Source organism: Protopterus annectens, chromosome 9.part0 (genome assembly GCF_019279795.1).
Source record: "Protopterus annectens isolate FY-2018-M chromosome 9.part0, PAN1.0, whole genome shotgun sequence".
NCBI lineage: Eukaryota > Metazoa > Chordata > Ceratodontiformes > Protopteridae > Protopterus > Protopterus annectens.
This window is the reverse complement of record NC_056743.1, coordinates 293855611-293927699: the sequence shown is the minus strand read 5'-3', so window position 1 is coordinate 293927699 and position 72089 is coordinate 293855611.

Sequence of the window (72089 nt, the reverse complement as noted above, 5' to 3'; positions counted from 1 at the left end):
GCTGTAGAGACCACAGAGGTAACTCACCAAGAGGATTACTGGCCTCAAACAGTTGTGTTATGCAACACAACTGGAAAACTAAATCTGTTCTTCGTTGCGTTCTGCCTACTCAGAGGCACACTCTGCCTAACATACAGAGCCATGTCTAACACATAACTGCTGAACATGCTCCAACTACAAATAACAAAACTGAGTCGCCCTACACACTCCAGAGATATGAACCTCATCACAACAATGAATACAACATGCTGGTAGGATAGAGTACCATCCCAGACACTTACCTTATTGTGAAAAGAGCCCCAATGTACATCAGGCAGAGCCCCTCGCTGACACTCTTCAATAGGAATCTTGATGAATGGATGGGAAACAGACAATTCATGCCAGCCATCACATCAGCAGTCCCACTAGAAAGGGGCTTAGGGTACTAATTATTAGAACGAGGGCTTGGGAGACTACCCAATGGGGTGGTGAAAGCTGCACAACTTGCCTAGGCTAACATATGCCTTACTGAAGATAGGTTCATAGGTATGTAGTAGACTATGTGACAGGTACATGTCTATATATAGTAGATGTGTACTTCATTGTCCTGTCATGTTGTACAGCAGGCACATGGACCACATGCACTGTAATGCTTACAGATACTGGTGGCTATGTACACTGGGTGAGATGTGCACCTCGTCCTTTGTGCCATTGGGATGTATGCTGGGTGAGACAGTCCTGGATGGCTCCCTTGGCTCCCTGTCATGGTCAACACACATCTCTGCACATCCATCTTTGGCTTATTATTCTGTGTTCCCCCTATATATATATATATATATATATATAGGTACATAGGTAGGTAATAGGCTATCTGCCTGAAGGCATATATTAGTATGGCCAGAGTGTGCAGCTATCACCACAAATGGAGTTAGTTCCCTAGGCGTCTGTGTAGTAGAGCTGATAAAGTGATCCATGGTGTGACAGTTCAGTTTCACATACACTCATCAAGGCTCCTCTGGAAGAGTGTCAGTGAGGGACTCAGCTTAATGTAGGTTGGGAGGGAGCCTCTTCCAAAGAAAGGGAAGTCTGTGAGTTATTAATGTATCCCTCCAACATGTTCTATTTATTGTTGTGATGATGATATCCCTAGAGCATGTAGTACAGTGAGCTTGGGGTTACTTCATATAGCACATGTACATCCGTTCTGCATTGGACATGGACCTGTCTGTTGGGCAGAGATCACCTGAGTAGACAGTATGCAACAGAGTACAGATTGAGTTAAATTCAGTCTTGTTGCATGGGGCAACTGTTTGAGGCCAGTAATGCTCTTGTTGAGGTGCATCAGTGGTCTTTCCAGCTGCTGAAGGTGCCTAGTCAGATTCATTGCAAGTGTGTTGTGGTACTCTATGATGAGTCTGATGACTGATGAATAGAGGGAAGCTCCTTTGACCTACATGCAAAGACCTTGGCAGTTTGTGGGAACATATAGCATGATTTTCTAACCGCATTGTGAATGTGTTTCTGGAAGTAGTGATGACTATCCACATGTGTCCATAGATCCATTATTATTGCCTCCATATTTAGAGTGTTGGCACCTATGTGGTAATTGTATGACTGTAGCTCGAGCCCATAAGTTTGACATCACATCTGTCTGACTGCGACCCTTTTTAAGGATGTATCTGTTGTCCTAAACATCAATTATGACAACCTTTTTGCAGTCATCCACAAACCTTGCTAAACATAGCCCTCATGTTTGACTGTATATCTGAAAAGTATACACCAGACAGGAGGGGTCCCAGGACTAAGCCATGGGGGACAGCAGTTGTTACCAGCTTGAACAGGAGACCACAGTTCTTACCTTGTGGGATCTAGCTGTATCCCAGTTGTAAATCCATCAGATGACCTATGTGTTTATGCACAGGTCATTGATTTTGTTGATACGATATGTGTGTGGGATGCTGGAAAAGGGCTTTTCAACGTCTACGTAGACTGTGTGTAGCTCATTTCATTGATGCATGTCCTGGGTGACCGCCTTGAAAACTGTCTAGCAGGTTTAGGAACCATGATCTGCCCCTGACCAAACCAAAATGGGTAGGGTTGGGTGTTTGTAGGCTCTCAATAGCTCTGTTTATGAGTTCCTTAAGGATGGACTCCATGGCCTTGCACATCAGGCTTATTAGGCTTATAAGACAATAGTTTCCATGGTCTGTTGTGCACCAACACCCGTGGAGTGTGCCAAACGTTGCTGTAACCCATTCAACAGTTTCATATCCTGTACAGATGGTGAGTCTCAACAGACTGTTCAGCTGCATGGTCTGTTTGTTTTGGAGTTCACATATGACACAGCCAGGGAAACCATGTTATCCTATACGTGCCATGTTTTTAGGTTTGGAAAGATCTGTTTAACCATTGTATATGTGATTTCTGGGTTTTCACAATCTCCAGGTATAATAATGGGCCCTTTTGTCAGTGAGAAAGGGGTAAATATGTATGAACCTGTCTGACAAGATGTTTGCAATGTCAGTCATGTACATTTATTCATTTACAGTTTGCAATGATTCAGAACATATGACTGCGGTGGTGGTGCTGTTGTAGCATTGTCGCCTCACATTAAGACGTTGTCCTGTTCGAGTCTCAGCTAGAGCATCTTCTGTGTGGAGACACGCGTGAATAGGCATACCTTCGTTGAAGGTTGTGCATCAGGGCTGGCAACTCAGCACATAAAAATCTACTGCCAATCATTAGCGGACTGGAGTTCCACTGTGGCAGCCCCAAACCGGGAAAAGCCGAAAGACACACAAACAAACAAAATGACTCAGAACATATATGAGTTTACATTGATATTTATGACATAGCGAAAGAAAGCTTCATGGTTCTCTATGGACTCTTTGACCATGGCTTGGATAATGTTAGGAGCACTCATTGTTTCTTGATGATACTGATCAGAGAATTATTGATGATCTTTGTTTTTTCACTTTCTTTGAACAACTTAAGTACTTGGAGTACATACTTTGATTATGACAGGTGTATAATATATTATATGAGTCTGTTTTCATATCAATGTGTGCACAAGGCAGGATTGGTGAATAGTGACAAGTGTCTGGAGTAAGAACTGCAACTGCCAGATATGTGTGGCCCACTGCTGTATTCAGACATAGCCAAGTGTGTAAGCATGCCCAGTATGTCCTTTCAGTATGTTGCTGACTGAAATTTGCTAAATTTATTTAAGTGTGTGAACATGCCCAGTATGAGCATATACACTATATATGTGTGAAAATCAAGTTGGTTTTTACTTCAGGGCTCACCTTTGTGTTGTACATTGACAGGAAGCACAGTGTGCCTGCAGGGCTTCCATGAGTCATTCTACATACAGTGGGGACAGCTATTATTTGTAAATTTCTACCCGGGGGGGCACACGTGATTGTTACTGTGGGTGTACATAGGATGAAGGGTTCACCTGACACTTATACACATTTGCTAGGCCTGCACTGCTATGTCAGGTACTACATTTCAGTCTGTACTGTTGCCTATCGCACTGGCTTGAGGCATACCACTGTACTTCAGACCTTAGCTTCCAATTACATGCATATTAGTTTGTGACTTCATAGCCTACCCAACCCACATCACACTGCCTGGTCTGCTGTTATCTGTCTGCATAGGCCTGGGGGGAGGTTACTCATATGCCTCTTCAGACGGCATGATACAGCATTTATTTGTGTTTGGATTTGTCTACATTTGTCTCGCTGGCTGTGACTATTAGATATGTGACCCCCCAACTGGTATGTGTGAGTGAGTTAAGTTGTGTCTGTGCCAGTGAAATGCTGTCATGACTTAGTGGTTCAGTACTGTGACTATAGTGCACAGTATCCTGCGTTCAAGCCCTGTCACTGCTTTATAGTTTCCTGATGGGCAGACCAGACTGCTTAAGGAACAGTAAAGCAGGTGTGAGCGTGTTTACCTGACTTTGCCCAACTTAGCCCAACATTGCTCAATGTTGCCCGACGTTGCGCTGGTTAGTGCGGTGCGCAGCTATGCGCAATTGAATTTAAATATGCTCAATACTGGTAAAATGTGCTTAGCAGTGATTTATATTGCTACAAATAGGGCACTCATGCCTCAGGTGGTGCTGCAGGACTGCCTATGTCGGATGCACATAGTACACTCCCTATACATGCTTGAAAACAGGTAATGTCAAGTTAGGCATCCCTTTTACTGTAAGTGCGAGTCAGAGAGAGGTGTCATTTCCAGAGTTCCTACTGTGTCAGTGCATGTGCTATGCGTTGCCTCTTTGCCAAGGCCAGGGCATACTGGGCATGCCTCCTTCTGCCTACTGGGGCAGGCTCAGGTTGTTCCTCCTCCGAGTCACGCTGTGCCTGTGCAGGCCTTGGCAATGGTGGGGTGGGGGGGGGGTTTGGCCCTGCCCCATGCTGTTCCTGCTGCAGCTGTTTTCACAGGATCATATTGTGTAGCATGGCACATACCATGACAATTTGGGTACATGTAGTTGGTGAGTAATGCAAGGTTCCACCAGATGTGTCCAGGCACTGGAATCATGACTTGAGCATCCCAAACACATGCTCAATAATGTTTCTTGTTTGTGCGTGTGCCTCATTATGGAGTTCTTGTTTGGGTGTGTGTGCATTTCTGATGGGTGTCATCAGCCACAGCTCCAGTGCGTATCTAGCATCCCCTACTAGGTGACCGTCAGGGATGTCCCCATTGGCAAATCTCTGATACAGCTGCGTCAGATTCCGGATGTGGGAATTGTGATAGCTTCCAGGGCAGCCAGCATTCACATTCATTATTATGCCCTGGGCATTGCACATGACCTGGCAGTTGAAGGAGGGGAAGCCCTTGCGGTTGATGTAGACCCTACCCTGCTCACCGGGTGGTGCTTTGATGTGTATGTGCATGCAGTCTATTGCACCCACTACCTCAGGGTATTCTGCTATTTGGTGGAAAAGATGCATATTGCTGGCCAATGCTTCATGGGAATTGGGGAAATATATGTGCTCACAGGCATGTGCTGACATGGCATCCAGGAACTGGTGCAGTACTCTGGATGCTGATGCCTACTACTTCTTTTCCTTCCTTTTCCCTTTCTGTTTCTGCCCAGGGCAGTGCCGCACAAACGACCGCACACGCTTTGCAAGAAATTTCAGATATATTCATGGAGTACGCCTTTGATTTCTGGTTTTCAAAAAGGACAACTGTAGACACGCCTCTTGCAATCCTGAGCAACTCAGGGCAAACATAAGACACAGTGCTCCAATAAGCATACAGCCTTTCTGACACACCCCCTCATGATGTCACCTATCTTCTACTCTACTACTCACCTACTCCTACACTTACACTCTTGGAACATGGCTCACATGCTGGGGAAAATTGGGATTCACTATCCTTATCCTCATTTGCATAGGATTGCCTGCTAATGCTTGGTTACATCTCTCACACTGAGCTTTCCCCCATTAGCAACCACTACTCAGTGGCCATGTTGTCTTCAGCCTGCCATTCACCTGCATGGCAGGATAAGCTTTTTAGTGAAAATGCCTATTTTTCGCTATTTTTTAATTAATTTCTTGTCATTTTAAGTGCCACACATTTGCGCGGCACTGCACTATGGTTAAACATTGGAAATCGGGGAAAAAAATTAGATTTTAATAATTTTAAACATTTAAAAATGCCAATGGCCTTATATTTGGCCGTTGGCATGCTTCCTCAACTGGATTAATCCTTTATTTGGAGTTGTTATAGCTCCGTTTTGCTATTTGCAGAACGGTGCTCCGTTACCAACAGGGTACATTTCTGCAGATAGCACTACTCTTCCACAGACAGGTTAGTGTTTCCTGGATTGCAAATTTACCTCATTTGCATAGCTTTCAGCAGCAAATGAGGTAATTTGTATACTATGACAATGTCCGTGCAAGACTAGCGTTAGAAGCTCTCATGTACACCCCTGCCGGCTGTTGCTGGATTGCTTGGCAGACATATTGGCTGTCTGACGTCTTACTCTACTCTACAACTCCAAGCAAGCTTTTGTAAATCTGGCACTTAGTCTTTCTGGAAGGGATAAGGTATTGCCGGGGGGTGGGGGGGGATCCCTTACATAGTTATTCTGTCTTATCTGAATGTCCTTTGTTCTGGGGAGGGAGTCCTGATGTCTTTCTAGAACCTCTCTGGCATTGTTTTTTAAGCATCTGTTTACAGCTTTTTGGTGAGACTAATCACATTGTTTATTTCCAAAACTGGATGGGGGGGGGGGGTAGGTAGAAAGTCAATTAGACAATTTTGATAATGAAGGCTGAAAAAAATCTGAGAGACTCCCTGAATCAGCTTACCTCTCTCATTACATTTTCTCATAACCTTTGTAGCATGTGGTCCAAAAACTAACTCTATATCCAAGGAAGAATTGAAACTCTCACATTGTATTTCTTCTGGGAGGTTTTGAGAATGCATCCAGACAAAAGTCTTCAACAAAGTACCAGTGGCAACAGCCCAGTAAGTAGTATCTATGGAGTTATAAACATAATTTAAACAATGACTAGTAACCTGAGAAACAGAAGAAACTAAACCACACAAAGTGGATTTTTCCTCGCAGTAGGGAATTGCAGATAAAACATTTCTCATACTTTCACAATTAGAATAACCTTTAACACGTGCAACTGACAATTTAAGATTCTAAAAATTTAAGTTGCAGAAGAATACACTTTTCCCCCAAACTTATCAACAGCTTTGCCATCCTTGCTTCTAGCAGAAGGATTAAAATGAACAAAATGTTTATCTGCAGCTGGATTAACTAAAGCTATATATAGCTGTTAGGTTGGGTCTGGGATGAGTGCATAAGCACTTGAAAGACTGAGGCACTTTGCACATTCATTCTGCTTTATTAAGTGCAGTGGGCTGTCTGTCAGGGAAACCACAGGCAGTTACTAACACATCCTCCATTGCTGACACACTGGAAGGATGGGTAAATGTTCTGGGAATTCTAATTGCAACAATTATAGTATTTTCTGAAGGAAACTTCAGTGTTCTCCCAAAGGAAACTGGCACATTCTGGAAATAGTCTCAATGAAAAAGAGTTCCTCACATAAAGATTCAGATACCTTGCTTTCCTCTGTATCTCAATGTGAAACAGAAATCTGAGGAGAATAAAGCTGCATCTGTCCCATCACATTCACCTTCAGATTTAATATACTGAATTTGTTCAGGAAAAGAGAAATCTCTTTTTTTTAGCAGAAACCACCATATAAGGGTTAGTAGCCTGTAAAAGTCCTTGAGCCAATCCAAATAAACTACTCCTATCCAAAAGGACGGGTACAGGGGAAGATAAATGTTTAGTTTTCTGTTTCTTTTTGACAGGAAACTTGGACATATAGGTTTATTACTGGCAGCAACATCTCACCCAGGGATGGGCACATTATGGCTAAGCAGGCACACCTTCCTTGCCCTCCTACAAAGACTGAAAACAGTGGCTCTCTCTTGCACACTGAGGGGCTCTTAATAGCCACAGAGGACAGGGCTACCCCCAGTCCATAGTGGTTGTTGGGAAAACACCAGAGGGATCTGGGGAAAAAAAATCAATGATTTGAAGAACCAGTACTGGCCACAGCAGAGTCACTCACCTGTACATGAGACAAATTACTAGCATGCTGTTGTAACCAAGGCTGTTTGGTTAACTTTTTCTATTTGTGTCTGCAGAAAGTCCAATGGAGGGACTGAAAGTTTGTTTCATGGTCATGCTGAAAATGGTGCTTCTTTCCCAGGGAAGCTAAGCAGCAAAAACTGGTAAAAAGTTGTTAAAAGTAACTTTTCCCCCCATAAAAATACAGTAAAAAAGCACAAAATACTCTTTTCCATCAGTCAAAAGTAAATTTCACACATTTCCTTAGCTTAAAAGTACTTTCCTAAAGAGGAAGGTTTTTCTCCAAAAGGGAATTTAATTGCCACCCAATGAAACTGCATTTGCTGTCTCTCCTAAAAAATCCAAAGAGGAGCACTCTCTTCAGCAGCAGGAAAGCTCTGAAAGGCTTGGCACCCAAACCTGTCTTTTAGTCAGTTCAGCTCAAGCTTTCTAATGGTTTGGGTGCAAGGAAGGTGCCCTAAAGATTTGGAAGCTGGACAGCTGTTATATCCTTGAAAGGATATAGCCCATATACAGTGTACACACCCCTGTTAAAATGCCAGGTTTTGTGATATAAAAAAATGAAACCACAATAGATCGTTTCAAAACTTTTCCCACCTTTAATGTGACCTATAACCTGTGCAATTCAATTGAAAAATAAACAAATCTATTAGGGGAAAAATATAAAAAATAAAAAACGTAAAATAAGCTGGTTGCATAAGTGTGCACACCCTTAAACTAATACTTTGTTGAAGCACCTTTTGATTTAATTACATAATTCAGTTCAGGCCTAAAGGGTGCAATGAGGATGACTTTGCTCTTCAACCTGGCAGCTCTCTGTAGAAACTTTGGGATCTAAGGAATTGGGTGATATGCATAAAAGAGACTGGGGGGGGGCAATCTTGAAAGAAAGCATCCCTCAGTGATTCCCCCTCTGAGGGGATTAGGGCAAAGTAACTGCTGTACTTGTTATTCAGCGGGGATGCAAAGAGATTGCAGCATGGCTGGCCCCACCTGTGAAAAATTATTTCTGCTACTATCTGATTGAGGGCCCACCCATGAAGTAGTAGAATGTACCTGCTCAGCTTGTCCACTAGCACATTAGACTTTCCCAGAATGTGCACTGCTATCAGAAAATGGTTGGAAAATATTGCCCACTGCCATACCCTGAGTGTTTCTTGATATAGGGTATATGATCTGGTTCCTCCTTGTTTGTTATATACCAAACCACTGACTTGTTATCTGTTTGTATCACAATCATTCCAGAAAGGCTTATAAAGCTAAAAGCACTGCTCTTAATTCTAGAATATTGCTATACAAATTTACCTCTTCAGCAATCAATGTGCTTTGTACCCTCTTCCCTAGGTGATACCCCCCACCCCATCTGGGAAGCATCTGTAGTCACTATGGCCTTGGGCTGATAGGGGACAAACAAACAGTATTGTAAAACCTAGTCTGACTGAATTCATCAAATCAGATCCCTTTTGCATATGTTGGTGATTCGTATCTGGGCAGACAGGGTTAGATGAAGAATTGACCACTGGCAGGCCAGCATACACTGAAGGATTCTCATGTAAAATCTGGCCAAAGGCACTAATATTACTGTTGCCACCATTGATCGCAGAGCCTAAAGGACCAAGCAGGCTGAAACTCTGGTATTGAAAACTACCTTTTTTCACTTGTCCTCTTATTGTCTGAACTCTGGAGAGGGGAAGTGAGGTTATTGATCATTTTGTGTCAAGTAGTGCCCCTATGAACTCTAGAGTTTGACTTGGTTCTAGTTGAGATTTTTTTCTAATTATAGTTATCCCTAGTAGAGTACAAGTCTGGATCACCTTTTCTCTTGCTATGATGAGCTGATGCCTGGTCAAGGTGGATATGAGCAGTCATCTAAGTACGGAAACAGCCAGAATCCCTCCAGTCTCAAGTGAGCTGCTACTACTGCCATGCATTTGGAAAAACCCTGCGGGTTATGGTGAGACCAAAGGGCAGAACTCTGAATTGATGCTGACTGGCCTCCAGCCAGAAGGTAAGAACCTTCTGGACTACTTGTTCATTTTTATGTGATAGTACACATCCTGAAGATCTATGGAGCACATCCAATCATCCCTCTCTAAAAAAGGGAGGACGGCTTGAACCATGACCATCCAGAACTTGGACTTTCGAATGGATTTGTTTAAGATGCTGAGATCAAGAACTGGTCTCCACTCCCCTGTTTTCTTTTTCAATAAAAAAGAACCTCAAGTAACTTCTGGATTGTATGTGGTCTGGAGGGACATGCTGCAGGACTCTTTTGTCTAACAGTTTTTGTAATTGAATTGCTGCTTTTCCCTCTGACTGGGTAAACATTGAGGAATTTCCTTGAATTGGGAGGAGAAAGGGAAATGGTGTTATATAACCTCTGGAAATGATCCTCTGTACCCAATATCTGATGTTATTTCTAGCCAGGCTCTCTGGTGCAGGGACAAGTGACCCCTGACTGCCTCCAAAGGTGGACAACTGGGCCAACTTTCAGGAACACTGCAAGGGTCTGCCAAAAAATGAATCTCTGGACCATTGGTTCTGCTGGCCACCTCAGCCATGAGAGCAGCGTCTACCATTAGAGTTACCCCTCTGTCCCTGGGGGAACCTCCTTTACGTGTGTCGTGGAAAGCACCTTGAGACTGTTTGAATCACATTTTACCACCACCTCAATGATTCCTCAAAAAGGATCTTTGAGGGGTGGAAAAATATATGCCCATAGCAGAAAGGGTCTTTCCATCCTTCTCACACCTGGACAATGTATCTTTTACCTTGCGACCAAAAAGTGACGTGCCATCAAAGGGAGCATTGATGAATGAAGAGTTAATGAGTTCCACAAAAATCACACAGATGCATCCAGGCATGTCTCCTAATGGAAACGCCTGAACCCACTGCCCTTGAGATTCCTTCTGCTATGTTACAGATGAACCTCATGGAAGAGTTGGAAATGGACTGTAAGGTAGCCAACTGAGAAGTGACTGATGTCTTCACCTCTTCAAGAACAGTTCCTGAGAGGGTGTCTGACAGTTCCTTGATCAGGTCCCTCTGGAGTCTTGTGAAGTGTGCCAGGTAGTTCAGAGACCTTAAGGCAAAGGTCGTTAAAGCATGCACATGCTTCTTAAAACTATACAACTGTGACTGTTGTTGGGGGGATGAACACAGGAACTTTCTTCCATCAGTTCCTTCTCAGTGGCCACTGCAAAGACTATGGCATCCACTGATACACCTTTGGACCAAAATTGTCTAGCCTCGGGGGAGTCATAATTTTGTTGGACTTCCTGGGGATGGGCTCAATGGTGTCAAGATCCTTTCATGCCCTCTGAGAGACCAAACTGATGAACTCATTGGTGGGTGGGAGCACCCAGGAGGTAGATGGGCTGGTAGCAATAGCCTCCAGGAGTACAGATTCTTCCGACAAAGGGTTTCTGGGCTTTCAGTCACCTATCTGTTTCATGATCTCAAGGATGTCTCCAAATGAGACATCATCAGGCGGTGACTATGGGGACCCTTGCCATCGTCAAAATCTGCATCTTTGTGACAGATTCAGGGGAATCTAAATGCTTCCTCTTGCATGTTTTCTTCTTAGGTACCTCTTGCTGGGATAGTCTGGGGAGGTGTCAGAACAGAAGGGGCTCTGATGATGGGAATCCTTGAATTTTGGTTTCAGCTCTCCCTGTAAAGAGGATAGTTGAGGCTCAAGGCACAGAGGTGGAACAGAAGTAGACTTAGGATCCAAGGTGGAGGCACCTCCTGAGCTAGAGGTGCAGACAGAGCTCTCTCCAAAACCCTAAAGGCAGGCTGTCCTGAAGAAGGGTAGGAACCTGGATTGGAGAGGTAAGCCGCTGATTCCTAGTCCCCCCTATTCCAAGGACTGCCACCCCGAGACCAAGGTCAAAACTAAACTGACCATTGCCAAGGCTCCAAGATGCAGAGACAGTTCTGAAACCCTTGGGATTGACTGCAGAACCTCAGATCTGATAGGGTAGTATCAGCTCTGAAAACTCTCCAGATCCAACAGGACCAAAGACCAGACAGGACCAAAGAGCTCAGAGCAAGTCTTGGATCTGAGGATACAAAGATTCTCTGATTCTAAGCAGATGGGTCTGGACGACCCAAGGGCTCTGAAACCTCGACAGGAGTCAAAGGAGGAATTCATAGAGGAGGTGTTGTGGATGTATGTGCCTCCTGACCTGATGGGGTAGGAGTCAAGAAAGGGGTAGGCTCACTTTGTGCAGAGATAATCTTTTTTACTAGCCTTTCTACATTCTTTTCAGTAGGACTTCTAGAAGAGCCGGAAGATAAAGCCGATGGAGATTTAGGTCTCTCCAAAAACAGGGAAGGTACTCTTGAGGGAACTGGATACAAAGATGGAGAGTACCTTGGTCTAGGCAAAGCAGGCAAGGTTGACATAAGTGTCTTATCCGAGGTCTTCAGATCCGATGAATCTTTCAGAGACTTGGGATCCTAAGATGCTGTTGGATCCAAAGACAGATTTTTAGACATTGTCGGATCAGAGGAAAGAGATGGATCTAAGAGTTTTGGTTTCTTCTTCACAGGATCTGATGAGACCATATAATCTGAAGAAGTCCTTTTTACTGATTTCTCTGAGGATCTGGAGGATGCAGAAGAGGTGCTCAGAGAAGCATGAGGTATCGTCTTTGGTTTCTCTTTAGATGCTCAAGAGATAGCTTTGTCAAAAAAAGAAGGCAAGAGACCCCTTAGAATAAGTTTATTTCTACAATCTACTAACTCTCTAGGGTTGGCATGGCAGATCATAAAATTTTCCAGGAGGTAGAGAGAACCTAAGCAAAAAACATAGAGAAGTATATTCTGACTACACTTTCACATTTTTTTAAAGCCCGCCAGGCTTTTCTCCTTGTCAGCCATAACAATCAGCAAAATCCACTACAAATGAGCAACAGACAAAAACAGTGAGAACACAATTATGATTTTATGCACATACATACTGGAAAAGATTATAGATGAAACATTTTTTAAAGATACGAGAAAGAAGTTGAAAACCTACTTCCAAAGTAAGTAAGACTATGCGAACATATTAACAAATGGCAAGGGAGAGAAGAAAGAGAGAGTGAGAGAGAAAGAGAAATACTAACAATACTATCACCAGTACACTACTACAAAGGAAAGAATTAAAGGGGAGATAAATTTAAAGAAAAATTCACTTCTCTATTTAGTAGCTCGAGAGACAATGAAAACCACGTCTTTCACCTAGAGACGGCAAACGAGATTTGAGGTAATGGGGGTTGGTGCATTCAGGGTAAGGGAGAAGTTCAAGAGTTCAAGGTTGTCATGAGCTTTTACAGAGGCTAAGTTAGATCCTAGGGCTTGGATCTGAACCCAGCAGTTGAAGACAGAATGAGAAATGAGAAATGACAACATCAGATCCTCTGTTCCCTTAACCAAAAGGGAGTCACCAGTCTAGTTTTAGGAGAGTATTTCTGGACTTTTAAATGATCCCACATATCAGTGGAGATGGTGAAAAAGTCTACAGGGAAAATTCCCTTCCATGGAAATGACAAAGTATCTGTCTTCCAGGTCTATTTGCAAGGAGTATTGTTGCAGAATTTCTTTAGTTTTCTCTTCTGAAAGGAGGCAAATAATTCTCTTCACAGTTGTGTCAGTTCTTGGAAGACCTCAGGATAAAATTTCCATTTGTGGGGAAATATTGAAAAATGTGAACACCTTGAATTCTGAAGTAAGCAAAGATTGGAGCTAGGCATGTTGTGCATATCCTTGGTACTGTGGACAGTTCAAAGTGTAAAACTAGTAATGTAAGCCAGATGTAATAAATCATAAAAAAACTTAAATATTCTACTATGGGGGTGTAATGATGGGCTTCCATTAGATCCGGCTTTACAATGACAGTTGCAGGGGTAATCAAAGGTACAAGCAACAGATGAGATAACACCTTGAACTTCAGAATCCTGACAAAGAAGGTTTCTAAAATAAAGATCCAGTAGAGGCATAGCAGATCCTTCTGTTTTGGGGAGCTAGATAAATTCTTGAAAAGACTTTGCCTAGAAGATTGGAGGGCACAGGTTCTATTAATCCCTGAGACATCATGTGTTGCAGGATGGGAGTAAATATATTTAGTTCACTGGACAAGAGAGAATGCATTTGAAAGGGGTGAGCGATTCCCACTGCCAAGTGTATCCCTACTGGATTACTTTCAGAACCCAGCTGTCTGAGATAATCTTTTGTCAAAAGTGGTGGTAAAGACTCAGAGGTATGGAATAGTTGTCTAGGTGGGAGTGAGAGGGGGGAAATCTGAAAAAGGACATAGTTATCCCTTGGTATTTGATTGCTGAAAAAAGCTACATGAAGAGGACAGGATGAAAATGGTTAGTCTGAGGAACAAGTGACCACAGCAGAGTCACCCATCAGTTGCTGAGGTAGAATAGTAGCCATCCTGAAACCTAAACACTCCTTTGAAACATTTTTTGTGTGCAGGAGGGAGGGGAAGACCAGAGGTTTCTCCATGGGTAAGCCCAGGAAGAGGTGTCAAAAGCATGGAACTGAGCCTGGATGAGTCAGTAAATGTTAAGGTAAAGAACAAGTGATTCTTAGGTAAGTAAACCAATGACAGTCTCCAAAAGCACGGTAACATGCCCCAAACACACAAATGTTTCCATTGTAAGTAAAATTCCTGTGAAAAGTAAAGCTTTTCCTCATTACAAGTTTTATGTAACAACTCCCAAAGAAATGCAATGACAGTCCAAATACATTCAGTTTCCTAGCTAAACACAAATATGTTCTCAGGAAAGCACAAATTTTCCTCACACAATAAAAGATAGTGGAAGGTTCCTCCAATGAGAACTTATGTGCCCAGCTACTGTAGATAGCTAGCCAATAGACAGTTTCATGATGCTCCCCACTGGAGTGCTTTCTTTGGCAACAAAAAGGCTCTCAAGCTTTTTGCACTCCAACTGCCTTTTTATGGAGCTCTTCTTGAGCTCTGACATTTTCAGTATGTCTGTGGAAGTCTCTCTGAGCTTTTGGAAGCTGGCATTGCAGTGGCATAGGACCCATATAACTTAGGCTACTGTAACAGTGATTTGTGATTGAACATTATTTTTTATAGTTTGAAAGATTTGAATTTCCATGTAAGAATTTTTTTTTGTTTTGTTTTTTTAAAGATGATAATTAAAAAAATGTCAGTATGTCATTGTCATATAGGGAGTATATTGACATAGTGACATGAGAGACATAGTGTAGAAAACCATCAAAGTTATGAGCATCTGGTTTAATTGGCAACTACAGCCATGTATAATGCTGCCAATTCTCAGACATTGAGAAATTGCAAGTGCAACACATATATTCTTTTAGAGACCTAAATGGGGTATGGCACTTTTTCCAGACCAAGGCCAGAACTGTTTACATCCTTACAAAAAAGTGCACACTATCAGTGTTAAATGTAATCATTTGGAATGCAGGTGCACTTTAGAAGTGATAAATGCTTCTTTTATGTGATAAATTCTTCCATGATATAATGGTGCATCTGCAGCCACTGACTCAGCAGTAACTAAAGGTGGTTGTCTGAAGCTACTGTCTCAGAATAACAGCTAAAACTCCGTATTTCAATTTTCTATGTATCCAACAACACACAGACAGTAAAACCATTTATATTTTAAATATATGATTTTTATTTATCAAGTTACATACAACTATTAAACAGACTACCAGTTCTTGAATTAAACTTCTATGTCATTATTTCAAAATAATCCTTTTTTTTTAGTCTGCTAAGATGTACATGTTAGGAATTGCATTCCCAGGATTAGTAAAGCTGCTTGACATCCCTCTTTTCATGTAGTAAGCTGACACTAAATCAGTGCATGCTGTATCCATGACCCCAGATCCATCAATGTCACGAGCTATGAGATATTACAGGAACAAGAAGGGCAAAGATTCTTGCTGAGATGAGGATCCTAAAAGGTCTTAAAATCAGGATGCAAATTTACATGTAAAAGTCCTAAAAGCACACACAGGATGGGGTAAGGAATTATGGATATAAATTCATGCGTTAACAAATAAGATAAATTACTACTTTCTTAATAAAATATACCTGCAATGCCAATTACTGCCATCTGCTTCTAAACAGTATTTCTATTTTAACAGCTTATATCAGTCTTGAGTTCATTACGGCCTACAGAATGGCTAAGCCAGTGTGGAAAACAGCTGTATGGTAAAAACAGCTGCATGCAGACAAAGGGTACAATTCAGGTTTTGAGGTGAAACTGAATGTATGTAATTTACAAACAGTTAACACATGCAAGCACATAGTAAATTTGTGTATACATAAATGCAGAACACTTCAGCATTTCATAATACATGTAGTCTTATTGGGCTAGAAACAAAAACTTTGGTGTGGATTCTCTCTATTGAAAAAAGCAGATGAAGTAGAAGAAAGGACACAATGCAGCTTTTCAATAATGCTCACATAAATATGGAATGCAGTCTCCTATAAAGTCCATAGGTGTTTTGCAATAGTACTTCTTTTTCTAGATTTTCTTGAAAGGAAAAATATAGTTTCTTTCAAGTGCCTTTTAAAGGAATCTTCCTTCTGTAAACACTTCATGAGCCACATTTTGCAGGTATAGAATCACAACCCCACCCACACCCCACACCCATAAGAGGCCACCTTTCCTAAACTGGAAAGGTTACTGCTCTCCATTTTTATACAGCACTTTGCTGGATAATTGGATCCATTAACTAAATCCTGCAGGAATCATCTTTGCTAACTATAACAAGTGTGTGACTGCTTTAGCCCAACAGTTTTATTTATATGATTTCCTTAAAAAGAAATTACAACATTTGCAGCAACAGTTCTATTTACAAGAGTATTTACATTATTTTATATCATTTTTATATCATTTTGTGGTACCATCTTGATATGATCCTCCACACTGTGTTAAACTGATCCCTAGTTAAAACAGTCAGTTTAAGGCCCACTAGACTGTCCTGTTACTCTTTAACAAGCTGTCTACATTATGGTGCATTGAGTCTTGCATGTTATTTTACCATTAGCTTAAACAGTAGTAAGGAGAGTTCTCACCTACATAACTTCATGTTCCTATCCTGTTGCATATTCAACCATATTAGGGGGTCAAGCTCTGTTCCTACTGTAAACTCTTGGCCTAGAACTTAATGCTTCAGGGAAGAAATATCATTTAATTGACAAGCATTCCCTCTCAGTAATGGAATACATGATTTCTGCTCTAGTCAATTTACAGTTCAAAAACATATGGGTCTCTAGACATACATGTGATGCAACAGTAAGAATTACAAAAGGCCTGTTGAAACTCTTAGAGGCTAAAGCAGGTTCTGAATATAACCTGTTGTTCAAATATTTAATAGCATTGTCTGATTTAAGTGTCCTTTAAGAAGCATCTTCACTTTTGTCAAATCTGTAAGATGAAATACTACTGATGCAAAATGAGGTTTACATGGTTATCAGAACCCATTTGACTCCAAAAATGCCTTCACTTGCTTCTTATTGGCTGGAATAGTCCATTTCTAACTGCTTTTAATTATCTTTTGGAGGCCTACCAATCTCCCATCCCAAAACACAGCCTAAGTACCTTATTTCTGTTTTACCTGTCTTGTTCTCGGGAGACATTGACAGTAAGCCTGACTTGTCTTTGGTACCTCAGCGATATTGGAGTCCCTATCCTTTGGGGATATCATTACATCATCTAAGTAATCAAGGACTCTGTCCGTAAGTCTATGAAAGATTGCAAGCAGATAAGCCCCCTGGTGTTGAAAAAGTTGTCTTAAGTTATTATAGAGATTTTCCTATGTGGGGAAAAATCTTGCCTACCCAATTTTTCTATTAGCTCATCAGTCCTTGGCATTAGTTAACTGTGAATTTACAAACTGTGTCTCAGCTTTATAAAATCAATACAGAACCCAGTTATTTCATCTGATATAGGGACTAACAATATGGAGCTGCTACAGTCACTTTTTGCCTAGTCTAATCTACACCACCTTAAGCAGTTTTGTACTTTTTTGCACTTTTCCGCAGTCTTTTTTGTGACACTAGTATTTCGAAATGTTTAAAGTTAACCTTTTGTCCTGGAATGATCTCAGTATCATGTCGAAGCATATCTGTATTACCAGGTAGTTCTGAATACTTTGCATATCTGTATTACCAGGTAGTTCTGAAATATTTTGCTTATTAACAGGAGCTACTTTATTCCTTGGTTCTTTGGCTAGGTAGTGTCATCTAACTAAACTGCAGACACATGGTCATGTTGCCTTTCTTCATTAGATCTACTAGTTTCTGCTGCTAAACTAACTGCAAAGGTCTTTACTTTTTTCATGGTTTTAAGAGGGTAATATGGTGTATTTGTTCTGTCTTTTCTTACCAGACTGTTTAACTGTATAGTTTAAATAATTACATTTCTGTATTCACATGCATTGCAATTTTCTGATTCTTACATTTCAATTATACACCCCTTGAAATGTGACCCATGCTCTTTCCATGTGTTCCCATAGGATAGGCATTACTACTTTTGTCCAATTTTTCAGTGTGGTATAGTGTTTTATGACCCTTTTCAATGGGGTTATCTCTCTTTCTCAAGTTTCTCTGGCAATATCTATTGGTCCCATAATGATACCTCTTATATAATAACTTAAAAGGAGTGAAACCTGTTAAGGTTTGTTTTGCTTCTTTAATATCAAACAAGAGATATAATATGAACTTGGCCTCTGTTTTTATCACTTTCCTCTTTCACTTCTCAGAATGGGTTTAATGCTCATTTAAATGCTTTACTAACCCACCTATCTGAGAATGCTACTCTTATGCTTCTAAATGTTTGACCTTAAAGCAATGGCACAGTTGGTGCATTATTCTAGACATAAATGGAGGCCCCATGAAATGTGTATTTGCTGAGTTATCCCTATTCTGGAAAGTAACAGCACATACCCCTTAGCTGCAGATGTAGCATTAACCTTCCATGGGGGAGCAGCTCAGTGTACTTAGCTGCATAGTCCAAAATAACAAAAATATACCAAAACACATTGCTGTATTTTACCAATGGCTCAATAATGTCTGTTGTAATCTGTTCAATTTGACATTGGGATTAAAGGTTTTTGAAGCCTGAGTAAGCATCTTCCTTTTGACATTCAGGGCATCAAGTACAATAATTCTATTTTTTTTCATATACTAATGGCTTGTAAAATGCCTTGCCAGGATCCATGATTAAGTTTTGACTGCTCCTACAGGACTGTGTGCCAACCTCACCACAAGTTTTGTGAAAGGGAAGGGGTAGCAAATAACATTTGGCATACTACTTCCTCTCCATTCTTACTGTGTACAAGAAATCATTTTGTAATGTGAAATCTGCTTAGAAAATAGGAATACTGTATGCATCTTCTTCACGTACAACTCTAGTTATATTTTCCTTGCTCTTTTCAAAGTATGATCTTCCCATTGTGGTTTTTTTTTAATTTTACCTGGCTTACCTAGATGTCAGCCAACTCCAAAGTTTCCTCATATTCAGCCTGCCATTGCAAACAATGTACTGCTTCCTCTCCTACCAATACAGGGACTGAGGTCTTAGTGTCAAACTCTTCTCATATGAAATGCAGCTCATACCAGTATTCTTTACAATAAGTTGCTACTTTGCTACTTCTACCTCACTCATTATTTTCCTTTATAGACTTGATGCAAAAAAAAAAAAAAACCCTTTCTTCTGTTTAGGTATGCTGTATTTTGGCTCAATAGGATCATCATTAGGGCTCTGTTCAAGCTTATCTTATTGCTCAGTATATCTCTCCTTTTCCTTTTGTTCTCAGGGATGATCTCCAACTATCTCAGTGTGAGTGAGCTCCCACCAGACAATAGTTTATTGTCAAATCTCTCATCCCCCAACATTTAGCTGCTGCTTAGAATTCTCTATTTCTGAGGCTTTCTGTTTTAGTTTGACAGTGTTTAGAATTCTGCTCAGGTCATACATTTTCCAAACTTCCTAACTTCATTGCACTGGATTATATTCCTCTTAATAAGTGGTGCCTTCTCTTCAACTGTACTAATTACTTTAATACCCTGTTTTGCAACACTTTCGGTCTACAAAATTTTACTATGTAATTCTTCTTCTTCTACTGATTCTATTCCTTCAGGCAGCTTGGGCCAACATATGAGCCGTTATATCTTTTTAAATAATGCAAATTCTTCTACTTTACTCTGTAACCTTACAAAACTTTGCACCTTTTATTTAATTTTCCTCTTCTTCATGTAAGGTAAAAGTGTCTCTACTGATTTAATTATTGGCTGGCTCCCCTCCCCACACAGATAAGGTCATCTGTAAAAAGGATCTGCTTCGTCCCATTACCCGCAGAGATATTGAAAGATGGAAAAATGTTTCCTTATTACTATATCTTGTCTTAATCTTGAGATTAGCTCAACAGGATGAAATGAATTTCCAAACACAGTTGGTATTTCTAACTGATCAATGAGGTACTATTTTCTATTAATGTAAGTACAGGCTATTTCGAATGCTTCTTTAACAAGGGACTTATACATAGATACTGTGAATTTCTAAGTATGAACATACTATACTGTTTGAAGCTAGTAGTCCCTGCAGGTCACTACCATCAATTAAGATATCGCACTTAATTAACTTAGCTGGAGCACAATTGCAAAATGTTGACACTACCATTCTGTTGCTACAGCTGTTCTGCTCAGTTTTCATCACATTCTATGCTTATTACAATAGTTATAGTTTCACAGGAACAGCAATATTATCACTACTGGTACAAAACGTAACTATTTGGACCTTTTTCCACAGTGAAAACATAGTATGCCTACATGGGTGTACTTAAACAATGATCAAAACACACAAATTTCCATGCCAATAACATCAACCATAGAGGGTTGACAAGGCAAATGTTGAAGGTCCGCTATATATGCATAAGGAAAATCCTCACTGCAGGCAATGAAAGACAAAAAACATTGTTTTCTTCAGGGGAGCAAACCCTCTGCACCCCCCATCTAGGGGGCTGCACCTCCACACCCACTGTTAATTATATATACTAACTCCATGATTACATAATCCTTGGGGAAGGATCATATTCCTCAAGTTCAGAGACTGTCGATCTCATGCACCTGTTAATCATCTGTTTTGTTGACCAATGTGTGATGGCCAAACAGATGCTGACATCTGGGTGTTTCACCCAAAGCAATCATTCCTCTCTACAGTTTATACTTTCTCTCACTTACAAAAAATTGATGTGATTTGTCACAAGATTGTACTGCTCTGTTTTAAACATTGTTTCAATCAAAATTATAATCATTCCACCAAAATCTGTACATCTTTAGGGCTACTTTCAAATAACTTTTGAAAATTAGGCAAGCAAAGCCCTTTTAAATGTATCATTGGCTAACATTTCTCACATTTTAATGTATTATAGTCCTACTATTCAGTCTCTTCAAAGTCTATGAAGACTTTTAATGGTTTGCCAGCTATGAAACTATGAACATATGTGGGCTGGCACACTTTTAAAAAGTTGCAAGGTATGCCTTGAGGTCTCCTGGTTAGTTAAGTAGTAGAACTATCTTTGGCATGGCTGAAGAAGTGGCCACCACTATCATACCCTGTGCTGCAGCAGCAATAGTTTGGAGCTGTTGCTCTACTGATGTCACCAGAGTCATAGCATTGCCAGTACTTGCTGCCTTTAGGATGCAGCAAAAGTCTGACATTTCTGTACTCAAAATAAAACAAAGTCAAAGTTTTGATAAGGAGTTTTTAAACTAGTAACACTGTAAATCCAAGTTATTCCTGAATAATGCCACAGTTTCAAGTTTTATTGAAGTACTGTCGCAGTTTGTGAGCTATAAGCACTTACTTCAGATAGGTAGAAATATTATTTTATAACAAATATAAAAGTTCCCAGAATGCATTTCTATTAATTCATCAAATCACTTCGTATCAATGTCTGTAATTATTGTGTAATGTTTAAAAGCACTATGAGATATGTAATCCCAAGTAATAGTATTATTATTATTCCAAAGGTATACTCACATTCTTCCCAAAGATCTTAAATATATCAGAGGTGAATGCTTTCTGCCTGACATGCAACAGACAAAAACTGAGTTTGATGTTGTCACTTAGTATGGGTATTGTGTGAAAAGCTAGGATATTTCATATTAGGTAACTCCAAAACCAAGTTGCTCACTCACATAACATAAGTGAGAACCAATTCCCACAAGTGGATAAACTCACAAAATATTACACTGAACAAACAGATCATATTCTATGCCACTTCCACTCCAGTCTCTATCTTCATTCTATAATCTTATTTTTTCCCACTTAACTAGTTTCTCCATCAGCTTATTTCATTTACGCTTTTGTAAATATGTACATAAGTTGATTATCCAGTGTTTGTTTGTATGTCTCAGATACATTATTAAATACTATATGCCTTTCTTGCTTAATTTCTCCAAATACTGAGTGTCTTGCATACCTTGATGGGACAGGACCACATTTCAAAGTCATGGCAGAATTAAAGTATATGAAATCAGTAATGCTTCACTTTTTTGTATTAGCCAAGAGTGTTCTTTTCAGTGCTCACAATGAGTCCAAAACTGCCTCCTTCTCCAGTTCATAAGGGGTTACATGTATTGGTAGCATATTTAAATATGATTGCAAATGATCTTTTCTTAGTCTTGTTGCTGCTACTACTAAAACAGGAACTGTTTGGCTATCTTTCTTCCATAATGTTCTTATTTATGCTTACAAATCCTAGTACCTTTGTGTCTCTTGGTGTGCAAGACAAGATAATCATTAGGTGTAAGAATTTCAATGATAAAAACTAATTCTGTCTCTTTTTCTTGGACGACTATATTATTTTTAAAAAACTGCACAAGGTGCCAAGGGGTATGAAGACCACCAGCCAAGTGACAGTGAAGGGTGTTTACTCAACCAAAGCATCCTAATGTACATCAGATGAGGGCAAGTCAATGGAACACCGTTATAGCAGGGACATTAGTCACATATCGATATGTTACAGTAGACTGCGCAGTGAAAATGTGTATCATATGACTGTCACACAAGATGACATAACAATGGTGAAGATGTCTTTGTGGGATATGCATCCTTACATGAACAATGCAGAGGACATCTATCAGGGACGTTTTATACAATTGGTTAGGGTGCATACTGTGAAGCCGTGCAAACTGATTTGCCTGAATATAAGTTTAATCTCAGTAGAGGTGTCCAACAAGTGGGACACAGTTACAGACTCATGGACAACAGTAAAAGAAGCAAGCGCAATCATGGGCAGTATCAGAATAACACCACCAGTAATCCTATGTATCTGACATAATATATGTGATTCTGAGTGATCAGAGATGATTCTGTACAAACACACTTATACAACTATTATGACATGTCAGCAATATATGAGGGTAATCAAGCACACTGTCTTGACACTGTAATGTCTACTGGACATGTTAGGAGGGACACTGCTATACCTGTATGTGATATTATGATCTATGCAGGATAGCTGACTGGTGGGCATAATATATATATATATATATATATGTATATATATATGTATATATATATATGTTTATATATATATGTATATATATATATGTATATATATATATGTATATATATATATATATATATATATATATATATGTATGTATATATATATATGTATATATATATATATATATATGTATATGTATATATATATATATATATATATATATATATATATATATATATATATATATGGCACAATCCACATTGTCATGAATGAAACCATGCCATCCATGTACTGTGTCTATCATTGGAACAGGTATTATACATGCATCAGGTGTAACACACTGATGTTGGTTCTGTACCATCAGATAGTAATGTTTATGCAACAAACTGAATACCTAGGTGTGTCAATAAGATGTGTGACAGCTCACTGTGGCAAAGGTGGTACACTTCAGTTACACATCACTGGAAGATGTGTGTGGAGGTACATGAAGAAGGGTGCATTGAAGGCTGTGAACTATGGCAGTATTATGGCCTGTGATGTGGATGTCCTTCGCATACTTAGCAGTTGTGTTACATACAAGGCAGTAGTCAGCACTGTAGCCACATGCTGGTGGATGTTCCACATACCATCTACCCAAGGACACAGGTCACATGCCACTTGATCTGCTTATAGGGTGTGATGTTTTCATGATGTAACAAATCCCTGTTTTTGTTTCATCTCATGCGTTGTCATGGCTGTGGCAGTAATCTTTGGTGTGTATTGATACTGTTTGTATTATACTAATCTCACAGCTGGAGTCAATGATTGCCCACAATCTGTAGTCCTTCAGACAGCTGTTTAGACATACGATATGTCATTTGTGATGTCTATGACTTAAATAATGGACAGCCCAGATGTATGGACCTAATCACTGAACCTGAAATATAGGTCAGTGCACACATTTCAACATATTTAGAGGCCACATATGTGATCCACTGGTCTACCCACATGGTGATTTCGCTGTCTATGGCCACATCTGACAGTGTTGATTGAATACTTTAGTCTGGATTTGTGTCAAATGCCTTGGACTGGCCAGGTTCAACAGTATGATAGTGGTATCATCATGCATGCTCTCGATGACATCTTTGAGGAGATCTACAGATGTAACAGACATGATGTAGCATTAACAACTCTGACAGGTCTGTTGCACACAGGTAGGATATTACTAGTGCACATTTAGAAAAGGTCTATGATGACATGTTGGTCTACCTCACAGTTGAGGATAGACAGAATGTGTCTATACATGCATGCATCAAGTGCTGTCCCCTCCAACTCAAATGGATGCATTTTGATGTACACCCTTCTACAGGAACATAGTCCATGTGGAGGGTGTGTTAAAGTGTGTATTCAACCATGTCAGGAAGGTGTATGTGCTGAATCATGCCAGCGATGATCTGTGATGTCACAGCCCACTGATTTTGTGTGATAGGCCTGGATGAAGGTAAGACAAGTGCATACTGCCTATCACTACGGTTTTGACATAATCCCCCACTCAGGTATCATTGAGAAACTCTCACAGCTGGGGATTAACCCTTATGTCACTAGATGGGTAACCAAATGGTTCACGGACAGAACACATACTGTGAAAGTTGGTGAATCAACCTGTACCAGTAGAACTGTCACCACTGGAATACCCCAGGGATCTGTGCTTGTCCCTTTACTGTTTGGAATCTATTTCTTGACATTTCAGGCTAAAGTATATGGCCTTTGGCTTACCAAGTTTGCTGATTCTTGCATATGACGTGCAATCATTGAGTCCACAAATGACAATAACATACTACAGGAGGGGCTAACACAGAGGAATGATTGATGACAAAGCCACACGGTCTACAAATAAATGCAAAAATATGTCTTTATTTTGGCCTTCTGCAAAGTGGAATTCCCTGCTAATTAGAGCACTGACAACACTCTCCCTATACTGAAACCCAGTAGTGCAAGACTTGGGAACACATGTAGATACCAATCTGAACTTTGACTACTAAATGTCCACAGTAGTATGGAAAGGCTATGTTGTGCACAACATAATTCATGTCATCGTATTCAGATCTGAGGATTACAGAACAGCACTGCACTAGAACCTCATCAGAACACAGAGTATAATTCTCTCTTTTGCATGTACCTCACCAGACACCTGCAGCAGATGAAGATACATGGGTTAGTCACCAAGACCATACAGGGTCTACAAACCATGCCATGATGTATAGACAAAAAGCCATGTCACTGTAATCTGTATAATTTAGGGTAAGGTTACTTCTGCCTGGTCTCCAGGCCAGTCTCTGACCCTGCCCTGGTGGGAACAGTGCACATCCACAAATCAGATATAGTTGATGACATCTGCAGTGTCTGCTGAGGAGAATATGGTAATAGCAGTGTCCCACATGCTGGTGTAAAAGTCTCTCACTAATGTCAAGCAAGTGCACAAACAAACACACACACCCCAGCTGACTGCAGTAAGAAAAGAATCCCTAAGTTCACCAACTACATAACTCTGTATTTAGGCAAGTGGCACAGCTGAATTTTGATTTGAAGAGTCTCAGACAAGACTTTATAGGTGATGACATCAGTACTGTCTGCTAAGGAGAATATGGTAACAGCAGTGTCCTCATGCTGGTGTAAAAAACTCTCTCTAATGTCAAGCTAGTGCACACACGCGTGCTCACACACACACACACACACACACACACACACACACACACACACACACACACACACACTCCAATTAACTGCAGTGAGAACAGAACCCCTACCTAAGTATAGCAACTACAGAACTTTGTGTTTAAGGCAAGCGTCACAGTTCAAGTCTGACTTGGAGAGTCTTAGAGAGCACTTTTTAGGTGATGACATCAGCAGTTTTGTGTAAACTTTATGAATGGTCTCAATCTAAACAAAATGCCAACCATATTTTAGTAACTCTTGACATCAATTCCCTGTTCCCAGTTATTCTGAAGTATGGCATTAATTCAGTTTGTGATTTTCTGTGTGTCAATATGCCTTGACTGGAAGAAATGCTGAAACTATATGTGACCTGCTTGAAACTGTATTGACCAGCAAGGTTTTCATATGTGGAAACCAAGTTTATCATCAGGTGTCTGGTGTGGTGATGGGCATTGCAAACAAATATGCTAACCTGGCCCTTAAAGAATGGGAAGTTGAATATGTCCTTAGTCCTACTTCTAGTTTTTCAGAGTGCATTCTTCTTGTAAATGAAAAGCAGATGATGCCTCCTTTATTTAGGAGGGAGGTCAGCAAGAAATGACTGATTTTGTCAGCTATTTAAATAGTACCACTAGCTTTCTTAAGTTTAAGCTCAATTACTCTCATCAAGAACTCTGTTTTTTAGATGTTAAAAATTGGTAAACATGAAGATAGTCTGTCCACCAGCACATATAGGAAAAAAGTACAAGCTAACAGATATCTTCATCGGAAAATTATGTATGCCAATTATATTTTTAAAGGCAGTGCAGAGAGTCAAATGTTACGGGTCAGTAGACTGAACAAATATATTAATGTCTGTATGAAAAAGATGGATAATATGATACAAAAATCTAAGGACAGAAACTATGACTGTGGACTGTTACAAGGATTAAAATGTGAAGTTATTGATGACAGACACGGAGCTGAGAAACCTTATTTTACATGTAATGTGAACCATGAGTTCATGACTTCTAGGTAAAATGAGCAAACAGGGATACTGTATATATTACAACCTTTAATAGAAAAACAGATGGAGTAAGGAATATGTCTCTGATAATTGGGCAATTTTACAGGCTCTACCTAAACTGAGTGAGATTATTTGTAATAAACCCAGTTTTAAATACAAGAATAGTCAGAACCTTAAACAATGTCTCCATTATAAAGATGTTAAGGAAACTACTGCACATAAATCCAGTAGTAAGGCTGCCAATTGCAGTACTAGTAATATTGTCTATTTGGCTACTTGCAGAAAAAAATTACCAGGAAGCTTAAAGAATCTATTACAGAGCATCAATGAGACATAAGAAGAAAAGTTAGTACTAATTATCTTGCTACTTTTGTGTCCAACTATGGTTCTGATCATGTATTTAACTTTAGGGCTTTTTACGTATTGGCTAAAAGCTCTAGACGTAACGATTTTAATAAACTAGAAGCCATTGAATACAAGTGGATTTTAATGGTTATAAGCCGACTATGAGTTTGGTATTAATTCAGCTGTTAGTTTAAAACCAATTTTAAAGCAGAAACAAAATAAGTTGAAATAACTTATGCACTGTCATTATCTGCGCTTAGATAGTCATACTGCTTTGAATAAACCTGATTCTGTTTGATGTTAGAAGTTAAGCAGTATTGGGCTTGGTTAGTACTTGGATGGAAGACCACCTGAGAATATTAGGTGATGTAGTTTTCTAATGCTGAATTTTAAAAATTATGTACGGAATATTTTTTTCAAATATTTTACTAAACTTAATTAACGCTGTATTCTGATTGGAGGCTATGTTTTGTGATGAAATTTGAATTTGGAATTTAAGTAATTATTGTTTTTGGTATGCTTTTTTAACACTGATGAAGTGAGAAATCCTGAAAGCTTTGTAAGATTAAAAGTTTTTACTGTCATTTCTGAGTCTGGACTGCTTTTTATAGAGTATGGTAACAGTAGTGTCCCATGTAATGGTTTAAAAAGCTCTCTCTAATTTAAAGCAAGTACACACACACACACACACACACACACGCTCACATACACAGCCCAGCTGACTGCCACGAGAACAGAATCCACCTACTACAGAACTCTGTATTTAAGGTTAGTGCAGCATCTCAAATTTGACTTGGAGATTCTCAGACAACACTTTATAGGTGATGACATCAGCAGTGTATGCTGAGGAGAATATGGTAAAATCAGTGTCCCACATGCTGGTGTAAAAGGCTCTCTCTAATTTCAAGCAAGTCCACAAACACACACATACACACATCACAGTTGACTTCAGTGAGAACAGAACCACTACCTATTTAAGTACACAGAATACAGAGCTCAATGGGTTACACAAGCACCATGGCACAAGTCTTACTTTTACAAGGCTGCATGACAACTTAGCGGACAAAATCAGCAGTGGATGTTAGAGAGATGATGTTGAGAGGCCTGCAAGAAATGGATGTGTGGGCATGTACAAGTGTCAAAATGCATCTCAATCAATGAAACTGAAGTGGAAATTGTAGGATACACACTTATGCTCTTCTGGTTACATAGACACACACACATACCCCAGCTGACTGCAATGAGAACAAAACCCCTTACTTAACTACACTGACTATAGAGCTCAGTACTTTAAGCAAATGCCATGGGACAAGTCTGGTTTTTACAAGGCTGCAGGACAACTTATAGTGGATGACATCAGCAGTGAATATTGAAGAGAAGATGTTGTGAGGCCTGCATGAAATGGATGTGTAGCCATGTTCAGCTGAGAAGATAGTTCTAGTTCTGCATGTTAGCAGAGTGATGTGTATGGTTTATCACGCAGCCTTTGTAATTAATCTATGCAGTGTAGTTTATATATTTGTCAACAAGTACTGAGAGACCAGGCTTGCAGTGCATGGGGGGAGGTAACACATGGCTGCATTGCAAATATCTGACATATTCTTAGATAGGTCCTTCAATTTATGTTTCCATATGTAGTTTCATGGCATAAGACTAAATGGACAATAAATAACATTAATATGTGCCAATACTGACTTTGCATAGTGAAACAGCGAGCAGTGGGTTTGCACAATGGCACGCAAAATGTTTGTGCATGCAAGATACACATTTCCGCAACTTTACCTGTATGCGGGTAGTTAAGCAGTGTACAAATGCAGGGCTCATTGCTAAAATTCTGAGAGTTAGTACTGAGCATATGAAACAAACCTGACTTGTGGCAGCAGGTATAAATGCATTGACATATTTCTTTTTGAGCTCAGATAATACTGGGTTTGAATTCAAGTGTGTCTAATACTTTTAAATAAACAGTGATAATGCAATGACATTATTCTTTATAGTACATTCAGCATGTGTTACTGTGTGCAGACCTAGCACAGCAGGGTTAAGCAGCATTGTAGAGCCACTCACTGACACTTGGCATTGGGGCGAGATGCCAAACTCCGTGCAAACATAGATGCCAAAAAGTAAAGGACTCCATTGTATTTTTATGGTACTTATGTGCATTGTGTGTCATTCTATTTTTTGACCAGATTATAGGTGTTAAAATAGGCTAGTTAGGAAAATGGTGAAATGGGGAGCAAGCAGGGGTCAGAATAAAGGGAAAGAAAGACTGGAATGTGCAGGAGGAAGATAGGAAAGAACCATAGTTATCCATTTCTTTAACAGTGTAAACTGAAAATATGTATAGAATATTAACTGAATTTAGACTGCCACCTCCACAATCACTGGATCAAATTAAGTGTGTCAAGAAGGCATGTGTGCAAAATGGAGCACTATGTATGGGACAATGTTTTTCTTGTGGAACAGATGCCCATTTTTTTTAATTTAGAAAGGGAGGAATTTTGGGTAAGGGGCATTGGTATTTCTGAGTCAGGTAAGTTTGGTAGGTAAGGAAGCAAATGGAAACCAACAAGTCAAGACATAGGGATGGTGAGGAACACAAAAGGTTGGGGGACATCATGATTAGGGTGAGGGAGGGGGACAACACAGGCTCACGTCCATCAAACATGTAGACAGTGTGAATCTAGTCCTTACCCGCTGGACTGTCATCCCTGTCCTCTTACTTCTCTGGGTGCTGGCGTGCTTGACATCTTCTCCCTCCTACATACCATGAGGGAGAACAGCCTCCCCATCCAGTGTAGGCCATACACCAATGGTGTGGTGCACAAACCTACGCACCAACCCTGGCATCTCCTGGCAGGTGATGAAATCCCCACCTCCACCACTACTCTCAGAGGGTACCACAGCACCAGCTGCCAAGGCAGTGCTATCTGAGGGCACAGGTAGTGCAGAAGCAGCAGAGGCAGTGTTGCCAGGTTGGGTCCCATATGTGCTGGCCATTGATGCTGGAGCTGGTGGAGCGGGGACTGGCTGACCCACTAAAGCTGGCCTACCTTTCTGTGCTGTGAAGCATTTAGTGATTTGTTATAGATGTATGAGACAGACATTTTGATGACACATAATAGAAAATAAAAAACAAATAAGGATTGGGGTGACAGGGCAAAACATATAAAATTAGTACCATCATATGTAACATACAATGCACTATCACAATTATACAACTATTTTATCTGAACTATTATATTTAAGTATACATCCTGTCAACTACAAACTAAAGTTATGGCTTGCTTAAAGTAATCCTTGCAATGTACATACATTGCACATATGCTTGGTCCAAGTATACTGATTATAGTTAACAGCAGGGCATTTATGACACTTCCATAGAGTTTAATTTATGTAATGTTATGAAGGAAATGCAGTATTGTATAATTGCTGCTCTTGGCATTTGAACCCAAAACCTCTGACTACAGTCTTACATTTGCCTCCTAAAGTTGGTTTGCACTACAGACTTCTGCATGCATACTTGCTTTTACAGTTAGGATATGCATGCTCACTTTGCTACTACTGTATGGAATACCCAAAAATCTATCATTAATATTTAAACCTACAATAATACTTCTGTTATACTACATACATACCACCTGCTTCCCTCAGTCTCTCCAGAAATTCAGCATGAGCCTGGTAATTCAACTCTATGTTGGCATTAGCTGTGAAAAGCAAAGAAAAAAACAGAAGAGCCTTATGCATACCATTCTTGCTATAATTAGCTTTTGATGTATTAAAAATTCTCATTATGACCATACTTACACAACTGTGGGATTTCTCCCGTTTGAAATTCAGTCAGGCACTGGTTGAGGGTATCCTTCTTGTGCCTTTGTAGGTCATTGAAGTGGTGCCTACACTGTTCTCCAGTATGTGGAATGCCAGTCACACTGGATACAGCCTTAGCCAAGCTACTCCAAGTCTCAGACTTGTACTGGGAGCCAAAATAGTATCCCTGCAGAAGCCTTTAGCTGTGGCATTTTATCAAGACATCAGTAAGTTTCCTGGACTCTTGAATACCACACCTCTGTACATTAAACTGGGAACCTTCCCTGTTAATGCCAAACATGTCTAATACCAAACGTAGGGCAATGGCAACTAATAATTTTCCACTAATTCCTGTTATCACTTTTACTGGTAGTTAGTAAACCTGAGAAACAATGCCAACCACATTTGTGCGATAAAAAGCCAAACGGATCAGGAGACTGTTACAGACCACAAGTACCGCAATGATGAAATAATCCAAAAATAATCCAAAGATTAATGCTTTATTAAACTGCGTTTTCGTCTAATAAATATTTCGTTTAATAAAGCGTTAATCTTTGGATTATTTTCGGATTATTTCATCATTGCGGTACTTGTGGTCTGTAACAGTCTCCTGATCCATTTGGCTTTTTATCTTGTTATTGGTTTTGAGTGGAGGTTGGCCGTTGCTTTTTTCTTTTGTCACATTTGTGCAATGTTAAGCAGAGAGCAACAGTGCCTAGCAGGGAGAAAAGCAGTTTTTGAAACTGGAAGGTTAGTCTTTCACTTGACAGTAATTTGAGGGGTGTTTACTGCTGTAGGTTGGAAATAAATTTTTAAAATTGGGAGGTAACTGTTAGGTCAGTTAATTTTGCAGATATGCACTGGGGGATAAATTTCATGACCTTGCACATTTTTGTTTTGGCTTTATATACTAATAAAATAGATTTTTAAAGTGTGGGATTCAAACCTATGCATAACGGACAAAACATTTTTTTTCCACGGTAGTGATTTTCCATCTTTGCCATAGAAGAAGTGTTGCTCAGACATAGTTATGAATCATTCATAAATACAGCTGATAGTTTGAGGTGTTAACCCTGTATGTGTGCGACCTGACATGGTTCTTATATAAAGATTCAGTTTTGTATGCATTTAAGTGTGAAGGCCATCAAAGTCCAGATAGTAGAATTATATTTACATAAATATAGTAGACAGCATACCTTCAGTCCTTCAGTCATACATCTGAAGCACAATAAGCGTATCATATCCCTCATACATATAATTCATATAAGCTCCACTATCTAAAGTATTAAAAGTGACACTGCATATAAGGGGACATGGAACAACAGTAAGAATGTCTGGAATGCCCTGATTTGAATCTAGAAGCATGTGTATGGCAGCCCTAGACGTATGCCTACTGCCACAGGAATGTTGAAATAGCACTTGTATATTTGTCTGTTCACTGCTATAAACTGGACTGTCACAATTTTAAATATATGTTACACTGCCTGTATTAGAACCCAGGACCATGTGTTTTACAACCCTACACTTATCCATACCACAACAGGAGTACTTACATGACAGTTACATAATTTCCTAGTCCTTCTTAAGTTCTCTGTATTAACCACCTTGTAATACCACTTAGCGTGTTTGCACGATGCCCAACAGAATTAATTGAATGTATCCATTTTCAGTTATTGACTGCATCTTGTCTGCAGGTGTTGAGGAATGTTGCTCACTATGCAAACACTGCAAATAAAAAAAGGAAAACTAGTTCAAATGAAGAAAAGCAATCTATGAAATAAAAACTACAACATGTTTCTTGGTACACATGAAATATTTTTACAAAGGTCTGGATTTGAACTCTCACTCCAGTGAACCTTCAGAATACAGTAAAGGTGTACTATCTCTCTTTGCCACACCAAAAGCTTTGCAGCAGGGAACTGAAATCATTCTGCATACAACCAAATGCAACACCATCCACAGTACTACCAAGCCATATGGCAGTTATTTGATCATGTATTAATTTCAGATGTAGTGCACTGAGGGATCACACAACTACTACTGCTTGCAACAATGCAACTCAGTCTAACCTCTCTGTGTTTTTTGCTCAATCTTTTCTTATGTGAGCAGTAATCTTAGACATGCAGTTTGTAAGATAGTTTATACTATTGTCCTTAAAATGTGTGAGGATAATAATGGCAATAATATACAACTGTCAGCAAATGAAGGAGAGGTTGAATGTTAATGAAAAGAAACTGTGAATTGTGTGATGCTTACTTACATTTCAAACCTTGATAAAATTACTTCTACACTTTGTAAGTCTAACCTGACTGACACACCCAGTGTAAGTATGGAAGTCTGCATTACTGTTGTGTTTACTTTCTCCCTACCAATAATCATTCACACTTGCAATCCATTAGCAACAAACACTGAGGGAGTATCTGCATTATGTTTACATCTGCAACATGCAGCCAAGGATTTGGGATTCAGCAATTCTAATGAGTTCACACCTGATTTGCATCTTCACCAATGCTCACAGGCCTGAAACTGCACCATACAAAACAACCATGCAGCTAGGGAACCTGAAGGTGAGGAGACTTGTTTATGTGGACAACACAGACTTTGGGATATACTTTCACAGAAGATTACTGATATTGGGGAAAGTCTGCTTGCATTTTCAGCTATATATTGCATATGCTGAAATGTCAGTAAGAAAAATCTTTTACTATATATACGTGTGTATATGTATATCTGCATTAGCAAATGCTATTTTTCCTGTATGCATTACTTAGAAGTGTAATGATGGCATGGGCGTGTTTGTCAGGGTATTTCACTTTCTCAGCTACACAGTCTTATTAACTGTCATCAGAAGTTCTAATTTTACAACTGTTTTCCTATGTACACACTTTTATTGTTATTTAAATGAAATGTTAAATGTCCTACATTGTCAATGACACAGGGGTGTTAGCCTTCTAGGATGGACCAAACATATCTCTACGGGAGTGCTGGCCACAAGTAGATATGACTGGCAATGGTATAAAATGGAATGTGTTAAATCTGTAGACATGTTTCAGGGACAGTTAATTTGAAAGCACTTATAGCATTTCAGTTATGGTTTGTTAGCACATAAGTATCTGCCTACACGTGTCAAAGTAATTTCTGTACAAATCACCAACCTTTTACTTGCTTACATTACCAAGTAACAACATGCAAGGATATGCCATTCATTCATATTATTAAACTATACACTCCATGTTCAACACTTAGCTTGTAAATCCACCAGCCGCATCAGTTTTAGTTCAGGGCTGACTCTGTCTGATGCTAACAGATCTCAGCCATTATATGGGTAGGTAAAGGTTGTGAGCATTGCTTGGCATTAATGTTACTATATGTATGTGCATAGGAGGAAGGTATTAGCCCCTTAGGTGGTGAATGAGTGTGCTATGTGTTGCCTCTTAGCCAATGCGAGGGCAGATTGAGCATGCCTATGCCTGCTTCCCCCTCTGACTCCTCCCCTTGTGACTGGAGTGTCCATTCCATTGGTGGTGGAATGTGTGCCCCTTCCCCTTGTTGATCCTGCTGAAGCTGCTTTCTCAGAATGATGTGTAGCATGACACATACGGTGAAGACTTCAGTACATGTGCATGGATTGTACTGCAGGGATCCCCAGATGTATCTAGGCACCAGATCCACAACTTCAGCAGACCATACAAATACGCTCTATGATATTTCTGGTTTGAGCATGTGTCTCATTATGACATTCTTCTGCAGGTGTGTGCACATTTCTGATAGGCGTCATTAGCCATAGTTCCAGTGCATAACCTACATTCCCCAGTAAATGACCCTGTGGGATATCCCCCCTAGTGAACATCTAATACAGTTGGGAGGTGGGATTTCTTGACCATGGTCTGTTAGCAGCAGCAGTAGCATAGACTGCAGCCTGTTGCACATACACATGAATTAAAGCAACAGCAGCCCATAACATTCTTTCTGTGTAGACTCCTTTCCATGGTTGTATTCCAATAGGGTTTGGAATTCACAGGGAAAACCAACACTGAGTCTATACAGTTACTTTATACCTTGTTGAATAGCTCCTCCATCTTGGATTGGTTGATTAGCATACAATTCAGTTGCTTATGTTGTAATTAGCATGCCACAGTGTTTACCTTGTTTGTGCAGCTGTACAGGTTGTGTAGAGCTGATTACTGAATCTGAAACAGAGTGCTATCGCTGTGGCACACACCCTGTGTAAACAAACCATGTAGGGTTTATTGAAGCTGGACGAAGATCTTGAAGGAAACTTTATTAGTATTCTGAAACTCTGAGAAGATATAAAGGCAGTGCAATATAGTACCAGCTCTGCAAAAAATATCTGACAAAGTATATCCACTGATCTTGAAGCAATTCTAAACTTTTAATGAAACAGGTAAAAACATCAACTCATTTCAAAAACAATAGTGTACCTCATCAATTCATAGGGTCATAAGTGTTTACTAGGCTAATGAACACAAGGGCCTTTATAAGCCTAGCCATGCATCCTAAATCTCTGACAAGTTCTGATACCCTTGATAAGTGTAAGCATGGCCCTGGGAGATGAACCATTTACAGGTTACCTGTTTGTATTAGAGACATAGGTGCCAAACCAGGGATGAATTCCTGGTTTCCCATCCAATTGTCCAAGTTGCACTTGAATGAGGTTAGGGAGCAACTCTGCTTCACATGTTTTGGGAGCCTGGTCCATAGACAGGGTAGTCTCTGGGATACATACCTATCTGTCCAGCAGATTTCACCAAGGAAATCTTTCCTGGTGGATATTTACTACAGCTGACAGTCAAATGCATTTAATTTGCACTTCATTCCAATCAAAAACATACACAACATACCAAATTTCCATGTAATAAACTAACATTAAAACTGACAGCTACTGTGCAAGTCAACCACATGGTACTGCTTCTTAACTTTACACAAAAGGTTATTTACAAAACTCTTTAGAAGAAATGTTTTCCAATTGGATTTAAGTTATTTGTTCTGGTAACATGGGTCATTAGCTTTAACAGAAGATGTATTTTAACTACATTCTTCAGCATTTTCACTTGCTTCAGATGTAATACATTCCACTTTACAGTCAAAATACATTCCTTTATTGCAGACTTGAAAACTAAATAATTTATGCACAACTCATGCAGTCCTTTTTTAGGAATTCACTCAAACCAAATACATTTGAAGGTTACAGTATCTGGTTTACAGTTTCCCAAATAAAGCAGCCATCTTACATTAAGAAGGCCTCCTTCACCCTTGTGGCAGAAGTATGCAACCAAGGCGACCCATCTGAGTTGGGGATTGCTGGAATAAGTCTCAGTCTTGGGCTTTCCCTTTGGTTAATTTAGAGGTTAGCAACAAGCAATCAATCTCTTGTGTTATCTGAAGCATCCACTGCCTGCTACAGAAACAATAAGTATCATTTTTACTTGGTCTGCACTTCTTGCATTGTATTTTACTGTGTGCTGTTATGTTTTAACTGTATTTTACTGTATTTTTGCTGTTTTCTGCACTTTTAGCCTAGCACAGACTTGGTTCAGATTTGCTCTACCCAGTCTGTTTTTACAGTTTCTCAGCACTAATCCAGCTTTCCTCCACAAAAGAGGGCCTCCCCTACACCCTACTGACAGAAGAGTGTAGCTAAGGACCTATCTGAGTGGTGATTGTTGGCCCAGGGCCCAGTGTAGTGTGCTACGATTGGTTAGAGTGTTTGAAATCAGTTTAATTCTGTTTACCAGTGCTGCACAGAAGTTAGCAACAAGCAATCAATCTCCTGTGTTATCTGAAGCATCCACTGCCTACTACTGAAAAATAAGTATCATTTTTACTTGATCTGCACTTCTTGCATTGTATTTTACTGTATTTTTGCTGTTTTCTGCAAGTTTACCCTATCATAGACTTGGTTCATATTTAGGTTCATAGGTAGGTACTAGGCTATCGGCTCAAGGGCCTACGTAGGCCTAGCCAACAAGGTTCCCTGGCTTACGCCACCCAATAAAGTTATTTTCCTGTGCCACTGTCTACTAGAGACACAGAAGTGATCCCCAGGGTGTATTTCCTATTTCCTTCCACTCATCAAGATTTTCCTTGAAGAGTGCTATTAAAGAACTTTGCTTGACATAGATGGGTAGCCTGTTCCAGAGTATGGGAAGTCTCTGGGACAGGAATCTACCCCTCCAGCATGTCCTGTTTATTGTGGTGAGAAGGTTTAGGTCCCTAGACCATGTAGCTCAGAGGGATTGGGATTTCTTTAGGTGTAGCATGTCCAACAGCTCTGGGTTTGACATAGCTTTATATGTTAGGCAGAGATCACCTTGGAGTAGGTGATATGCTACGGAGTAAAGCTGGAACTTTTTGAGATGGCCAGTGTAGGGCATCTGTCTGAGGTCAGTAATCCTCTTTGTGAGGTACTTCTGTGGCCTTTCCAGCTGCTGCAGATGTCTTGTGAGGTACATTCCTAAAGGGGTGTTGTGCTCTATAATGGGTCTAATGAATGTCAAGTAGAGGGGAACAATGACCTCTTTTTTCTGGATGAGAACCCTTTTATGATGAGGTGTGCCATGTAGAAGGACTTCCTGACTAATGTGGTGATGTGACTATCAAAGGACAGACTACTATTTGCTGGACCCAGTCTGTTTTTACAGTTTCCAAGCACTAATCCAGCTTTCCCCCACAAAAGAAGACCTCACCCTAAGTGTTTGAAATCATTTTAATTTCATTGTTACTTGCTGCCTGTGTTAGCTCAGGTTTACGTGGTATGTACCACCAGCATAACCGCACATTAGAACGTAGTGAAAGCTACCATTACCTACATATATACAAATATTTCAATCACGGGCTTTAACACACCACCCAGTACTATCCAGTAACTACCAACTACCCACCCATATTTCCATCACCAATTATAGCCCACAACCCAACAATAGAAATTCACTGCCCTCCTATCCAACTTCATACTTCCCCCACTTCTGATAATCCCACCTTAGTATAACACCCCCTATTAGCTCCCAGCGCTGCTACCCTTCCATACTCCACTTCACATATATCTTACCAGATATCACCCCTTTTCCTCACCTACACACAGGATGCCAAAGTATCCTTTTGAATCTTTTCACCTGCATAGACTACACTTACACCTAACAGCCCTTCTCATTACCCGTCTGCTCATACTACTGTACTCCTTCACTACATATAACTACCAAGTACCAGCCACTACTCCCTCCCATGGCAATCATCTATATTTCCCCACCAAAAAAAAAAACAATCCACTATACCATAACACCAACTCTCTTCTATACCAACTATCTAGACCTCCATGCTAACAAAATTAAACCCCCAGTAAACATATACCAAGCCTGTCAAAAGTACACCAAACTTCATTACAAATTCACCAAACTTCTCCCCTACCTTTTTAAACAACTAAACCGCTCTGGAGACATCCATACTAACCCTGGTCCCACACCCCTACCAAATACAATCAACAGCCATAACATGTTGAGTTGTAACATACTTCACAACATAAACAAAACCTCCCTTCTCCTCCTTACTATGAATGTTAGGAGTACTGGAAAAAAAGGTTCATGAACTGCATGCATTACTATCTCTCTATTGTCCAGAAATAGTAATATTAACAGAAACCTGTCTAAAACCAAACATAAACAGCAATGAAATATTGCCCCCAGGTTATAATACTCTTTAGAAAGGCAGGAAATTTAAAAAGAGCTAGGGTGTAGCAATCTTATTCAATGACCGTATTTATTTAGACTGTCTTGAACTGAAAATGCTGAGCTAATCTTTACCAAGCTAAATCTAAACCCAAAAAAACACATTAACATCATAGGTGCTTATATTCCACCAGGAAATAATATCCCCACCCTAGAACACATTCTGCACTGGACATCAAACTCTCTCCCACAGGAGACAGTTCTGATGGGTGATTTCAATGCTGTCGGGCTAGATTGCTCTTCTGAGAACCCAACATCCCATGTTAACCTGTATGGGTTCCTCCATCTCATCTCATCCCCCACAAGGACTGATAAAACTTCAAAACGCTAATCCATCCTCGATTGGACTCTAGTCAACACCAAGTGATCTACCATACAATCAGAAATAAAAAACATTAACCCAAATAACTTCATCTCTGCTCTGAACAGCTGTAACTGGGAAACACTCAGAGAGCTACCACTTGATGAGGCTGTCAACTCCTTCAATAACTCCTTAGACATATTAAACTGTCAGGCACCCTCCAGAACTATTAGAGTAAAAAACTATTTTGCACCCTGGCTAAGCAAAGAATGTAGAGCCATACTCAAAGCAAGAGATAATGCCTGGGGACAATTACACAAAAAACAAACCACAAGACAAATATTTGTGGAACTTAGAAACAAAACAAAAAAAACTTGTAAAACTAGATAAACTCAACTACTACCACAACATTCAAGAAAAACACCACAATAATCCACAGAAATTCTGGGCCACAGTCAATGATATACTTTCACCCGGTAAATCAACTTTCCCCACGCCTACCGCAGCCACCTTCTCTAACAACATAGCAACCCAATTTAATAAATACTTTGCTGACACTATCCAGTTCCTTGCAAATTCTGTTAACATTGCCAATGACCTACCACTTCTGCTGCCCAGATGAACAGCACCTTACAAAGGTATCCCAACCAGTTCAAGTTACAACCAGTGTCTGTAGCTACAGTAAAAAAAAACTACTCCATAAACTCAAACCAAGCACACTAGCTACAGACTACCTCCCAGTCGACCTTCTCAAAACTGCAGCAGATGCTATTGCATACCCTGTAGCTATACTCATAAATAGTTGTTTATCTGAAGGCTTATTACCCACCATTTGAAAGATCTCCCATATCATTCCTTTACACAAAGGAGACAATTCCACAGAATTCACCAATTATCATCCAATTGCCATCCTGTCACCCTTATACAAAATCCTTGAGAGAGTCATCCATACTCAACTCATGGATTACCTTCTCACACATAATCTCTTATCAAACACACATGGTTTTCGCCCCTACCACAGCACCACCAGAGCCCTAATTGCCTTCACAAATATAGTTAACCACATCAGAAACCATGGTCATTATGTGTCTGCTATATTTCTAGATCTATCCAAGGCCTTTGATATGGTAAATCACAATACACTACTCAACTTGCTCTCCTCCTTCAACTTTTGTAGCTCTTCTATCACTTGGTTCCAAAGCTGTCAGGATGTCAGCAGGCTGTGCGGCGGCAAAACAAAATCTCTTCTCTTCTCCCTGTGTCCTTAGGGGTCCCTCAATTCTCCATCCTAGGATCTTTACTCTTCTCTTTATTCATTAACCATCTCCACATCTCTACTCTTCATGCATCTGTTATACAATATGCAGATGACTCTGCACTAATATGTGCATCCCTCTCATTACAACACCACAAAACCATTACCCAGGAATCTTTCCTAGCTCTAGAAGCATGGGTCACCAACTCCCAACTGATTCTCATCCCCAACAAAACAAAACTACTTGTCTGCTACCCTACAAGATTTCCCTCATCTTAAGTTCCCTTTAGCATAGAATCCAGGAACAAAACTGTTATCATCTAAATAACAGACACCAAACGTCTAGGCATTGAAACTGATAACTTGAGATTCGATATCCACATTGCTCAAACCATTAAAAAGGTTCATAAGACACTAGGACTACTTTACAGGAACAAACAGTTCCTAACCGGAACCACAAAACCTACTATCGGTTGCACTCACCGCCTGTCTGTGATCCTATCCGCCTCCCCAATTCTGACCAACGTTCAAAAAACTGATCAAACCAAGCTTGAATCCTGTTACAATAAAATTGCCATATTTGCCTCTGATGCCACAGATCTCATCATTGCACATCTGTAAAAGAACTATATTGGCTGGAACTCCCCCAGCTTTTGCACTATAAACAATTAGCCTTTGCCCACAAAATCCTCCATCAGCCTGATGCTACCCCTGCACTCCAAAATCTTCGACAGCCATACTCCACTTCCAGAGTCCTCTGTTCCAGCAGTAAACATCTCTTGGATACCACAAAAGCCAATAACACAGCTAGTGAATTACTCTTTTCAAACATCATCCCTAAAATGTGGAATAAACTACCATTCCCCATTATCTCCAGCTCCTCCACAGCACAATTTAAAAAGCTACTAACATCACACTTGAACAATGCCTGGCTATGCACACGTAACTCACCTGGCTAATACTAACCTCTGTATAGGCTACCACATACTGATCATAGGGTGCTATCATAATTCTCTTCCTTACTCACTTACACTGCAACTCATTAAATCCTAATTTATTGTTAATCTACATATTATACATACCATTGATAAACTGTATTTCTCATCTCTGTGTTATACTACTGTATGCTTATCTATTGTCCTTGCAAATTTTGTCAACTTCTACAATGTTGTTTTTATATTTTATTTTTACTAGAGCTTTCCTCCATGGGCCTCTGCTGAAAAAGGACCTGTGTCCAGTCGGATTTCCCCGGTAAACAAATGTAAATAAAATAAAATAATAATAAATAAATAATGCCCTTCTATATTGACAATATACCGAAACACTTATTCCCAAAATAAGTGTACAGGCTGTTCTTAAAAATATCTAAACTAGTACTTGCTTTAATATAATTTGGTAGCCTGCTCCATGCATCAACTATTCTGTCAGAGAACCAATTAGTACACTTCTCATTCCTACAGAATCTTCTACATAGGTTGTTTGATGATTCTCTAGTACTTTTTGATAACCTCAAACATTCCCGGAGAGTGTCTCTAAATGCCCTATATACCTGAATAAGATCTCCTCTTAGACATCTATAAGGGACACTGTACAAGTTCAGATATTTTAGTCTTTCATAATAACTTAAATTTTCACATCCATGGATGCTCTTGGTATATTTCTGCTGTACTCATTCCAGTTTACTCATGCTTGTTTTCTTATAATGTTTCCATATTGTTATTCCATACTCAAGTTTGGGTCTAATGTAACTAACAATGACTTCATCATTTTTGATTTCCTATACTTTATAAATATTTTATACAAAATATCACATCACACATGCACTGAAGTCTCTCAGCAATAGGCACTTTTATTACTCTTTCATAGTCCATGTTGGTGTGAATGACTTGAGACGTACCTCACTGGACTATATGAAGAGATAACAAAAACAAAAAGGCACCGGATGGGCAAACACGATCCATGGCTTTTACTTTATTGCTGACACTACACAGTAAACACACACACAAAAAAAAAGAGAACGCTTTAACTTAATCCCCACATTTTCATCTACAACTTCATCAGATTTGAGCCTATCAACCAGCAATACATCTTTTAAATAAAAATTCAACAACAGCCAGCCAAGCACAGCTTAATTGAATAATTTAGCTAAAAACACATGTAATGTAAAACATTCTACACTATCTGTTTATATATATATATATATATATGTATATATATATATATATATATATATATATACACACACACACACACACACACACACACACACACACACACACACACACACAATAAATAAAATAAATATAGTAAATTTAGAGGCTATAGATCATAAAAGACAAAAACATACAAAAATCATTAAAATGATTTTTGTATATATAAAAAATTAAATAAAACATTTTTAGTGTAGTACAATAATATGTGAAAGTATATAAAAATGATTCAACAACACATCTACTGGTCAAAACAAAATAATATCTTAAAAGATTTTGTTTTAAAGTTTAGCTGACATAAGTTTTAATACAGGCATCAGGGAGATAGTGTCATTTATATGTATGTCTATATAAAGAGAGACATGACTGAGCTCTCTGATTATGTGTCCCAGGTGGGTATGCCCCTAGTCTTAAGCAGCATTCTTCACCTTGGATGATGCCTCAATGTTGTGTCTTTCGGCTTTTCCCGGTTAGGGGTCGCCACAGCAGAACTCCGGTCCGCTAATGAAGATTAAAAAATGATTGACTTCAGCAAATGGCTTAGTTTCTGCTGTCATTCTAAGGGGATCCAGTACCTGTCTGCCTAGGATGATATGGTTGATAGACCACGATGCTTTGCCAGAGATGATGTGCAGCTATCACCTCTGGACTTTCAGCTACTGGCTAAGGCTTTTGCCCCCCCAATAGTTCCTTTTTTAGGCAATTACACAAAAACAAAATTCCTGACAGGAAAAATATTCTCAAAAACAACCTTCAGGTTAGGCTGCTAAACTCTAGGGGTCTAAATCTGAAACTGCACTCACTGAAAGCACTTCTCACCTTGGTAGATGCGGACATCTGTGCAGCCACAAAGACCTGGTTCAAGGTTGCAGAGAGCACTCCAGCCATACCAGGATATAATGCCTTCCACATGTTTAGAACACAAAATGAAAATGTGAATACTAAAGGAAGAGGAGTTTCAATATTCAAAGATAAATACACCTCCAGATTGGTTAAACAGAATGATTCCCTAGACTTGCTCCATGTGCAAATAACTGCAGGAAAGACTCCTCTCCGAGTTATCACCAGCTATAGATCCCCCTCCATGAACCATGATATCCGCACTGCCTACTTGGATCTACTTGAGTCACTCAAAAAGACAACCAAACACCCTGGTTATGGGTGACTTTAACTACTTGTCCATAGATTGGGTAAATTAAATGTGTACAAACACTCACCCAAAGGTTCTTGGACTTCATTAACTCGAATGCCTTGGAACAAATAGTTGGCACCCCCACAAGGGGCCCAAACATTCTACACTTGGTACTCACCAACATGGTAGAATGGTGCACCACCACAGGTATGCAGCCTTCCCTGGTGAAGTCTGATTATAAATCAGTCCCTTTCGAAGTAATAACAACATCAGACCCCCTCAGGAGAAATCTGGCTAAAATATTTCTCTAAAGCCAAGTATAGCCTCTTATGTAAAGGCATTAATAGCTTCAAAGCTCCTATCCCCACTGACAGTAAGGACACCTATACAGGGATATACACCAATGCATTGTATAAACATCTATACAATTGTATTGACTCAGCCACTCCTGATAGGACCAAATCAAGATCCGCAAGAAAAAACAAACCTGCCTGGTGAACATCCACTATAAACAGGTTATATAATAAGAGGAAGAAATTGCTGTCTAAGAACAAGAAGGAACAATCTCAGAAATGTAATTACACCCTTTCACAGCTTGAACAAGCAAATAAGGCATCTTGTAAAGTCTTCTAAAGCTAACTATGAATCTAGGTTAGCATCCCTAGCTAAGGATAACCATAAGGCATTATTTAGCTACATCCCAAACCTTAATTTAGCTACATCCCAAACCTTAAAGGAAAAGCCCAGATTTGCACTGAACTGGTAGTTAATGGTACCACATATACTGACCAGTGGAAACAGCCAATCTACTAGGGGACAGGTTTAGTGAAAACTTCTTCCTCCTGTCCCTGCCACATATACCCCAAAATATTCCCTCCACCTAGCAGTGATCTTAACTGCTCTCTCCAAGGCCAAAAACACAGCCTTTATGGGACCTGATAACATATTAGGCTGCATTCTCAATGGTTTAAAACAGGAGTTAGCAACACCATTAGGTACTCTTTTCAACCACAGCCTAAGCACTGGTTTTGTCCCTGCTGAATGGAAAACAGCTACTGTCATCCCCTTGCATGGGGGGGTGGGGGGTTGCATCCACTGACCCTGGTAACTATAGACCCTTTAGCCTAACCAGCCTTTTCTGCAAGGCCATGGGTAGGACCATCATGGATCTCATCAACAAGGATATAGGAGACCTTCAAACACTTGGCCTAACCCAGATTGATTTTGTTAAAGGGAGATCCTGCCTGTTGAACCTGGTGGACTTCTTCGAGACTGTCACTAAAGTCCTGGACGAAGGCTAATCTGTGCATACAGCCTACCTATACCTGCCCAAGGCCTTTGACACAATCACCCAGTCAGGCATCATTGAAAAACTCACCCAGCTGGGGGTCAATCCATATAGTGTCAGGTGGGTTGCAAACTGTCTCATGGACAGAACAAATACAGTCAAAATAGGGGACTCCACCTTCGCCATCAGACCGATTACCAGTGGTGTTCCATAGAGATCAGTGCTGGGGCCCCATTGTATGGAATCTACTTCTCAGAAGTACAGGCGAAAACAAAAGATCAGTGGCTGATGATTATAAACTGGGAACAGTTATTGAGTCCACAAATGATGTCAACATTCTACAAGAAGGACTTACTCAAACCAATGATTTGTGCCAAAGTCATGGTATTAAACTCAATGCAAAAAAATGCATTATCATACCCTTTGGAAAATGCAGTGCCCCTGCAGATTACCATATTAATAATACCACCCCAAGCTCTAAATTAGTGGTGAGAGATATGGGCACTCAGCTTGACGGCAACCTTAGTTTTGATCACCATGTCTCCACGGTGGTAAGGAAGGCCTTCTACATTGCTCAGCTCATAAGCAAGGGCAAAGGGCATAGTTTCCAGATCAAAAGAGATTATAGCCCCCCCTGTACTCTTCCTTCATCAGGCCAATTACAGAGTATAATGCTCCATTTGGTATGTATCTAAACAGGCAACTGCAGCAAATGGAGAGACCTCAAAGGTTCCTCACAAAGAAAATTCCGAGTCTTCAGCACATGTCTTACATGGACAGACTGAAATAACTGTCACTATACTCTGTATCATACAGACTGCTCAGGGGCGACCTCTGCCTTGCATACAGAGCAAGCTCTGATCCTGCCTTAATGGAAATGTTGCACATTCAAAAGTCAAATGGTACACGATTCACTCGCTCCATGGAACTTAACTTAGCATGTGACATCAACAGGACTTGCTGGGGAGACAGATATGTCTCACAGAGATTGCCTCTCTTCTGGAATAAACTTCCAATAAAGGTTAAATAGAGCCCATCATTAACTCATTTTAAGTGTAACTTTGATGACTGGATGGGAAGCCACAAATTCACTACAAGGGTTTCACCTGTTTCCATCTTGGATAGGGGCAGTTGGTGCTGATTTAGATAGATATGCTTACAACATAGACCATATTTCTACACCCTTAAGGGTACAAGGGTTGAACTTGGCTAGGCTTGTAAGGGCCCTAGGGCTATTAGCTTAGGACCTCCTATAAACCTGTGAACCTATTTCTTGCCTAAGTGCTCACAATAAGTCCAGATGACTTACATGACCAGGCTACTCGCAACACATTCCTTACAGTAGGGGCTTCCTTCCTTCCCCAACCACTAACTTTGCTCCTCATTCAGGTTAAAATTCTGTCATACTGGACTTTCCTTCTAACCTATAGGTGTCTACTGCAAGGCAAGCCTTACACACAAGCAAACTGGGTGGCTGGCTATTGGGGAAGGGTACATGTTCTGACTTCTCTCCCTCTCTCTCTTTTTTTTCATGATCAACATAAGATGGCTTTTTGAAACAGCTTTGTCTGCAGTGCTTTGTGGGACCTTAAGTCTTCTTAAAGAACAGAGGCAAAAGTGACAGTTTTCTATTATGTTAGGTTCTTTTTTTAAATAGCCTCAAAATGTAATGGGGCATGTGTTTTGTGTAGTTTCTCTGTTGCAAATTATATGCTGCAGTTGCTGGAAAGCTGACTAATGGAAATTATGAGGCAGTGGAGAAAGGATATGTGAAATATATTTTTCAAAAATAATTATGCTTTAGCACCAGCAAACTGAAGGTCTGGGACTCGGTCCATTAATTGTAAGAGAAAGATTTGGGAATCTGTTGATCAGTTTTACTTAGAAAGCTTCATAAGTTAAGCAGGTGCCATGTGGGACTAAACAAGTCGAGTCATATAGTAAACCCTGCTGATGAAGCAGTAAGATAGAAAAATACTATAAAAGTAAACCACCACAAATGGGTTTATAAACTGTATCCTACTCTAATTATTCATGCAAAGTTTACGTCCTTCTCAGTCTCACTGGAAAGGGCCATCTATCATTGTAAGGTCTGGCATAAGAGAAGATCCCTGGCAAGGAGTATTTTGCATAATCCTAAAACATTCTTTTCTTAGTGCAGTAGGACAAAGAAAGACAACATAATTAATACAGATCTTAAATATAATGACTGAGTTCTTAAGAATGTGATTTACATCCTATATGTATTAAAGATAAAAGTGAAGGCACCAATCTGTTGTACAGAGAGTTGTATAGTTGGCTAAAACAGTGTCTGGAGTTTTTAATCTAAGAAAGCCACTTCAGGTGTGTTGAAAAAAAAAAAGCATACAAAACCAAAACTCAGAATCGGATGTGAGCATACCCTTGAGTAAACTACCACAGCAGTAGCAATTCAAAGACTTTCAAATGGTTATGCGCTTTCATCTTTCACAAAAAGTGCAGACTTCTTCAGAACCATAATGTAAGTTATTCTGTTACCAAGCTGTTATATAATATGACCTGCTTGATCATGTGACTTTTGAACAGCCCCACAAAGAATAACTAAATGTATGTGAAGAAGAAAAACACAGTTAATACAAATACATTACATAAAAAATAAATATACTGAAACCAGGGAATAGTAAGTAACCCAATCATATATGAAAACATTAAATTAAAAAAATTTTGAAAAAAAGAAGTTATGTATTCACCATAACGTTCCATGTTAGTTTAGACAAAGGTAATAGAAAAAATATTTCAGAACTTGGCCACAGCCAAGATGAGCGCATCCAATTTCAGAACTTAGCCACAGCCAAGATGAGCACATCCAACCTCGTAAAGCGGCAAACGAGATCAGGGAATTGCACCAAAGCATTGTGGGATACCTTCTTGCTACGAGCCAGGTTTGAGACCTGCAGCTAAGTATTCGGCCGATTCGGAGCCAAGGATTGGCACCAGACCATTATTGTAAGAATGAAGGCGAGATAGGACAACATAACATCTGATATTACGGTGTGAATGAAAATGTTGTAAAACAGATAAAAACTGGTACTATCCTGAAACCAAAAGTAGCAAAAACAAAAATAGTCTAGTTAGCACAGCTATTAGTAAAATAGCAATGTTAATTATAGAAAGGTAAGCACTTTCATGCCAAACACAGGGTGCTTCATCAGACCATATTGTTTAAAAACTTAAAAGTATAATTTAACTATACAATTTAATGAGGAAGAGTACATGCCTTTAGAACTGTTCTTAAAGAGACAGCATCATTCCATACAATTAGGCACATCACCACTTCTTAAGTTAGAATACATTAATTGTAACACCCTAAAAACAAAATAACGTTATGCTCCCATTATATATACATGATTAGCCTAAGCATTTGACATTTTATTTATTTTTATTTCATAAATGTGTTCCATTATACACTTCCTTAATGTGAAATTAGTTTTTCCTACATAAAAACATTTACATATTACACACTGAGCAAGCTATATCAAATTCCTACTAGTACAATCAGCATAACATCTACATGTATATGTATATGTATATGTATATGTATACTTGATCTCTGGATGGGCAAATATAGGATCACAGCATATTTATTTACAGGCATTACAATTTCTACAGGCATATGTGCCTTTACTATTAGAAACAGATATAGGTGAACTCTTCTTATACATAACTGTTGTTTCAATGATGGGGAATTTTTAAAACAAAATTTCAGATGGGTACCTAACAAATTTTATAATCTGTCGTCAACCATCAATATCGACCAGTTCCTCTTAATGACATCTTATAACAAATTAATAGTATTAGAATAAGTTAAATTTGGGTATACCTGTTATTATTGAAAACCCACTTCACCAAACTGCAAAAAGAAGAGACAACTTTGCCAAAAACTGATTTTTTTTTGAACACTCACGTCACTCGAAAGGAGAAAGGATACACTCGGCCACCATGGGGAAATTTACCCTCATCCTCACTATAGTGTGAGCTCAGGGTTAGTATATTTAGTTGGGGGGAGTAGTGGTGTGTTGGGGGAGAAGCTCCCCTCATGGGTGAGTTTCATATGCTCCAGTGTGTTTTTTTTTACCCGGTGGACAAGTTTCTCCTTTCCCGGAGTAAAACTCCATTGATGTGAATGTTCAAAAAAATTCAGTTTTTGGCAAAGTCATCTCACCTTTTTGCAGTTCTCTGAAGTGGATTTTGGATAATAACAGGCAGACTCATTAAATTCACCCTAAGATTATTAAAAACAGATCTGATGTTGTCAGTTTTTATTCATTCCTCAACCACTGGGTCCAGTTCCAATCCTCAGATCCAAGTTGGCCGATATTATAGCTCATGGCCAACTGAAACTTTCATGCTCTTCCCTACCCATAATGCACCAACTCCTAACATACCACTGATCTCGGTTGTCACTTTCATGTATAGACATGGTCAGCTTTGCTCTCGAGCATCTTGGTTGATACAAGTGAATTTACACTTAAAAAAAACTTTTCCCCAGATCTTTATACAGATATACACACTTGTGTATTCCTTTTTACCACTGCTGGTATTTTTTTTTCTTAAACTGTAAAAGTTTTCTAACTCTCACCTTTATACTTTTGTGTATTCCCTAGTACCATTGTTGGTACTCATTTTCCCTTTTTTGCCTTTTTCCTCCCTACCCCCAAAAAATATTTGTATCTATGTTTTTCTATTTACATCTTCTGTTAGTTTAGAAAATGGTTAGTGTGGCTGCCTCACAGCAAGAGGTTCACTGGTTCGATTCTTGGCTGGGGTGCCTTCTGTGTGGAGTCTGCATGCCCTCCCTGTCATGGCGTGGGTTTCCTCCGGGTGCTCTGGTTTCCTCCCAAATAGACATGCAGTAGGTGGATTGGACACTCTAAATTAGCCCTAGGTGTGAGTGTGTGCATGTGTGTGTGCCTTCTGTGGAAGATTGGGCGCTGGGCTGACAACTCGACACTGTAAAACTCCACTGCCAATCATAAGCGGAGAAATGATCCGCTGTCACGACCCCCTAACTGGGAAAAGCCGAAAGAAGAAGTTAGTTTAGAAAAATGTCTGAGAAAGGATTAAAAACATGTAAAAAAATGCAGCCATAAGCCACCTTATTCAAACTCTCATGACCCTCTGTGTATATTGCCTGGACCCTGATCATTCTTAAAGTTGACTGTGAGACATGTAAAAGTTTTAATCTGTGTGCATTAACAGATATAAGAAATAAGTTAATATTAAAAGGGTTACTTCCAACTCCCTTTTCAGAAGCCATATCTGGGGCTCCCCCCCAAAACATCTTCCAAGGACAACTCTGAAAAGTCCCCAAAGATGTCAGGTTCTGACACTCCATCTATGAAGCCTCCTTTCAAAAAATCTAGATCAGATCCGAAGCTGTTTGGTGCTAAGATGTCCTCTAAATCACCTAAAACATCTTTGGATCAGGGCACTTTGGCTCTGAAAAATTTTCCTCGGGTCCAATATTCCCCTACAACTGACCCAGTTCCTTCAAGACTAACATCTTCCTTCCTCAAGAGATGACAGTCCAAGTTGCCATCAATTGCTTCATTATGTTCTTCTAGGAGTCTCTCAGAAATCAATGTGGACAGAATGATGAGGAAGTTCCTCTTTGCACAAATACAAATGGGAGTTCTCCTGACTCTGACTTCTTCAGATCAGGAAACCTTAACTAGATCTACCCCTCCCGGTTATGGTTCCTTCTCCGATCTGACACTTCATTTCAGAGTCCTTGGATCTGAGTTTGCTAAGACCATCTGGTTCAGATCCAAGAATAATGTTGTCCTTAGATCTGAAGGTTTCTCTGAGCTCACTGGCTCAGACGAATTCGGAGCCAAGTGGCTCTCACAGACATAGCGTCTCTGTTGATTTTGAGGTGTTAGAGTCGACTCCAAACTTTTCAAAGCTGTCTCTGCCCCTTGGAGTCTAGGTTCTGGAGAGTTTGGCTCCAGCCTCTGCCTTGGGTGGATTGCCCTTGGGGTAGATGGAGCTGGTGCGAGAGAAGCATGGCTTTTCAGTTCCACTGGCTTCCTTCTCCCTGGGATGGTCTGCCTTCAAGGTAGTGGAGCGAGTGTTCCCTGTTTTGGCAGGACAGAGAGTCTCTCCTTCCTCTGTTTTACCTTCTATGTCCCATGTGTTTTTGCCCAAAGAGCCTCAACATTCAACTCCATCGGAACAGTCTGTCCAAACCCTTCAGTTTACCCATCAGAGCATTACAATCTCTTCTGACACTTCCCTGGAACATCCCCACCAAGGAAGTACCCCAGAAGAAAAAGTGCAAAAGGAGAGATAGACTCACATCAGGAATCTATTATGGAAGACAGAGATTTCAATGAAGGGGAAGGATCTCCCAGACCACCATCTGAAGGAGTCTAATTTGACGACATTCGGGAGATCCTCAAGAAATGGGGTGGTTGGTCTTCCCAAAATCCTTCCCTGTAGGAATCAGTGTTTCTAGAGGCATTTGGATCTGCCCCATCTATCTTCTGGGTAACTCGGCCTGGTGATGACCTCATTGATTTGTTCTCTCAGTGGGTGTGAAAAGAACCTGATGCAGCTGAACCAGTCCCCAAGAGACCAGACCAAATTCTGGCACCTCTGACAGGAAGAGAACAGCAGAGTAAAGGAGTGCCTGTAGATGTCATGGTCGTAGCAGCAGCCATGAAGATGGAACTTGCAGAAAAAAAGTTCCACTGTCCATCCCCCTAACAGAGAGTCCAGGACTTTGGACAAGTTCGGAAAGTGTGTCTATGCTTCAGTGACCTTTGGTCTTAGGTCACTGAATTAACTGGCACATTTTACAAGGTTACAAAGAGATTTGATTAAGGAATTGCCAAATACTCTTACAAGGTCAACTACTGCACAGCCTCAAGCTTCACAATTGGCTTCTCTTCAATCATCTCAAATTTGTCTGAGACTCATCTCTCATGCAGCTGAGGATACCTCAAGGGTGGCAGATTCAGGCATCTCAATAAGGAGACATGCCTGGATGCACTTGAGTGATTTTGTAAAGCCCTTCAAGTCTTCTTTCATTAATGCACCTTTTGATGGATCTTCCTGGGAAACACTGTCCTGGTGTGAGAAGGATTGAAAGACTGTCTCTGCTGTAGAAGTACATTTTTCAACCTCCCAAAAGACCTTTTGCAGTAACCAATGTGGAGAACAAAAGATGCTGTTCAAAAATATCTCAGGATCCTTTCCAAGATCCATGTGGAGATGGTTCCCCTGGAGGCAGAGGAGGGAACAATAATGGAAGATGCCGCTTACATGGCAGAGGTGGCCCACAAAACTAAGAGTCTAGAGATTCCTTCTCTGACACACTCTACCAGCGCTCATGAAAGGAGACCCAAATGTCCCACTCTGGTGGCAATCAGGGATTGCTTACCCCTACACCAGACAGCCTGGCTAGATATCACAAAAGACACTTTAGTGCAGAAGATTATTTCCAGAGGTTATATAATTCCCTTTTCCCTTCCACCTCCATCCTCACAAAAGTCTCCCGATGTTCCACCCAATCAAAGGAAAGCAGGAGCACTAGAAATACAAAAACTGCTAGAAAAGAGGGTCAACCAAGAAATCTCACCAGACCAGAAAGGATCCAGAACTTACTCAAGATTCTTTTTAGTGTTAAAAAAAAAGGGAACTGGAGACCAATTCTGGATTTCAGCAAATGAAAAAAAATCAGTTCAAAGTTTCAGATGGTCACAGTTCAGTCCATTCTGCCTTTTCTAGGTAAGGATGATTGGATGTGCTCGATAGACCTTCAAGATGTGTACTATCACATAAAAATGAACAGGCCGTCCACAAGGTTCTTACACTTCTGTCTGGGAGTCAGTCGTTATCAGTTCAGAGCTCTGCCCTTTGGTCTCACCACAGCCCACATAGTGTTCACCAAATGCAAGGCAGTGGTGGCAGCTCACTTGAGACCACAGGGATTCCAGGTGTTTTTGTATTTAGACAAATGGCTTATTACCACTCCGACTAGGCATCTACTCATAATAGCAAGCAAACAGGTACTCCGAACTTACTCCATTCTGGGAATCCCAATAAAAAGCAATAAATCTCAGTTGCTTTCATCACAAACACTGGAATTCATAGGAGCACATTTAAATACAGCATCTGTGACAGCCTCACTTCCCATAAAAAGGGTTCAAACTTTGAGATTACAAGTCACAAAAATTATTTACACAACCAAAATATCATTTTGACTAATTCTTCAAGCCTTGCGATCAATGTCAGCAGCCATAATTACTTTTCACCTGGCAAGATATCATATTAGAATTATCCAGCATCCTAATGGTCAAGTCTTTATCAAGTTCAAATAAGGATCACACAGACATGCAAAAAGTACCTTTTGTGGTGAATAAGGTCAGACCAGCTTTTACAAGGCCGTCCATTCATTTTCTTTCAGTCCAAAGCCAAAGTGACCACAGATGCTTCCCAGTTTGGGTGGGGGGCACTTCCTGGGGAAAACAGTCCAAGGCACCTGGTCCCCCAAAGATGCCTATTTGCATATATATGTTCTTAAGATGATAGCAGTGCTCTTAATGTCGCTCTACCTCTGGGAACAATTGCAAACCAAATGGACAATATGTCAGTAGTTTGGTACAAGAACAAGCAAGGAGGAACCATGTTGTATCCTTTGTGCTAAGAAGCCCTCACAGTGTGGCAATGGGCAGTGTCATCCAACCTCTTTTTGATAGAAATGCATATTTTTGGGAAGTCCAGTGTGATAGCAGACAAACTGAGCAGGCCCGTTCTTCTTCTAACTCAAGAGTGGTCTCACAACATAAAAATGACAGAAGTGGTTTTCCAGTAGTGGAAGAGCTCTGCATGTATGGCAAGTTCAGGGCTGAACCAAATCAGGAACCGCACACAAATAAATTATGTATATAATTATGGAGTGGGTGGATGCCATTTTTACAGTCGTGATTGACATTGGAGTTTAATATGGAACATCTTATGGGTTTTGGATTTGGATACAACTGGGAGCAGTTTGTCAACAACTTTAAAGCCTGCACATTGTTTTATTTTTAGATATTTGAAAGTAATACAACTAGTTGAAGGGCTGATTCAGGGTTGCCAGATTTCCAACCAGCCAGGTAGGGACCAAAAAAAAAAAAAATTAAAGAACAGTAGCTCTGCACTAAACACGGAGCTTCTCGTGTTTAATGCATTGCAGTTCCGCATTCAACACAAGTAGCTCCGTGTTTAGCGATTTTTGATTGGCCCATATACCGGCATACAGGCCAATCAAAAATTGCTAAACACGGAGCTTCTCGTGTTTAATGAGTAACATTGCAGTTCCGCATTCAACAGAAGTAGCTCCGTGTTTAGCGATTTTTGATTAGCCCATATACCGGCATACGGGCCAATTAAAAATCGTTAAACACAGAGCTACTTCTGTTTAATGAGGAACACAAGAAGCTCCGTGTTTAGCGATTTTTGATTGGCCCGTATGCCAGGTATATGGGCCAATCAACAAAAAAAAAAAAAAAAAACAAAGCGGAGGCTGGCCGGGATTTAAACCGGCAGGGTGGGACTCGGGATCAGGCTGCTGATCTCGGGACAGTCCGCCCAAATAGGGACGTCTGGCAACCCTGGGCTGATTATATGGCTTTCTGGTATCCGGATTCCCTTTTTTCATGAAGTATTTCTACACATTTGACATCTTTTATGGTGCTTAATTTATGTAGATATACTGTGCCGAATTAATGGTTTAGGTAGGGAATTAATATTGGCAAAAATTTATTTAGATAATCGGATTTCTACAATACATCAATAGTATTTCATCTACATTTGTTTTCATCTACATTGGTTTACCAATTTGAAGGGGCTTTAGTTGTTTTATAAACATTTTGTTTAGTGTATGAGTCGACTAATTACAGTCTAGTACTGAATCTTTTGCAAATTCACTATTTTGATTGGTCCTCTCTTACCTACTGGCCTCTGGACCTCTGATCTCAACAAGCATTGTGATTGTATTTTTACTTATTTTGGGACTGTTCTCCCTGTTGAACTTTCATATTGCATCCATTTTTGGGGGTTCCATTTTTAGGAGAAATATACACATTTATACTGTTTGGATAAGTGTTTACTTTGGTGGCATTTGTTGGGCAGATTACTGATCCTCTGGTACGATCTTTGCTATTGTATTGTGCTGGAACATTATTTGGTTGGATTGTGAGCTTATGGTCATGGATCTTGAAACTATCTTGAATGATTTATGTGCCGACAAAAATGATATGAGTGTTTGGGATTATGAATGAGAGTGGTACTGATAAGGATGTTCTCAATACAGATCCAGTTGATGGCTGCAATCTGGCATTCAACAAGCATGGTAGGGGGATGAAAACCCTCAGAATGAATATATGGCATCTGAAGCTTTTCAGAGCCTATCAGAACAAGGAAATTATGCCCAGAGGACTCGGGGTCTGCATACAGCCCCTAGTGGGCAAGATGGATGATGAACTACTTAAGGATTTGAACCTGGCACTTCGGCAGGCTTCCATGTCCTTTGTTCATATCCTTAGCTCATATTATGAGCAGATGACACAAATATTGTAGAAGTGAAGAAGCTTTATGATGAAACAAAAAGATATGAGGGTCAACCTCAGTATGTTGTTTGTCTAAACAAGTTATCAAAGGAGCTACTTACCTTTGAAACGCAAATACGGGACAAAAAATATGAAAGTTCAACAGGGATGTAACGTACTACCATAGGGGCAAACCATTTGAGGTATCCAAAAATGTCAAATTTGTTGAGACCACTAGGCTAGTTGGGGCCAATAGTAGGAAGAGACCTAGGTCCATTTTAAGAAAGACAGATACTTATTATAGTAGTACATCAGCTGAGGAGTCCTCAGTCACTGATATTGATAGTGCCAGCACCCGGGAATCACCCACTCCCAAAAAGCAATGCAATGTGGATCTCCCTTTAGGTACAGCAGGAGGCAGCGGTGGGAGGAAACACAGGAACAGGAATAGTTACGGTGGATGGATTACTACAGACCTTGATGTCGCACTAAATGATAGTAATTGTAATGTTTTGAATATATCCTATGTGATTTTAATACAAGAACAGAAGCAGCTCCTTAATAAAAGTTTGAATTTTGTGCCCGGATTTTTTGTGGGTGAAGACTGTATGGTATCTGACCTGTATGACTTTTGCCGTAGACTTAATCTCAAATTGTTTTTTTCCGCTGATAATTCTCAAAGGTCTACTTAGTTTAGATTCCTTAAGTCTGATTTCCAGCCACCCATGAACAAACATGTGTCCATATTTTTACAGGCTGTCCTTAGGGATATACATTTCAACACTGGTAATTTTTTTTTAGTATTGGGTCATAATTTAACAACTGGGGAAAGTAAAACATTACAGGAGTTAAAGGATAATTGTAAGACTGTTATTGTACCTGTGGAGAAGGGAGGGGCAGTAATCATATTGGGTACAGATTATTATCTTAGTGTGGGTAAGGGACAGTTGTCCAACCCACACCATTATATGGCTATGCCCATAGATCCTACACCTAACTTTAAGAAAGACAGTGATTCATTTTTAAGTGAGGCTGTTGATAAGGGCATCATCTCTGAGACAGTTAAATCTCATTTAACTGTTGGGGATCCCCAGAAGCAGATTATGTATCTTTTGCCTAAAATTTATAAACCATTGACAAAGCCATCAGGTCAGCCTATTGTTTCAGGGATAGGTTCATTGACTAAACCTCTCTCAGCCTTTCTGACTCAATATCTGAAACCATTGTTGGATCTGATTAGGGCACACGTACAGGACACCGCACAGTTCCTGAAAATATTGTCTGATACACAACTAGAATCTGGGTGGCTTCTTTGTATCCTTGATGTCGAGGCTCTGTATACCAACATCCCCCATTAGGCCTTACAATTCTGGCTGGATCGTGCCAACTTATATCCAGCTGGACTTAATACTCTACTTCTATGTATGGCTGAGCATGTGCTAAATAAAAAAGCATTTTATTTTCAGGGGTAATGCTTTTGGCAGATTCAGGGCACTGCAATGGGTGCGTCCTTTGCACCAATCTATGCGGATTTGTTCATGGCCTTTCTGGAAGAGCAACTAATATATGATCCCTCCCATAATTTATATATTGACGAAATTGACATCTGGCGGAGATATCTGGATGATTGTTGGATGGTATGGTGGGCTGATATGGGATTTCTTCTTGAATTTGTTCAATACCTTAAAGATAACAAATGGAGCATAGAGTTCACTGTCAGCTCTGACAGCAACCAAATCAACTTCTTGGATGTCACTCTCCAGAGAAATTTGAACAATACTCTTAGTACAAAGGTTTTTCAGAAACGCCCCCAATATAACAGCTTGCTTCATGCTACCAGCTTGCACCCCAGCCATACTATACGCAACATCCCAAGATCCCAATTTTTACATATGAAGAGAATTGCTTCTACTCAGGATGAATATGACTCTTCCCAATAGGATCTCTGCAACAGATTCCAAACTAGGGGATACAGGGTCTTTGACATCATTTCTGCCAGCAATTGGGCCAATACTCATGACAGGATGTCATTATTAGAATATAAGGCCAAAACTCGGGGGAATACTAGGGATACCACCAGGTTCATCACAATGTTTGGGAGGAACACCAATGTCATTAAGGAAACTATTCACAAACATTGGAACATCCTCATGGCTAATGACAGTTTATGACAGGTATTGGGGCGAGGTGTCAATTTTCATTTAGGAAAGGCAAAACATTGGGTTCCCACTTTTCCCATTTTAAGCATACCAGTAGTGGGGGTGCTATATATCAACAACTTACTTTGTTGGGGGATACTCTTTTTGGTACTTTCCCTTGTGGACATTGTTCTCCATGTCAATATGTGAGCAAACAAACAATTCTCCAGCAAAATTACCAGTAAAGTGTATGATATTAAATTCTTTGGGAATTGTGGAACTGATTGGATTGTCTGTTTGGCTACTTGTAAATGTTTGGCTTTTTATGTTGGCCAGACATCTCGTCCACTGAGAATATGTATGTCAGAACATCAGAGTGCCATACATAATAAAAGTGATACTAATGCTGTATAGACACTGCATGACACATACCAGTGCAGATTTTCATTTCTTAATAATTGACAGAATTGCTGGTAACAGAAATAACATGCAAGAATGGCAGAGTATTTTAAATAAGAAAGAAAAATATTGGATTATTAAGCTGGGGGGACTTTTCCCACCTGGACTAAATGATCATCTGTAGTGTTATGTTGTTTTCTTTGTATGTTATCTTATAATTTTTGCCCTATCTCCATGTTTTTCACTTGATTGAAGGAAGTGATGCTGTTGATTTGTGTGTGGGGGGGGGGCTGTTTTTTCCATTGGTGGATGGGTCTATTTATGGAGGGGTGATATCAATTGTTTTATGGTATTCCACTGATGAAGGCTGTTATGACGAAACACGTATGAAGGATGAAACCTTAAATTGCCTACTATATGGCTTAATTTTGAGTCTTTTTTTTCCTTTAAATCGAGAAATGATTTTCCATCAATAGGGCCAGGCTTGCTGCAACCATTTTGCATCTCCTCTGAACAAGTGCAGCAGCATCTTTGCCCTAATTCCCCCAATGGGGGGAGTCATCGAGGTGCAGTCTGCTCCACAATTGGCCCTTCAGTTTTCTCTGTGCTTATCCACCAATAGCACTGATTCCCAAATTCCTATGGAAAGCTGTGAGGTTAAAGAGCAAAGTAATCCTCGTAGCACCTTTTTGGCCTCGACAGGTTTGGTTCCCCTTATTTTAGCCTCATCTGATTTACCCACCTTGGATTCTGGATCCAATTCCAGACCTCTTCTCTCACTCAACAGACATGGTTCACCCAGATATATCAAACCTAAAGCTGACAGTGTAGTTTCTCCACTTCTATTAATAGCCAGACAAACTAAGCTCTCATCCCGTCATATATTTTTGCCTTCCTATAAAGCTTCCACTAGAAAAATCTACAAGAGTAATTGGAAGAGGTTTGTTTGCTGGGTGCATCAAAAAAGTATTGATCTCTTTTCAGCCACTTCCACAAACTGTATTAGAATTTTTGGCAGTAATTTTTAATGAGGTAGCTAGATCCTCTATTAAAGTTCAACTGGCAGCAATCTCTAACTTTCATGTAGAAGTTGACAATTCTTCCATGGCTTCTAAGTTATGCAAAGCCTTTCTTAGAGGTACTAATTTAGTTAGAAGACCACCTTACAAAGATCCTACTCCTCCATGGGATTTGAACTTGGTTCTGCAAGCCTTAATCCATTCCCCCTTCAAACCAGCTGCAAAATGTGAACTTAAATTTTTGACCTGAAGACATTACTTCTAATGGCTATTACCTCTGCCAGGAGAATTTCAAAAATCCAAGCATTATTCTCTAATTTTCCTTACTTGGTTTTCCATAAGGATAGAGTGACATTAAGAACCAAGAAACAGAATCAAACTGAGCAGGTGAAAGCTGGTTCATTAACAAACTCAAAAGCTACAAATAAAATAAAGAACCAGCTAACACAGTACTATAAATGATAAATGATCTGTTTTATATTTTTATTGTTTTTCCCTTTGTGAAATTAAACAAGTGTTTTATATAGGGCTGTGTTGGCTGGATCTTTATTTTATTTGTTACATTAAGAAACAAGCTTACCTTCCTTCCTAATGTGGTGGCAGAATTCAGTATCAATCAGTCTATTAACTTGTCCATTTTCTTCCTCAAATTTGAAAACAAAGGTGAATATAGGTTGCATTTACTAGACATTCATAAACAGCTACATTTCTACTTACAAAGAACAAAGACATCAGAAAATCTGATCAATTATTCATATCTTTTGCAAATGACAAATTGGGCAAGTCTGTTACAAAAGTGACATTGGCAAGATGGATTACAAACTGCATAGCCTTTGTGTATAATAAATCAGGTATTCCATTACCAAAAACTTCGAAAGCTCACTCTACAAGATCTATGGCAACATCATAAGTATTTTTAGTCAACCATTCCATGGATGACATATGTGCAACTACTACTTAAGCTAATCCTCATACCTTTATTACTCATTACAAATTGGATCTGGTCTTCAGGAGAAGAGCAGCTTTTGGTTTAACCGTACTAAGGAATATCCTTCCTTTGAGTCCACCTGGGGTGTAAGGTAGCTGGTGATTCTGTCCCATTGGTTGAAGAAGTAATGAAAATTGACAGCATCAGATGGAGTCATGTACTTACCATATCTATGTAATTTGTCCATTTTCATTTTTTCTCCATTTCCCACACACCAATCCCCAGCCTTTGTCATCCTACACTTAAGAATGAGATCCCATTAAGACACCATTATGTCTTCAATGGAGTACCAGATACTGGTTCTTCTGTTAGGAATATCACTCAGGTAGTTACTATTTATGTATCTTAGTATACAAGATCTGAAGTATGTTAGGGGTTGGTGCATTATGGGTAGGGAGGAGCTTGAGAGTTTCAGTTGGCCATGAGCTATAATATTTGCAGAGTCAGATCTGAGGATCAGATCTGGACCCAATGGTTGAGGAAGAATGAAAATGGACAACACAGATGGAACATTATGGTAAATACATAACTTCTTTTTCTATTATCATGTTTAGATTGGTTTCCAAATTCTGAAAAAAAAGGCTTACCATAATTTTATCTGTGTGTTTAAATGTCTTGAATGACTAGCTCAATCTCTCTGTCAGAATAACCTCTTGTTAAAAAGTCAGTGCACATTTCATCAAATGTTTTCATCTATTCAAAATCATTATTATTAATTCTAGCAACTCTTAAAAACTTTAATAATATTTCTGCATACATGATGTGGATGCATGTTGGTATGATGCAAAATATTATTTTTTTTACAAATACTCCTATACAGTTTAGTTGAAATCAGGCCAAAGTCATCTATACTAATTAAAATATCTAATCATTCTATATATGTAAAATAATGTTTTACTTCAAATCTTAAGAATTATGTAGTTTCGTGTAATATGTGACAAAATTATGTAATTCCAAAAGAGAACCTGCCCAAACAAGAAAAATATAATTGACAAACCATACATAATATCCTATGTAATCAACAAATCATTTTCCGCAGAATACTTTTTACTATTTCCAAATGTGCTAGGACCATGTTAGTATAACTATTGGCACATATTCTGCCCATACCTACTCCAATTTATTGCAGATAAAACTCATTGCTAAAAACAAAAACATTATTTACCAATAGTATATCTAAAAGCCAACAAATAAGGCTAATTTGTGAATTACTGTAATCAGAGTGTTGTGAAAGAAATGTTCGCACATTCTCTATACCAATATCTTTTGGAATGACTATAAATAATGAATTAACATCCACATATTAATTAGTTTTACTAAAATCTTCCACCCATTTATATAAACTAGTAATAAAATGTATAGTATAGTTTAGTATTGTTCTTATATTATCTAATAAAGGATGTAACATTCTTTTTACATAAATAGGCAAAGGCTGGATTATCCATCCCCGACCTGAGACAATAGGTCTCAGGGGGAATTTTAATATTTTTATGTATTTTATGTGAGCCATATATAGATGGTATAGTTGGATGTTCAACCGTGAAAAAATCATAACGTTAGTTACAAGTCCAGTCATATGAAAATCATAAAGATCTGAATATACTTTGTTATTCAAAAAATTTACTTAATATTTTATATGTAAATTCATCAAATGACATAGAACTCATATGCTCATGTTAGAACACTTTATCCATCACAACTACTGCCCTACCCTAATCAGCAGGACAAATTTCTAGGGAGAAGTCTTTTAATTCACATATTGCAATATATTCATCCGTCTTTAGATTACAAAAGTATTTATTACTCTTATCAGATAAAACGTAATGCAAGTCATTATCACAGGTTTTTAAAATAGCTTCTATCAAATAAGAATTAGAGTAAAAATGCTTTTTTTTTTTTTTTAAGGAACAACACAACATCATTAGTTTTTAACTAAGATTAGCAAATAATCTTAAATCAATGTGTCAACCACATTTAAACCAATAGCTGTAATAAAGGACAAGCCTTTATTCAAAACATTATATTGCTGTGGCATCAAGGCATCTTTATCTGAAAACAATCTGAGTTTAGTGAATACTTTGAATACTCAATATAATTCAAGTAGATGCAAACAGAAACCAGATGTTTTATTTTGTGATATTCCTGCCTTTGAAAAATGGTTACAGGAAACTAAGCATAGAAAATGATTTAGAGATAAAACAGATTTTTTGGAGGGATGTGTTTTCTCATAGCATAGAATATTATTTAAAGATACAACTGATTTTCAGGAGGAACGTATTTTCTCATGGTTGATAGAAAAAACATGCACTGAAACAGTATCTTCACAAAAATTTGATACCATGCTTCCCAGTATTGAGACAATCATGCATACAATAACAAACACTTCTGCTCAATCAGTTAATCAAAGAACTGAAATATCTAATATATTTACAGAGCAGCAGACAGCAGTGGCTACAAATATTAACAAGAAATCTCTTGACGGGCAATGTAATACTATTCCCCCTATTTTCTAAATCTACCAGAACTTGTGGATATGAGGAATCTTACCAAACGAGAATGTTCATTAAACATTGGACAGAAGAATCACAAGAGAACTCCAATGTTACTGGACACGGTTCCTGTTGCATACAGCTATATAGAAAAAGAATGACTTTGTCATTAATACTTCATCTAAAACATTGACACCACAACAATATAATGTTTTGAAGGCCTGCCTTTTATTCCAGCTATTGCTTTGAATACGGCTGACACATTGATTGATTTAAGATTATCTGCTAGGAATATTTAAAAAAAACTATGCTTTCTAATGATGTTTGCACTGTTCCTTAAAAGCTTTTTTAAAAACAAGTGAAAATGACTTACATCATGTATTATCTGATAACAGTAATATTTTTGTAATCTAAAGACAGATGAATATATTGCTATATGTGAATTAAAAGACTCTCCCTCCCTAGAAATTTGTCCTGCTGATAAGGGTGGGGTTGTAACTGTGATGGATCAAGTGTTCTATCATGAGAATATGAATTCTATGTTATCTGATGAATTTATCTTTGATTGGCAAAGTACATTCAGACCTTGATGATTTTCATATGACTGGACGTATTTCTAAACAACTTTATGATTTATTTTCACAGTTAAATATCCAACTATACTGTCTATATATGGTTCACTTAAAATACATAAAAATATTATCCCCCCGACCTATTGTTTCAGGTCAGGGATGGATAACTGAGCCTTTGTCTATTTATGCAGAAAAAAAGGTTACATCCATCATTAAATAAAGTAAGAACAATACTAAAGGATACTAAGCATTTTATTACTAGTTTATATAAATGTTTAGAAGATTTTATTAAAACTAATGAATATGTTTTTGTAACTATGGATGTTAATTCATTGTTTACAGTTTATGCTAATGATATTGGTATAGACAATGTAAGAACATTTCTTTCACAACATTCTGATTACAGTAATTCATGGATTAGCCTTATTTCTTGGCTTTAAGACATAATACTGGAAAATAATGCTTTTATTTTTAACAATGAGTTCTATCTGCAAAAAACTGGAGTAGCTATGAACACAATATGTGCCAATAGTTATGCTAAAATGGTCCTAGTACAATGAGAGATGGAAAAAATATTCCACACCAATAGATTTGTTGATCACAAAGGATATTATGAATGCTTTACTAATGATATTTTTTCTTGTTTGGACAGGTTCATTCTCTGAATTATATAATTTTGTCACATATTTACATGACACTACACCATTTTTTAAGATTTTAAGTACAACATTCTGTTACATGTATAGAGTTTTTAAATGTTTTAATTAGTACAGATGACGTTGGCCTGATTTCAAATAAGATGTACAAAAAAAAACTGTAAAAAGAATAATATTACCAGCATGCATCCACATCATGTACACAGAAATATTGTTAAAGGTCAGTTTTTAAGAACTGTTAGAATTAATAATTATGATTTTGAACTGATGAAAACATTTGATGAAATGCTCACTGACTTAAAAACAAGTTATTCTGATAGAGAGAGATTGACCAAGTCACTCAAGACATTTACACACATAGACAAGATTATGCTAAACCTTTTTTTCTCAGAATTTGGAAACCAATCTAAACATGATGTCAATAGAACTTCTTTTAATAATCTTGGGGTGAATTTAACTTATTCAAATAATATTAATTTAGTATGTGATATCATTAAAAGAGGAGCTGGTCGATATTGATGGTTGATAACAGATTAAGCAATTTGTTAGGTACCCTTCTGAAATTTTGTTTTAAAAAAAACTCCATTGTTGAAACAACAGTTATGTTATAAGAAGAGTTCACCTATATCAATTTCTAATAGAAAAGGTACATATGCATGTAGAAGTTGTAATGCCTGTAAATGGTATACATTCATTTAATCGACAGATATCATAGAGAACAGTTGTTTTTCTGAACCAGAATGTAGAAAAACCACAATACGAACATATAAAATGTCGAATGCTGATAAATGGACATGTCGAATTTGAGATTTCAAAATAACCGGATGTGCACAGTACCGGACATAGATTGACACGTATTCACAGTCCCAGACATCATAAGTAGTACAGTCCTATGTGAAAACAACTGTTCAAATGCCATTACATCTTCTGCAAATAGGTAGCGTGCCAACATGTCATTTTTTTTATATATTTTTTTTACATAAATGCCATTGTGAATGTAGTGCGAAACATGTCTTCCAAAACAATTGCAGTAAACAAGTAGTACAACCAAACAATCGTGCTCAGTGACATGACATCTTAAGGTGAGAAATATATACAAAACACAATCTGGGTGTAAAGGAGCAATGCTGAGATAACAAATTCACAAACCCTCATGATGTCATCTCTTCCCGTTTATCCAGCAGATTCTGAAATGCACGCTCCTTTATATCCAACCTTCGCCGCTTAGGGGCACCAAGCAACCCAGACATACATCTGCACTTAAGATCTTCTACATGGTTCTGTTCCAGTTGGATGGCATGTAATACATCCAACAAGAACAAACTTTGCTTACCCATCAGGCTTCTCAACTGCCTATGCCACCCTTCCACAGCATTCTGTGTACGTGGATATCCTAAACTACTGGTGTCATACTGGTTCCAGAATGGTATTTCGAACAAGGGTAGATGCCTTTCAGTGGTTACACCTCTCATACCGTATCACCTTGGTCAACCAGTGAGATAGTTTTCTTTGAAGAATACACATACTTGCTGGCCAAATTCAGGGAAATCCTTCTCAATGTCTAGAAAGATTTCACTAATGTACGCGGGGTTAAAAAACACAAGGGCTGGTATTTGTTTACATAAACCGGCAAAAGTAACATTAGTGCCAAATTCTTTAGCTCGTTGCAGCTGCTGTATCTGCTGTCAGATAATCTGGCAGAAATGGAACCAGTACCCCTTTGTCACAGTATTTGGTAATGTCTCCTGAATAGCATTCACAGCATCCCTTTCAAAGTCTGACATCACCATATGCAGTTTCAGCTCCAGGTTATGCTTCACACACATATCCAACACCATCAGCTATAACTGTTTATAGCACCCCTCACTTTTACAAGGCAATATGCCATACACCAGTGGTAGGATCTTCTTAGAGACAGAGAAATCTTATGGCCCATGGATAGTGTATACCTGCTGGTACTCCCTAGTACTTATTGGGAAGGTGCTGTCAACCAGAAGAAACTCAGATGCACACAACACTTTCAAATTATCCACTATTGTAATGACAACTATTTGGATACCTTCATCATTGTCAGCGATATGCTCTATTACAAAACTGCCATTCTTTAGTGGTAGCATATTACTATGGAGGTCCTTTAAGGACTGCAGATCTTGAAACATAGCAACCTTTTTCCTATGCCTTATCCTAGTCACGCTCTCCTGCAATGCTTTGCTGTTTGGCAATTCACTTACAACAGCTGTAGAGTTACTCGATAGTATCTCTGATATTATCTTGGATGCTCAACTGATTAATGTGCCCTTTTTCTGATCCGATCACGGACCTGACATACTTCTGACTGTACAGGGTCAGGTCTATGAAAGCGCACACTACTTTTGCACAATAAATGTCCTTCTCTACCAAAATCCATTATGCAGTATCCTTTGCACTTGTCCCTACTCTTACGAGTACAACACCAATAGTGCTTATTGCCAACACATTTTTCTAAATAATATTGATACCCCTCAATAAACAGCATATCTTTTCCCTTCTGACTCTTCTCAGTTGAGTACCTATTACCAATCACACCTGGATTGTACGTGACATTATCCTCCATAGCCATCTAAGAACATATCTATTAGAGTATTAGCATCCTACATAACTGTGCTTTACAGATCATGCTGTATCAGTGCAATGCAGCAGATACATACCTGGACTTTATGAAAAGGTCACGCAAACCAGTAATTCGGAGGGTTCTAATCCACTTAGTCCAGCGTATCCCTATTGTAATGTGTGTTCTGAGCAAATCACACTTTGCGTACATTGTGCAACCAACGTTGCTGCCACATTTATTATGTTGAACGTTATAATGCCAAAATAGAACTGGAATTCGCTTATGTGATGGCTCATACATTGAAAGTCAGCACATATGAGATCTTTACTCACTGCTTTAGACTATAAGTGAGTCGACAATGCCACTGTTGATTAAATGAATGTATACCCCTGTAAATAAATATATATATATATATATATATATATATATATATATACACTCCAGTTCTATATTTGTACATCCAGAGGTAAATTATGCATATAAATTCAGATTTTATGCTGATTGTACTAGTAGGGATTTTATGTATCAATGAGTGTAATATATAAATTTTTTTTATGTAGGAAAACCTAATTGCACTTTAAGGGAGCATATAATGGAAGACATTTATGATATAAAAAGAAATAAAATGTCAAATGTGTTGGATAAGCATGTATATAATGGGAGCACATCTTTTGCTTTTGGGTATTACCATTGATGTATTCTAACTTAAGAGGTGGTGATGTGCCTAATCACATGGAATGTATTGAACTTAAGTGGATTTTACGTTTGCAAGCAGATAAGGGAATGGGTATTAATGATGCTGTCTTTTCAAGACCAGTTCTAAAGGCATGTGCCCTTCTTCATTAAATTGTATATTTCAATGATGCTTTTAAGTTTTCAAACAATGTGGTCTGATGAAGTGCCCAATTTTTGGTGTGAAAGCACTTGCCTTTCTATAATAAGCATTGGTATTTTACTAATAGCTGTGCTAACTAGACTATTTTTGTTCTTGCGGATATTAAATTGTCTCAGGAACACGCTAGAAGTTCCTTGCAATTTTTCAGCAAAAATGGAATTGTAAGACAAGAAATTATACACAGAGAAATTTACCTTTACAGAATACATATTATAGGGAATATATTCACTAAAATCTGATCCTGAAAGGCCATCACAGTCAAAAATATCCAAATGGGCTGGAAAAAGATTTTCAGTTTCACCAAGTAAATAATTGTTTAATAAAGATGCTTCTAGTTTAAAAAAAGGGGGGGGGGGAGGCAGGATTTGACTAATGTTTCTTGTTATATGATATATAAGGGGCGGCCATGGTGGTGCAGCGGTTAGCATTTCTGCCTCACAGCAAAAGGTCCTCTGGTTCGATCCTTGGCTGGGATGCCTTCTGTGCAGAGTCTGCATGTCCTCCCTGTGGTCGCCTGGGTTTCCTCCGGGTGCTCCAGTTTCCTCCCACATCCCAAAGACATGCTGTAGGTGGATTGGACACTCTAAATTGGCCCTAGGTGTGAGTGTCTGCATGTGTGTGCCTTCTGTGGAAGGTTGGGCGTCGGGCTGGGAACTCAACACTGTAAAAACTCCACTGCCAATCATAAGCAGACAGGTGATCCACTGTGGCGACCCCTAACCGGGAAAAGCCAAAAGAAGAAGAAGGTTATATAATATATAACAATATATGTTAGTAATGTTTATTAATATTAATTTAATACAGTTTGGTTATTTTTGTATAAATGTAAAATTGCCTATGTCACAAGTGATACAGATGATAATTCAATAAAGGTGTATTTAAAACAAAAATAATTATTGGAAAGGTTCAGTAGGTATGGATGTGAAATGATGACTGCTTTGATTAAGGCAAGTGAAACAATGATTGGAAACCTACCTAGAGAGATTCAGTAAATCGATTAAAAGGAGAAATGACCTGCTATTCATAGAGTATTAAGACAAATACAAGACATTTGAGAAAGTGAGAAATCTTGTAAATTAAACAGGAACTGGAAAATAAAAAAAAGCTTTCTAGAGAGAAGGCTGCTTATTCTGCTGGTACTGCATACTCTGACCACCTGCCACATTCTCCTGCGGCAAAAATAATCCTCCAAAATCAATTAACGGACAGACAAAACCATACTAATCTTGACACTCTTGATGAATTAACATATGACAGTTCATCTCATTTTTAAGATACAACTATACAGTCTACCAACGCTATAGTGTTAAGAGATGTTAGCCATCCAGACATATTTGGAGATAACACAGAGATTCAGGAGTCTTAAAACACAGGGAGAAGTGATAGCACTGCACTGAGGCAGATGAAATATTCAACAAGAGACAATGTGATAGGGCATAATTGCCAATACAACCGGAGGTAAATGAAAACTGCATGGACAATATTGAACTGCCTAACATTGTTCATAATGACAATGATCTCCACATATTTAATTACAATGATTTAGTAATCACTAATGTTTATTTCAGGTTGTTCAAATCTGTCCATGCTTAGTCGTCTTCTTTTTCTTTATCTTTATCATACACTTTTTTTAGATTTAAACATGTTTACTTGCAAGTTGCATTTATAATTAGTGTTTGAGAATGCAAATTGTAGCACTGAGACAGGAATGTGTTTAAAAGGGAATAATACCTATAACCCTTCATTGCATCCAACAGTAGTTATGTATGAAAAAGTTTGCGAATATACACTGAGAAAACATACCAAGAGAAAGCATTTCTCATCTAATTTGTCAGAAGATGAAAAGGAGTTACTGGCTATAATTTCCAGGGACAAGAAGAACTGGTTCATTAAACCTGACTGGGGATAGGTTAATCATTATGAACTGTGAAGCTATGTGAATAAGATGTATTATATTTTGCTGAACAAAGAAACTTATTTTCAGGCATCTTTTAATGAACCGAATATTGCATAAAGAAATATAGACCTAATGCTAGAGATTTATATTTAAGTAATGTTTAATTTTTTGACTGTTAATTCCAGGTATTTTCAGTATATGTAAAAGTCTACAAATCAGTTTGTGACCTACCTGTGCATGTTATAGCAGATGCCAGTGATCAAAGACATGGCCACTCAATATTTTTACAGATTTTAAACTGAATGCTCTTATGCGTATTTTGTCTTATTTGTTGAAAGATCCTTGGCAATTTTTAAAAGATGTTAAGGATGACCTATTGACCCCAGACTTTAAATTTGTTACAATCGATGTAAATTATTTGTTTTCAGTTATTCCACACTGTGCAGGTTTAGAATGGTTTAGCAAAGTTGTTTCACAACTGGATTTTATTGATACTGTGAATTTTAGATTAATTATTTCATTCATGGATACAGTGATCTGCAATCATTTTATTTTCTTTGGAGGAAAGTATTACTTAAATTGTAAAGGCATTGCTATGGGATGGCATGCACCCCAATTTAATCAAATATTGCTCTTGGCTTTTGGGAAAACAAATTTGTTTAATAGATTCATAGGTGTTTACTAGGCTAATGGCCACAAGGGCCTTTTTAACCCTATCCATGCATCCCGAATCTATGACAAGTTCTAACACCCTTGATAAGTATAAGCATGGGCTTAGGAGACAAACTATTTACAGGTTACCAGTTTGCATTAGAGATATAGGTGCCACACCAGGAATGAATTTCTGGTTTCCCATCCAATTATCCAAGTTGCACTTGAATTGGGTTAGGGAGGAACTCTGCTTCACATAGTTCGGGAGCCTGTTCCATAGATGGGGTGGTCTCTGTGATACATACCTATCTCTCCAGCAGGTCCTATTTATATCACAGGCATGGTTTAAATCTTTAGAACAGGTAATTCTGGTACTATATGTTTTGTGGATATGCAGGAAATCCATCAGAGTGGGGCCTGACAATGCCCTGTATGCCAGGCATAGATCTGCCCTCAAAATCCTGTAGGAGACGGAATACAGGGATAGGGCCTTGAAGCAGTCAGCATAGGACATATTACTTATGCCCTGTATTCTTTTAGTGATGAACCTCTGTGGATGTTCCAATTGTTGGATATGCCTGGTTAGGGAAATACCAAAGGGAGAATTGTACTCAATGATAGGTTTGATGAATGCCAAATACAGTGGAACAATGACTTCCTTGGACTTAGATGCTATAGAATGATTTCCTTACCACTGTACACACGTGATGATCAAAGGATAGATTACTATCCATGTGTGTCCCAAAGTCCCTAACTACTGGGTCAGCTCTAAGGGGTGTGTTGTCAATATGATAGTTACCAGGGACAGATGACTTCCCAAAGGATACAATTATGCATTTCTTGGCATTTAGTTTTAGTCCATGGCAACAGTTGTTTGTTTGTGTCAGCCCCTCCTAGCAAACATTTGTGTCAGTATGAGATTCAATGACAGCTCCTAATTTGCAGTCATCTGCAAATTTAGTCAGCCAGAGACCACTGACATTGGCCTTGACTTTTTAGAAGTAAATACCAAAAAGGAGCAGTCCAAGGACTGATCCCTGAGGTACTCCACTTGTGACTTGCCTCTTTGTAGAGGTGGACTCCCCAGTTCTAACATCCTGGGTCCTATCTGTGAGCAGTCAACAATTCCAGAGTGGGGTATTGTGTCAAATGCCTTGGTCAGGTCAATGTATTTAGTGTAAATGATTCTGCCCTCATCCATTGCTTTGGTGACCTTCTCAAAAGAAGCCCACCAGATTGAGTAGGCATGATCTGCCCTTGACGATATTAAACTGGGTTAAGCCCACTGTCTGGAGGTTTACTATATCTCTACTGATCATCCCCATGATAATTCTTTCTATGGCTTTACACATAGGACTAGTGAGACTTATGGGTCTGTAGATGGCCCAACTTTGTGCAGAGGGATGACTGTTGCCTTTCTCCATTCATGAGGCACAAAGCCTGTTTGGAGGCTACAGTTAAACAGTAATTCAAAGGCCCTGATAGGTCATGTTTCATGCTATTTAGAAGGCATCCTGGGATACTGTCTGGGCCCACTGATGCAGTGCTCTTGTTCTTAGAGACAGCATTAAGGACCTGTTCCCTAGTGATAGTAGGGGGAGTTATAATTCATGAAATTTCCTTAGGGAATGGTGAGGGGAAGAGATGAGTAAAGTTGGAGCTGAATGTATGAGCCAGGCGGTTTGCTACATCTTCTGGCTCAGTATAGGTGGCTCCATTTACAATGAGCTCTGCACACAACTGTGTATTGCCTTTGAGATTGCAGACATAGCTAAAGAATGCTTTGGGGTTGTCATTGGCCTGGGAGGCCAAACAAACCTCAAATACGGCTTTGGCAGGCTTTATTTGTCTTCTGAGTTGTTTGTTTAGTTTGATGAGAGTGCTTTTATCCTGATGGGTGCTGCACCTCCTATTTTTTGCCATGATTTTCTTCCTCATGTTATACATACGATTGGTTTTGTGATTCCACCAGGGTGGCTTTTTTTTTTTAGTTAGTTCTGTACTTCCTCCTAGTGGGTACAGCTGACTCTATGCAGCTATTCAAATGCTTGTACAGGGTTTTTTGTGAACAGTTATGCATATTCAGAAGTGTTCTCAGTGTTTATAGGGGCTTGAAATTTTAATAGGTTGTCACTTAATAGCAGGAGGTTAGCCTTAGAATAGTTCCTTAATATTCCAGGTTTAGTCGGGGGTCCAGGTTTATTTTTACTTCAAAGGAGACCATTTTGTGGTCTAATCTTACCAGGGAAGGCATTACAGTAGGGAGTGTGCAGCACTCTTCTATATTAGTGAAGACCAGTT